The sequence below is a fragment of the Helianthus annuus genome, chromosome 15, assembly GCF_002127325.2.
Source record: "Helianthus annuus cultivar XRQ/B chromosome 15, HanXRQr2.0-SUNRISE, whole genome shotgun sequence".
Taxonomy (NCBI): Eukaryota; Viridiplantae; Streptophyta; class Magnoliopsida; order Asterales; family Asteraceae; genus Helianthus; species Helianthus annuus.
Window position 1 is genome coordinate 27,677,868 of NC_035447.2, and position 72,089 is coordinate 27,749,956.

Below are 72,089 nucleotides of genomic sequence, written 5' to 3' on the forward strand. Positions count from 1 at the left end.
AAGTTAAGTTATAAAATAACTAAAAACACACAAACACACATATACGTGTGCGTTCAAGAAGGATCAGGAGACTCCCATGGAGCCTCAAACCCTAAATCGCCTTTAAGCTCAAATTGGAAGGAAAGATGAAGCTGAAATCCATAACCGAGCATGGATTAATGATCACCAACACGAGGGGATCATAAGGTATGTCTTAAATCTAAGTTTGGTGATCATGGGTGAAGTGGGTTATGTTCTAATCCGTGAGTTAATGTGAAATTGATCATGTATAAGGGTTAGAATCCTCGTGTAGAACATGGGTTATGAATGGTTTGCGTTAATTTGATGTTTAGAGGTGACACCCATTAGTTAGGGTGAAGATGATGACTAGAATCACTCCTATGTTCAATGCTTGTGTGAGGATTGATGCGTGATGTTGTTGTAAGGAGTAATGGTTTGATTAAATGGTATGAAAGTTATATGATTCTAGTTGAAATTGATAATCTATATTGTGAACTAGGAAGAGTACGCATAAAACACTTGTACTATATGCTTAAATCGCTTGTACAATGTGCTTACAATGTTATATGCACGCCAAGTGTTCGATTAAATGCTTGAATGGGTAATATTATAAATTTGAATGAATTATGAAGTCTTGTGTTGCATGTAGAAAATTATGGAATTGGCCTTTTATATAAAAAAGTGTTATGGAATGAATACTATATGTGAATGCAAGAGTTATGTAAGTGTATGATTAAATGTATACAATGTCGTCCGCATAGTCGATTATGATGTTACGGGCATATGTTGATAAGTCGATAGTTACCTATGGTTAATAGTTGACTTTTGGAAGTCAACAGGCACAAGAAACATGGTTTGGCTCATTATTGTAAAAGCAGGATTATAGGAAGTCGTTTGATACATGTTATGCTAATATGTGTTAATTTTGATTACCCGATGAATTACGTGTGTTGGAAAGGATATGAAGTTGATTAGATGTTTTAATACTTGTTAGAAATGACTAAGGAAAGTTAAGTATGAATTATGCGAATGATATGATTGTTACATGTACAAATGAGTATGCTAATAAGAGCGTGGTTTCGATGAAATGAAAGTATAGGAATCACGTCGTGACGGACTCAAGCATGAAAGGATAACGGGTCAAGAAAAGGCGAGGAATCGTATACGAGCGCGGACGCATAAGGTAAGTGATTTCTGTAATCACTTCTTATGTTCAATTAAGTAATATGGTGTTTTAATTTAACTAAACATGATGGTTGAGGTCAAATATGGTTGTAATCTTTCGTCGTAAAGGATGGGATTAAAGTTGACCAAAATGCCCTTGATGGGTATTTTGGGCAAACGATCTTACAAAGTAGTTTAGAAACAGGTTATTTGATTAGTGTAATGTTTTGGACAAGTATGGAAGTGGGGAGTATGGTTTTGTTAGTCATAGACCAATTAATGCGTGAATACCCTTAACGGGTCAAAATAAGCAAATGAACGATAATGTGTTAAGAGGATGCAAGGTATCCAAAATGTTAGTAGTTATGATAGACGTCACTGATATTATTAGGTTTATAAGAGATTATGGTAAAGCAAACAAGTTATGTGATAGAATTATGATCGGGTCGATTCTTGGTAAAAAGGGTAGTAAGCCGAAGACTTAAAAGTCTGGGATTTTGATAATCCGGATGTCGGATTTTAACTCCATAAGATGGAGAATTAAATTACAGACGCGTAGGAAAAAGAATCGGTAAAAACGGACTAATAATGGAGAAGTTATGGCCGTTTCCGTGAAATCGGGTTGAGCTGGGAATCTGCAGCACCAGCAAACAACATTCTGTCGAAAACAGGTGCTAGCGTAGCGCGAGCATGTGCTAGCGCTACGCGAGCATGTGTCTGTTTGGCGAAAGTTGTTCTTTTGCTCCGTTTTGTCTTGGGAACTCGTTTAAACGCGTTTTAAGTTGTGTATGACTAATTTAACTTATGTTTTATAACCATTAGGGTAAGCACACGTGTAGATAGGTACATATGTATGGTTGTGTATCTCTATACACGTTTGTAGAAGTGTATGAAAGCATGTATGCACCTACGTGGGCATGTAATAAGCATGTATGTATGTATGCATGTATGTATGTAGGTATGAATGGATGTATTCAGGTATGCAAGTACGTAGGTACGTAGGTATGTATGTAGGTATATACGTATGTATGTCTTATGAGTCTAAGTGTATGTATGTGGGTGTGTATGTAGGTAGAACGTATATGTACGCAAGCGAGTATGTACGAAGGTATGCATGTATGTAGGTTTGTGTGAAGGCATATAGTAAGTATGTATGTATGTATGTATCAATGTATGTATGTATATATATGTAGGTATGAATGGATGTATTTAGGTATGCACGTACGTAGGTACGTACGTATGAATGTAGGTACGTATGTAGGAAAGTTGCTAATTGTGATCGTAAGCGTATGTATTAGTTTGTATGAAAGTATGTACGCATGCATCGAATGAAATTGAGTACTAACGGTAATAATAGCGTGTTTGGTGAATAAAGTGTAACGCAGGAATACCAAAGAAGTATCACTACGGATCGTAGGATCAGGAAGGGAAAGCTGGGATGTAAAGAGTTAACGAAACGAGAAGTAAACGTGAACAAACCTTGTATGTTTATAATGCGTACTAATGTTGTGAATTTTATGTGGTGAGCGCAGGTAGTACCAGTCATGAGGATATCCAAGGATGGTAGATCGAAGATCGAGTCACAAGACAGATTGTACGGGAATGTTTAAATATGTAATTTAGTGTTGATAAGTTGTGTTCTGGTATATGAAAATGAATTTTAGAATGTCAAGATGTATGTCATGAAAGAAATTTTCAAACCCGAAATTCCGCTGCGTCGTTTTAAGGTTAAACCTGTTAGGGTGTTACAGAATGTCTGGTAGATAGTGGTAGTACTAACGCTATTCTAAAAGATATGAAATTTTTCTCTGATTAGTACTATATCTAGTGTCAGTAACCTTATCGAAGGCTCCGGCAGAGCTCACATAACATTATCTTCGGGTACAAAATTAACTATTGATAATGCATTATATTTTAGTAAATCCAGAAGAAATTTACTTAGCTCTAAAGATATTCGAAAAAAAAAACGGTTACCACCTAAAAACAATATCTAAAAATGACCATTCCGCTATTTCTTGATCTTAATTGACGTATCCTCAAGGTGGTCACATGTGAGTCTTTTCGCTACTCGAAATGTAGCATTTACCCGACTTCTAGCTCAAATCATACAACTGAGAGTTAATTTCCCGGACGATCAAAATAGAAACATCCGGATGGATAATGCGAGAGAGTTCACATCTCAAGCTTTTAATGACTATTGTATGTCTATCGGGATCAATGTTGAACATTCAGTACCTCATGTTCACACACAAAACGGTTTAGCTGAATCTCTGATCAAACGATTACAAATAATCGCTAGACCACTCTTAATGAGATGTAAACTACCATCTTCTGCATGGGGTCATGCTATTTTGCATGCCGTTGCACTGATTAGATTGAGACCAACTGCTGATCACGAATACTCCCCATTGTAACCGGTCTCCGGACGAGAACCAAGTTTGTCCCATCTTAGAATCTTTGGTTGTACGGTATATGTACCAATACCGCGACCACAACGTACTACAATGGGACCCCAAAGAAGACTGGGTATCTATACTGGTTTTAACTCCCCGTCCATAATTAAATATTTAGAAGCAATGACGGGAGACATATTAACAACACGGTATGCTGACTGTCATTTTGATGAAACTATGTTCCCAGTCTTAGGGGGAGATAAGGACAAATAAAGACTGGTAACACAAGAAATAACGTGGAATGCATCATCGCTATCAAATCTCGACCCCGAAGTGGTCAATGTGAAAATGAAGTCCAAAAGATCATACATTTGCAAAGAACAGCGAATGAATTACCAGATGCATTCACAGACACGAATAGAGTGACAAAGTCACATGTACCAGCATCAAATGCACCTGCTCGAATTGAAGTAATCCCAGAAGCGATTACTATACAACGAAAGCGTGGGAGACCAATCGGTTCCAAAGACAAAAACCCACGGAAATGAAAAGAGCAAAGTAACGCAGTTGGTGAAAACTCACAAAAGATGATAAGTGAAACCCCGGTAGAGGTAAATGTCCCAGAAGAGACAACTATGAATCCAGAGGAAAATGAAGTTTCAGAAGAAACACTGAAACACCGGTCGAACGAAAATGAGATCTCTATTAATTATGTATAAGATAGTACAATGTGGAACCGGAATAAAACACGTGTTGATGATATATTCGCATATGTAATCAATGAAAATGATTACGTACCAAAAACTTTAGAAGAGTGCATGCACATAAATGATTGGCCAAGATGGCAAGAAGCCATAAACGCCGAATTGAATTCGCTCGAAAAGCGACATGTTTTCGGACCTGTAGTCCGAACGCCCATAGACGTCAAACCAGTAGGTTATAAATGGGTGTTTGCAATAAAAAGAAATGAAAAGAATGAGATTGTATGATATAAGGCTCGACTTGTAGCACAAGGGTTTTCCCAAATCCCAGGAGTTGATTATGAGGAAACGTATTCCCCTGTAGTGGATGCGATAACCCTTAGGTTCCTAATCGGCCTCACAAATCTCTAAAGGACTTCATATGAGACTAATGGATGTCGTCACCGCATACTTATACGGGACACTTGAAAATGACATCTACATGAAAATCCCTAAAGGATTAAAATTGCCTGAACCATTAAAATCAACACCTCGAGATATGTGTTCTATAAAGCTCCAGAGATCTTTATATGGTCTCAAACAATCTGGTCGTATGTGGTACAATCGACTTAGCGAATATCTCGAAAAGGAAGGATACAAGTCTGATGTAATCAATCCATGTGTCTTTATAAAACGATCACTCTCAAATTTCACTATAATAGCAGTCTATGTTGACGATATCAACATCATCGGATCTCCTGAAGAGATAGAGAAAGCTGCTCAGTTGTTAAAGAAGGAATTTGAGATGAAAGATCTTGGTATGATAAAAGTATGCATCGGACTACAATTTGAGTATCAGTGCAATGGCACATTTGTCCATCAATCAAACTACATCCAGAAGATGTTAGTACGTTTCAACATGGATAAAGCACATCCGTTTAGCGTACCTATGGTTGTCCAAAAGCTAGATCCACACAAGGATCCTTATCGCCCTCATGAAGAATGCGAAGAAGTACTTGGTCCGGAAGTACCGTACTTAAGCGCGATCGGTGCTCTTATGTATCTCGCAAATAACACAAGACCTGACATTGCATTTGCAGTACATGTACTAGCGAGATACAGTTCGAATCCAACAAGTAGACACTGGAATGGTGTAAAACATATATTCCAGTATATTTGCAGGACACAAGGCTTACGTCTTTTCTATCAGAAAGGTCAAAAGTCCCAGATTGTTGGGTATGCTGATGCCGGATATCTATCAGATCCTCACAAAGCAAAATCTCAGACAGGTTATGTATTCACATACGGCGGCACAACAATTTCTTGGAAGTCAACTAAGCAAACAGTTACAGCAACATCATCAAATCATGCCGAATTGATAGCACTATATGATGCTGGTCGAGAATGCGTGTGGTTGAGATCAATGATTAATCACATACATGAAGCATGCGGATTAGAACAGATCAAGAAGGAGCCGACAATTATTTATGAAGACAACGCTGCTTGCATAGCTCAAATCAGAGAAGGTTATATCAAGGGTGATCGAACAAAGCACATCTTACCAAAAATTTTCTCAACATATGACTTGCAAAAAGAAGGGGAAATTGATGTTCGCCAGATTAAGTCAAATGAAAATCTAGCTGACCTATTTACGAAATCTTTACCTAGAAGTAGTTTCGAGCAGCTATCACACAAGATCGGTCTTCGTAGATTGAAAGATGTTTATTGAATTCAGGGGGAGAATTATACACGCTGTACTCTTTTTCCCTTAACTAAGTTTTGTCCCACTGGGTTTTCTTAGTAAGGTTTTTAATGAGGCAACATAGCTGATCCAGTAATATCAGTTTATTTATTCAGGTCCTGAAGTACCTATTTAACATCATCCTGAAGTATGTTGTTAAACTGTGTATAATTCTAAATGTCTGAGGGGGAGTGTTATAAACCAGACATTTTAGGCCCAACTCATTATTTATGGGCTTTAGGGTTTATGGTTATGTTTATCTCTATATATTGTATTGTTGAATAGAATGAAGAATGGAATTCAGTTTATCTATATTTCTCTTTGGTTTTTAACAAACGTAAGTTATTGAAAAAAAAAGAACAATTTATAATACATGAAGTATTAGGAAAAAAACTAAATAGGGTAAATGTGTACATTATTTATAGTATAAGTAGTGAAATTGAAACTTTTTAAAAAAATACATCGCAAATTGTGATAAGTCAAGTTATTATTCATGGTTTGCTAATCTATACCAATGGTTTAAAAACCAGTTTTTATACCATATCGTGTCGGGCTCAGAAACAGTTCAATCAGCTGTACCAGGTGACTAGTCAATCTTGTTCGTGTTCGTTTACAGCCCTAGGCATTACTGTGAAAACATAATAAAATTTAAATCAAGCGCCTCCTCCTGGACTTCAAACATCAATTTAAACCATCTTTATATTCTGTTCATGTCCGACGCTCCAATCTCTCAAGAATTCGTCATCTCAGCTCACGTCACACTCCAAATCCCCCAAAATTCGTCATCTCGATCTTATAATTTATCATATATTCGTTATATATTCAAATTAGGGTATAACAAAAGAATCATAGATCATATATTCGTCATATATTTGAAACTACGGCAATAATAACAAAATCATTGAAAATTGTGGCACAATTAGGAAGAAACTGAAGAACAAACGTCCAACGGATTCACCGTAATCTAGTTATTGTCGGAATATCCAACGCTGCTATACAGTTCCGTGAATGTGTAAGTTTATACAATTTGTTTTTGCACTTTCATATGTTAACATGACGCTTAATAATCGATTCAGATCTTTATATGTTAATATGACGCTTAAATTGTAGTTTCATATCTGCATTAGCGAAATTGGTGCGATGTATATGATGTTTGAGGGATTAGGGGTGACTGTTGTGATAGATCGATTTGTAATGTGGTAGCTATGTGTGTGTGTGTGTGTGTGTGTTTATATGTAGATTTGTTACTGAATAATTTTAAATATGTTTGATGGTAAGACAAAATTCGGGTTGGTAAGGGTTAGGGTTTTCTATTGAAGCAAACCTGTTGACAAAGTCAGTCATGTGCATTGCTATACACATGTGCATATTTTGCTAGATTATCTTAATAAGGTCAATAATATTGATGTAAATGTGTATAATTATGCACATGTGTATAATTACCATAATAGGTTAATAAGTTCATTCATATTGACGTACATGTGCATAGTCTGTCAGAATATGTTAATAAGGTCATTTATAATGGTGTACATGTGTATAGTTATGCACATGTGCATAGTTTGCCATAATAGATTTGCTAATGATTAATGTTAAATATGATTGGTGATAATACGAATTTTGATTTGGTAGTAGTTAAGTTTTTTTTATTAAAACAAGCCTGTTGATAAGGTCAGTCATGTTAATGCACATGTGCATACATATTTTGCCAGATTAAGTTAATAAGGTTAAGCATGTGGATGCAAATGTGCATAGTTATCTACATGTGCATACTTTGACATAATGGGTTAATAAGGTCATTCATGTTGATGTACATGTGTATAATTATGCACATGTGCATGGTTTGCTAGAATAGGTTAATAAGGTCATTCATGCACATGTGCATATTGTATATGGTGATGATAAAATTAATGTTAATGCACATATTCATTGATAATTTATGTTTATTGATCCTATTTGTTATTTTTTTATTTTTTGTTTTCTCTATTATTGTAGATCAACAATGGAAAAAAATCAAAGAAAGTAACTTTTGTTTTGAAGTCAAGGGATGAAGGGTCAAAAAAAAAAAAATGCAGATGCAATGGGAGATGATTATGCGACGGTTAAACAAAGAGGTAAAAAAGTTTGATGAATTTTTTGATGATGCAATTGGGAGTTTATGCACATGTGCATCTTTGTATTACTTTCATTTTAAATGATTGTGAATGTTATATGTAGGTGGTTAGCAAACGGAAAGAAGAGTAGAAGGTGTGAGAGAAGGTTTGAGGTCGTGAACTATTGCGAATGTTATGTGTAGGTGGTTTGTGGACATGCAATTCATAAAGACAATCTTATTTTTATTTTGTTTTGATGTTTTTTTGATGGTAACATGTGGATAGCTTTTGTGACGATAATGGTTGATATAAGAAGTCTGGTTGATATAAGAAGTCTGAATTGACTGATATTTTATGCACATGTGCATAGTATGGTTAACTTTACATGGTGGTTGTTGGGATAAAGATATATTTGAATGTTCGGGTATATTGATAATGTATAACGTATTACGGATGGTTATGTTTGTTAATATATGATGTAGTTTGTTGTTTGGTAGAGGAAATGTTGGTTACACACATGTGCATAGTTTGATATAGCATACATATTAGTATTAAATAATGTATCCCGGATGGTTATATTTGTTAATTTAGGATGTCCTATGTTGTTTGGTATAATTTATTTCGATGATGCATATGTGCAATGTTTGTAATGCACATGTGCGTTAATAAAAAATAATGAACATGTCGGCAATGAATATATGTATATTTTGAAATATTGTATTTTTTGTTCATATCATATTACATATGCTGATGTATATGTAAATGAAAACGGATATGTAGTTAAATTATTCATGTATGCACATGTGCATTATTTGAAATAGTAACCATGTGGAGTGTAACAATAAACATGTATGCACATGTGCATTTTTTTCTGTATGCACATGTGCATGTTTTTCGAAACAGTAACCATGTTGGTAATGAACAAAACTCAAAAGTGTGCTTATCTCAAAGATTTTGAAACCAAAAGAAAAAGAGTATAAGCATAAAACACTTGTGAGGTCAAAGTTAGGTAAACAGTGGTCATCATGCAACTGTGTGCTTTCACCAAATACAGGAATCGTTCAGGTAACAATGGCATCTCCAGTGATTGACCTTAAAAGAAGAATTTACAATCAATTGTCAAGAAAATGACTCTAAACAAGGGTCAAAATAACTTGAGAATAATATGATCATGTTTTTACTTGAAAAGCGGTCAGATCCTTTTGCTGTTAGTTTTCAAAACATCCTTTAACTATTTCTTAAGGTGTTTTTCTCAAATAAAACCGGATATATTACTTCATTTTTTTCGAATAATATATTGGACTTTTACTCATTTTTTATAGTAAAAGTTTTCTCACCGGTCAGGATATAATTTCCTTATTTTTGTGTGAAATTTCTATCCCTAAATCTGATCAAAAGGAAATGGCACACATGTCAAAGTCATGTTAAGCTCAAGTTTGTTTGTCACAGATCAAAAATTGATTGCAAATTGATTTTCAACTACTGAGATACTCATGTTCTAATTCAAATAATTAGACACAAATTGAGTAGCCTTGGTAGAAAAGACTTCATCATCTGGGATGCTGAACCACTGTCAGGAATAATGAACATGTGGCAAAGCCTTGAACAAAGATTTCTGTGATAACTGCTGGCAATCTAAACTTGAGAATTTACATCCAAAATGTAAATTGTTGAGTATAGCATTTCTGAAGCTAAACAGATGTTGGACATGATATTGTGTTTACACAAGACAAAATCAATACCCACTTCTGATCAAGCAGATGCTAAAATTATTTGTCAAAAGTCAAAACACTATTGCACAAACAGTTGTTATACTAATGACCCTCATTATTGCTTTATACCACTGTTGTACCTTAAATGTTGTTGTGTATCAACATCTGCTCTCTAAAGTCTGTCCACTGCTGAAAGTCAACCCCTGCTCCTTGAAAATCTTGAAAAACACTGATGTTCAAAATCATTGTTCTATCCACTGATATACTATCCACTGATAGTAAATATCATCCACTGCCTCATTTTGTTACCGTTGTAACTACTGATGCTCAATCCATCAGTGGCTGTCAAAACAATTGTCCTCCATTATTTACCATTTCATAAGGGGTTGGCACGTGGTCAGCTTTTAGCCGTCAGATCATTATAACCGCTGCCACATCAGCATTCACTTTTTCCCTAAAATAAAACCCTGATTAAACCCAAACAGGGGCTCACACTGTCAAATTGAATTCCAAAATTCTCTTCTCAAAGCAGTTTCCCACTCTTCTTCACAAAAACTTTCTTCGATCTTCTTCATAAAAAAATGACGAAACCAAAATCGAAATCATCCGCAAAATCTTCCAAAGGGGCCTCTCAAAAGGCTACCTCCACCGAAATCCCACACAAACCGTCTCATAATCTACTGGGTCTTCTTACAAAACCCGGCACCATCGATACAATTGACTCCATCCTTGATACTATCAACGCATCAAAGTACAAAACTTTGTTAACCGTTGATGCACCCATTTATCTGCAAACTCAGAGAGAGTTTTGGAAAAATTGTACCCTTGAAAAACAAGGATAAGATGTCATAGCCATTAACTCTACTCTGCAGAAGAAAGCAGTCCGAATAACACCGCAATCTATCTCCGAGGTCTTTCAGCTCGCTGATCAGGAAGGTACAGATTCTTTCCCTAAAAACGAGTTAAAAATTGACTTCATTGAACGAGGGTATGCAGACACAATGATGAAGAGGGATACCTTAGAAAAAGGTTTCTTCCCTCCTGCAACAAGATTTTTATTCCATACCCTCCTCGTGTGTGTTTCAAATAAAACCACTTCTTTTAATGAAATACCACTGAAGATTCAAAACTTGGGATATGCTATTTTACAAGGAGAAAATTTTAACTATTCCAAGGTAATCTTCAATTATTTGGTTAAAAATGTTGAAACAAAACATTCTTACTGTTTCCAAGATTTTTAAGTTATTATTTTGAGTAAAAATTCAGTAAGAATGATATTGCGGTAATAAATCAAGGTGATTCTTTTCAAATAAAAAGCTTAACTTCTGAAACATTCACAAGAATGTCAACACCTTGAAAAACACAAGCAGAGGTGCCTGAGCAGATTTTAGCAGCAAACACTGCTCCTCAGGTATCTGCTGCTGAGCCCACTGCTCAAGGTGATCAAGGTAGCCAAACAGCTGCCTTGAAACCCACACCTAAAATCATCAAAAAACCACAGAAAAAGAAAAATCAAAAACCCCCCAAACCCATTAAAAAGGCAACTCTGGAGGATGAGATACCAGAGCAACTGCCTGTGACAACACAAAAGTCACAACAAACCACTGCTGCTACTTCCTCACAGCAGTTGGTAAAAATATCTCAAACCTTAGCCGAAACTCCTCCTGTCTCTTCACAAAAAGAACAGGTTGTACACATAGGGTCACCACATCATGATGCTCTGGAAGCACTCGTTTCCATCATCCACAGCCCAATACCTGGGGCAATTCCGCTTTCTAAACCTACCTTCACATCCCCATTTCACCCAAACACCAAACTACTGTTGGATGCAATTGATTTGAACCTAGTACAAACCAGTCCTTCTCACTCACCTGTTCATGAGAAAATACCTCAACATGAGACTGGGCTTGATGTATCAATCTTTGCTAACCCACCAACACAACCTGAGGAGGTTACACCCCTTGAGTTACAAGTAACTCTTGGTGGTATTCCAAGTGAAGCAGCCACTAAAAGTGTTGAACCTACAGGTTTACACTTGGACAGTGGTTACATCCATAAGACTTCCTTGGAGGCAATTCCTTCTATAACACCTCTGTTATCTGCTAGTGAGTTTGTATTAACCACTGGTAACATTAAAAGATTATCAAGTGTTGAAGGAAGAAGACCTCGGTGCCAAGAAAAAGGAGCATCAGTTGTTAATGTTTGGAGTACACTCCCTACCTCAACATCTGATAAAACCACTGCTAGTGGGAAATCAGATGATCCCATTAAATTGGGTGATGGTTTAAAGTACCAGGAATTAACGAAACGTGTTGAAAAACTAGACGCATCTGTTGTAGAAATTAAAGAAATGCTGCAACAGTTGTTAACATTTCAAAAGGTACCATCCACTGCTGTTCCACCTCAAACACCTGCTCCACCACCTGCAGATGTTACAAATGAGCTCTGGAACCTTTTTCAACCTTTTCTCCAACAACAGCATCAATTGGCTGAACAGCAACATGAAAAACATGTTCAAGATCTCAAAACTGCAATGGAGTCTAGGTTCAAGGATACAAAAGATGACATCTTGGCTCTCAAGGCCCACTTGTTGACAACCACTGGCACTGCTCCTCCGACTGTGCTTTATATTGATGAACTCCCTGCAGATAATGCCAAAAAGGGGGAGAAAGATTTCATGAAGCTGAATGCGCAGGGTTGTTCTGGTGAAAAGGATGATCAAAATCCTGCTCCTAAAAGAAATCTTACTAGAAAAGTAAGGAAACCCAAATCCACACCATCCAGTTTTCAAAAGCATACTCCAAAACCATCATCCAAAAGCCACAAACATCAAACCTCCACCCAAACAGCTGTTGCAACCTCTGTTGTACCAACATCTGCTGGTACCTCAGTTGTTACAACAACTGCTCTCACTTCAACACACACCATTACCACTGCCTTATCACCACCAAAAACAACATCTCTACCATCACTTCCTGCCATAAAGCAGAAGACATCAGATGTTACAACATCTGCTGTAATGACAACAGTGGTTGAAACACCAGTTGTTTCACCAGCTGTTAGTCAGTCACAAACCACTGCCACTCAAATCACTTCCACTGTTCCACCCAAGACATCATCTGCCTCTCCTAAAATAAAAAGGAGAAGGGTTATCATATCAGATGATAATTCTCCATCACCACCACCAACAGCTTCAAAATCCCAAGCACTAGTCACAATTCCAAAACCCATTCCTCTCTCTTCAGCTCAAATTTACAAACCCTTACCTCCTGTAGGTGTTCAATTTCCTCTTGAACTCATAACAGTCAGAGATGAAATTAAGTCCTTCTACTATGAGGATGACCCTGCCAAAAGGAGCTTGCCATCGATTGAAGGATATCCCAGGCCAACTAATATTGAAGAATACTTGAAAATCAAGGCCAAGCAAGCAGAGGATATCTCAATAAAAAACAAACAAGGGAAATCTGATAGAGAGTATCAACAAAACTATCAGTTTCTACTCACACAGGTCAGAGCTTTGGAACAATTTGCAAAATATGTATGTCAGCAAATCTCTGAAAAGGCAGATGAGTCCTTGAGAAAAGACTACATTGAAAACATCATGACCTACAAGACATACAAGGGGGAGAAACACATGTACAGAAACTGGACCATTCCTGAGCTGAAAAAGAAGTAGCCAGGATTCATGAAATGATCAAAGAAAATGTCCAGCAGACTCCCCCTGAAAAATTCAAACAGGTTGAAGCTGACAAAGCCTTAGAGCTTAAGAGAATGAAAGAGGAGCTGATAATTGTTGAATATGGGTCAAAGAACTCTGTGTCTAAGTGGGGAGAAGCGAGGGTCAGGGCCACCTATAAAAGGTTGGAGGAACTTAGGAAGAAAGATCCAACAGCTCCACAAAAACCTGATTACTCCAAAGCAGAGGTTTCAAAAAGACCACCAAAACTGCAACCCAAAAGAACCACTGCTCCTGCTGGTACTGCCATCTACAAAAGAAGGAGATAAAGGCAGTTGGGTGCTGAAACAGTTCAAGATTTAATTACTGGAAATGCCATTGTGAAAAAGGGCATTTTGTTAATGTTAAAAGAAGAACCTGAACTGGAAAAATCTGCAAGTACTGCTCAGCCAGTCATGAACAGGCCAGCATCACCAAATTCCTCATCAAATAAAAATCGCCCAAGAAACCCATCAGGCTCAAAAATACAAAAGTGGCAAACTGACAAACAGACCCACGTATTGACTATGATCAGGTCTGATGGCGAAGTGAAGAAATTAACAAGGGAACAAGCTCTTGGCCTGAGTCTTGAAGATTTGCAGGATCTCCTTGGTCTTCCACTTAGCAGGGATGATGATGATATAGATGCCTTAACTTTTGAATTACAATTCAAAGGGCAAATAAGGGAACTGTTGTTGAGGCAATAAAGATCTACAATAATGAAGAGTTTTGGCATTATCTGTTCCAGGGGGAGATTGTTGGGATTGAACCCTGTCAAAGGAACAGATAATGAAAGCCAAAACTGGATCACAGCAGTAGATTCAGAATAAGCAGATGTTTGGTTGCAAGTCTCTCCCCTTGAAAGTGGTTTCAACATCTGCTGACCTCCTATCTGCTGATCATGCAAACTGCTTACCTACAACTGCTGTTCTACTCAAGGACTGATGAAGACTAAAATGTCACACCCCCAAAATCCACACGCGGAGTACCACCGCATGGAGGCGTGACATGACCAGGATCAAGCCACCAATCATATTGAATATATAAGTAATTAGCAAACGTAAATGTATATCAACCCACAATATGAAAGGTGTTCAAATAACATAATTTATGTAGCGGAAGCACAGTATAAAATCCAACGTAATTATTAAGTTTTCAACTGTCATAAGTGTTTATCAAAACATCCACATTCCTTGCCCACAACGACTGCGCCTCCCGTGCAAGCTCCATGTATACCTAAGGTCTTGCAAGGCATGTAACAGAGAGTCAACAACTAGTTGAGCGAGTTCACAGTAAGTAAGTTCGTAATAGTAATTCCGTTGCATCACCATGCGCTATTAACTAAGTCAATTGTGTGTTCATTTAGTGGGGGCTTCCCATGTATGTAGGTACTATTAGTGGGGGCTTCCCATGATTTTATTTACTAGACTATTTGTAACCATAAGTGTTCTTCCTAACTCGAGAACAGGAGTACTTACGAAGTTTACGTAGGCTTTACGTAAGTGCCCTTCTTTACCCGAGGACAGTGGTACGCGTGGGGTTTACGTAGGTTTTACGTAAGTGTCCTTCCTAACCCGGAAGACAGTAACATGTGTGAGTTTACGTAGGTTTTACGTAAGTGCCCTTCGTACTTTGAGGACAGTGGTAAGTACTTGTTTACGTAGGTTTTACGTAAGTGCCCTGCTTAACCCGAGGACGATGGTAGATAGTCTAGTGGTCGTGTAAGTACGAGTAACTATTCAATCCCATTATTCAAACCCGTTCCCAACCCACCGGGAATCCCATGCCTTGGTAAGAGTGAGAACTCACCTTGGTTTGCTCAGCAGATACACAAAAAGGTTGCTTGAGCTAAGGGTGGTTAACCACGGCCTAACATGGTTACCATACAAGTCAGGTTTTGGTTTCGAGTAGTGCACACAAGTATCACATAACTAGCAGGTGATTAACACATATCGATCATGACAAACACACAGTGCACGTAAACATATTAGCAGTCAATTCCATAACATCTGCTACTTGTACGATCCAAAGGTAAAGCCCAATAAACAGGCGGCCCAACATGTTGTGCGGTCAGCACAGCCTTGTGCGACCCTCATCATGTTGTGCGATTCCGATAACCACCGGGCCCAAATAGTCATAAGCCCAAACGTATATAAATACATGGCCCAATCTAATGACATGTAAGAGTCTTGTGCGATCCGGATGGGCTTGTACGATCTGGTCGCCTTGTGCGATCCGTTTGGGTTGTGCGATCGGACTAGTCCAGCCCAAATCGTATACCCGGCCCAATCATTACCACTTGTGCGATCCAGTAGGCCTTGCGCAACTGGGGCTCCTTGTGCGATTGGATCATCTTGTGCGACCAAGAGATCTTGTGCGATTAGTTTAAATGTCCGGATTTCATGCAATCGGTTACAATTATTCAATGGTTTCCAAATTTGTCATTTATCAATTAACAAGTTTCCAATTATCCGTTTATCATACAATCGATCAAACCAAACAATTTTCTAATAATTCATAAGAACTCCAAACATAATCACAACATGAACATCAACCACAACTTCAACATATTAACAGATTTGTGTCCTTGATTTCTAGCAGGCACTCGAACATATCATCACCACAATTCGTCTAACCTAAACACAATTACAGCCGATTAATTCAAGCATTCGGTTCTAGTTCATCATGCAAAACATAACCTCATCTAACCCTATATCGATCCATACATACTACTCATATGAGCCGGTTACATGAACACCAAGTTCATCGATTTATATTGCGATTAAACACACATCATCATTAAATCATTATGATGTAAAACATGCAACCCATAATATCAACAATCATACAAACAAGGTGATACACTAACCGATTAAAGGAGAGAGAGCAAGGATTGATCCGAACAACACAAACTTCGATGGAGAGGATGTTTGGCTGCCGTCGGGTTCGTGAGGGAGAGAGAGAGAGCACTAGGGTTTGTGTGTGTGAAGTGTATTGGTAAAAATGTGAGATGGTTACAAACACCCTAAGTGTTAATCGAATAATGGGGATGGGCCGAACCCAAACTTGGGCTGCCCATTCGGTTCAAGTTCAACCGAAATGGAGTCCAAATGAACTTGTGCGATCGGTCCAAATGGACTTGTGCGATCGGTTTCAAATACGTAATAACACATAACATAACATACATTCATTAATCGTAATAGTTCACATAATCACATAGCGTTACACAAAGATAGGTTCGAAATAAGAGTTGTCACATTATCCCCAACTTAAAAGAAATTTCGTCCCGAAATTTGGTATGTACTCACTGAGGAAGCTAGTTAAGTTGCATGGTTTTCCTGGGGTGTCACATCCTTCCCCCGTTGATCTGGAATTTTGTCCCGAAATTCCGTGGTAGCTTCAGCCTCAGTAGTGGTTGTACTGTTCGCGAACAACTGGGGATACTTTTCTTTCATTTGATCTTCTCGTTCCCAGGTGAACTCTGGGCCACGACGGGAATTCCAACGAACTCGAACAAGCGGTATTCTGGTGCGCTTGAGGACCTTAACATCCCGGTCCGTGATTTCTACTGGTTCCTCAACGAAGTGTAACTGTTCGTCGATAGTGAGCTCCTTCAAAGGAACTATGAGGGTCTCATCTGACAGGCACTTCTTCAGATTCGACACATGAAAAACATTGTGAACTGCACCGAGTTCTGCTGGTAGGTTCAGTTTGTAGGCCACTTTGCCTATTCTTTCTATAATTTCGAATGGTTCGACATACCGCGGATTGAGTTTGCCCCTTTTGCCAAAACGAACCACACCCTTCCAGGGTGAGACTTTGAGTAGCACTCGATCCCCAACTTGGAACTCGAGTGGTTTCTTGCGCTTATCAGCGTAACTTTTCTGACGGTCACGAGCCGCCGCCATGCGTTGCCATATCTGTGCAATCCGTTCAGTAGCATCAACTACCATTTCTGGACCTGTGATTTGACTATCCCCCACCTATGCCCAACAGAGAGGTGACCGGCATTTACGTCCGTACAATGCCTCGAATGGAGCGGCTTGAATGCTGGTGTGGTAACTGTTATTGTACGAAAACTCCACTAAAGGGAGATGTTTTTCCCAGCTGCTGCCAAAATCGATAACACATGCCCGAAGCATATCTTCTAGGGTTTGAATAGTGCGTTCAGACTGCCCATCCGTCTGAGGGTGATAAGCTGTGCTCATGTCTAATCGAGAGCCAAAGGATTTGTGCATCGCTTGCCACAGTTCTGAAGTGAATCGTGCATCACGGTCCGAAATAATGGAGGTTGGCACTCCGTGCCTCGAAACCACTTCTTTCAAGTAGATGTCTGCTAAGGTAGAGAACTTGTCTGTTTCCTTGATAGCTAAGAAGTGTGCAGACTTAGTGAGTCGATCCACGATCACCCAAATAGTATCGTTCCCACGATGGGATCTAGGCAGGCCAGTAACAAAGTCCATGGAAATTTCCTCCCATTTCCACTGTGGTATCTTGGGTTGCTGAAGTAGGCCTGAGGGTTTCTGGTATTCCGACTTGACTCTCGCGCAAGTCAAGCACTTGCTAACGTAAGTTGCAATGGGGGCCTTCATGCTAGGCCACCAATACATTGTCCTGATATCGTGGTACATCTTATCTGAACCAGGATGTACTGAGTAGCGAGACTTATGAGCTTCGTCCATTACCAGCTCGCGTAGGTTGCCATACAGTGGGACCCAAATACGCCCCGTTACATAATAGGCACCGTCTTCCTTCTGTTCTAATCGTTGCCTTGAGCCACGTAAGGCTTCAGCCCTGACGTTTTCTGGTTTCAATGCTTCTACCTGAGCATCTCGTATCTGTGCAGGAAGACCAGACTGAATAGTAAGCTGTAGTGCTCGCACGCGTCTAGGTAGAGTGTCTTTTCGACTGAGAGCGTCAGCCACAACGTTGGCTTTGCCTGGATGGTACTTGATGGCATATTCGTAATCGTTCAGTAATTCGACCCATCGACGTTGACGCATGTTCAATTCCTTCTGCTTGAAGATATGCTCGAGACTCCTGTGATCGGTGTAGATAGTGCACTTGGTACCGTACAGGTAGTGTCGCCATATCTTGAGCGCGAAAACAACAGCTCCCAGCTCTAAATCGTGCGTCGTGTAGTTCCGTTCGTGAACCTTAAGTTGGCGCGAAGCGTAAGCAATAACTTTATCCCGTTGCATCAATACACAACCAAAACCCTGTATCGATGCGTCACAATAGACCACAAAATCGTCCGTGCCCTCTGGCAATGAAAGAATAGGTGTGCTGCAGAGCCTATCCTTTAGGTGCTGAAAAGCTGTTTCCTGAGTACTGCCCCAACGGTAGGTGACACCCTTCTGTGTCAGTAGTGTAAGCGGCTGTGCAATCTTTGAGAAATCTTTAATGAATCGTCTGTAATAACCCGCCAAACCCAAGAATTGGCGTACTTCCGTTGGCGTACGCGGTGCAGGCCAGTTCCTGATCGAATCTACCTTTGATGGATCAACATGGATCCCATCCTTGTTTACCACATGGCCTAGAAAGTGGACTTCACGAAGCCAGAAGTCACATTTCGAAAACTTGGCGTACAGCTGCTCTGTTCGTAGGAGCTTTAAAATAAGTCGTAGGTGCTGCTCGTGTTCCTCCTGACTCTTGGAGTAGATCAGGATGTCGTCGATGAATACAATCACAAACTTATCTAGGTAGGGCTTGCATACCCTGTTCATAAGGTCCATAAAGACTGCAGGCGCGTTTGTTAGCCCGAATGGCATAAATAGAAACTCGTAGTGGCCGTAGCGAGTTCTGAATGCTGTTTTGGAGACGTCCTCATCCCGGACTCTCAGCTGATGGTAACCTGACCTCAGGTCTATCTTGGAGTAGTAGCTCGACCCTTGCAACTGGTCGAATAAGTCATCAATACGTGGAAGAGGATAGCGATTCTTCACTGTCACCTTGTTCAGTTCACGGTAGTCAATGCACATCCTGAAGGTACCGTCCTTCTTTTTCACGAATAATACTGGAGCTCCCCAAGGCGAAGAGCTAGGTCGGATAAATCCCTTATCCAAGAGTTCTTGTAGCTGTGCAGAGAGTTCTTCCAATTCTGATGGAGCTAAGCGATATGGTGCACGTGCTATCGGTGCTGTACCTGGTGCTAGCTCGATTTGAAACTCGACCTGGCGATGAGGCGGTAGACCAGGTAAATCTTCAGGGAACACCTGAGGAAAGTCGCGTACAACCGGAATGTCTTCCAATTTCTTTTCTTTTGCTGATGCATCGGTAACAAGTGCCAGAATGGCAGTGTGACCCTTTCGCAAACACTTCTGGGCCTTTAGAAAGGAGATGATGCCTACCACAGCACCACTCTTGTCGCCTTGAACTTCGAGAGGTTCTTTACCAGAACGGGGAATACGTACTATCTTCTCCTTACATAGGATCTCTGCGTGCTGTTGGGATAACCAGTCCATTCCAATGACGATGTCGAAACTACCCAAAACTATGGGAATGAGATCGATCGAGAAAGTCTGACCAACGAGGATAAGATTACAACCCTGAACTATGTGTGTGGCCTCTAGACTTTTACCGTTAGCTAACTCTACGACATGTTTGGTGTTTAAGGGAGTTGTTGCACGTTTTAACATTTGGCTAACTTTCAAAGACATATAACTTGTATCCGCACCCGAATCAAACAATACAGTAACATAAAAGTCGTCGAGAAGAAACTTACCCATGACTACGTTGGGATCATTCCTTGCTTCTCCATGCCCCAGCACAAACGCACGTCCCCTAGCTTCATTGCCGTTGTTTTTTTCCACCGTTGTTGTTCCCGTTGCCCTGATTGTTGTTGTTGTTGTTGCGATTCTGGTTCAACTAGGGGCAATCCCGCTTGAAGTGACCTTCAGCACCACACTGAAAACATCCCTTGTTGCCTCGCGGTTGCTGCTGTTGTTGGTTTTGAGGAGCTGGTGGTTGTTGTTGGTTCTGATTCGCAGGTCGTGGGCTCCTACAATCCTTGGCCTCATGACCCATCTTGAGACATCTCTGACAGCGACCCTTGTTGCACTGGCCACTGTGGTGTCTGTTACAGTTGTTGCACCTTGGGTGATTTCCTTGATATCTTCTCTGCCCGCGACTACCAGAAGACTGCTGACTGGGACTCTGGTAGTGGTCAGTCTTTTGCTGCTGAACCTGTGACTGGGCTGAAGCTGAACCTTTGCTGGAATCCCCCTCCCATTTTCTCTTGTTGTCACTGGGAGTAGCAGGAGTAGCTGAAGTGGTAGCGGTAGTAGTAACACTGATGCACTTAGGCAGCCTGTCCTGATCCACTGCCTGATCCGTGAGGCGATGAGCAAGACGTTGAATATCCTGGATATTATCAAGGTTAGCCGATGTCACATGGCTTTGGATTTCTGGCACTAGACCCTTGAGATACAACTCAATGCGCTTGATTAGAGGGTCCACCATAGTTGGACACAAGATGGCCAGCTCGTTTGACCGTTTAGTATAGGCTTCACTTTCCGACCCCGTTATTTTCAGATGATAGAGCTCCACCTCCAACTTGTGAATGTCGTCACGTGTGCAGTATTCTCGCTTAATGAGCTCCTTAAAATCATTCCAAGGGGTGGCGTTAGCAGCTGCCAGCCCTAAAATCTGAACTTGCGCGTTCCACCAAGTTAGCGCAATTCCTTCTAGAGTACCAGTGGTGTACTTCACCCTGCGAGCCTCAGGGCATTCACAAATTTCAAATACCAACTCGAGCTTTTTGAACCAATGGAGGAGTCCCACTGCTCCTTCAGTGCCACTAAACGTGCTTGGACGACAGTCCATGAAGTTCTTGAAAGTGCAAACAGGTTGTTGTGCGTGTTGACCTATTGTGTACGAATAGGACAAAGTTAAACACAAGAGTTGGTCTAAAAGTGTAGGATTTAAAGATCCTAGTGTGAGTTACGACTGCAGGGTATACCTCCTGCTTGTGCAGCTGCAAGTGCCGCAGCAACTTGTTCGTTAATGAGAGCCGTCAACTGGGCTTGAGTCATGTTAATTCGTCCAGACATGATCTTCATAGCAAAGATAACATAGGTAAGAGAGAGATTCGCGAAAAGTGCGATGACAGAAGAGAGTAAGCACACAAGTTACTCTCAAGCAATAGTGGTTATGTGTATCTAAGCATACCCTGAGCAAAGTTCTATGTAATCTAGCAAGTAGGCAATATAAACATAAACCATATTACCTAGAATGTTGAGTCTTGCACATGGAGCGAAGCGTCGTTGTGGATCGTTGAGAGTACTGTACTGGTTATAGTCTAGTTTTAATAAAAAAAAAATGTTTTTCCCTTATTAAAACCAAGTTCTCTATAACCAATGGCTCTGATACCAATCTGTCACACCCCCAAAATCCACACGCGGAGTACCACCGCATGGAGGCGTGACATGACCAGGATCAAGCCACCAATCATATTGAACATATAAGTAATTAGCAAACGTAAATGTATATCAACCCACAATTTGAAAGGTGTTCAAATAACATATTTTATGTAGCGGAAGCACAGTATAAAATCCAATGTAATTATTAAGTTTTCAACTGTCATAAGTGTTTATCAAAACATCCACATTCCGTGCCCACAACGACTGCGCCTCCCGTGCAAGCTCCATGTATACCTAAGGTCCTGCAAGGCATGTAACAGAGAGTCAACAACTAGTTGAGCGAGTTCACAGTAAGTAAGTTCGTAATAGTAATTCCGTTGCATCACCATGCACTATTAACTAAGTCAACTGTATGTTCATTTAGTGGGGGCTTCCCATGTATGTAGGTACTACTAGTGGGGGCTTCCCATGATTATATTTAGTAGACTATTTGTAACCATAAGTGTTCTTCCTAACTCGAGAACAGGAGTACGTACGAAGTTTACGTAGGCTTTACATAAGTGCCCTTCTTTACCCGAGGACAGTGGTACGCGTGGGGTTTACGTAGGTTTTACGTAAGTGTCCTTCCTAACCCGGAAGACAGTAGCATGTGTGAGTTTACGTAGGTTTTACGTAAGTGCCCTTCGTACTTTGAGGACAGTGGTAAGTACTTGTTTACGTAGGTTTTACGTAAGTGCCCTGCTTAACCCGAGGACGATGGTAGATAGTCTAGTAGGCGTGTAAGTACGAGTAACTGTTCAATCCCATTATTCAAACCCGTTCCCAACCCACCGGGAATCCCATGCCTTGGTAAGAGTGTGAACTCACCTTGGTTTGCTCGACAAATACACAAAAAGGTTGCTTGAGATAAGGGTGGTTAACCATGGCCTAACATGGTTACCATACAAGTCAGGTTTTGGTTTCGAGTAGTGCACACAAGTATCACATAACTAGCAGGTGATTAACACATATCGATCATGACAAAGACACAGTGCACGTAAACATATAGCAGTCAATTCCATAACATCTGCTACTTGTACGATCCAAAGGTAAAGCCCAATAAACAGGCGGCCCAACATGTTGTGCGGTCGGCACAGCCTTGTGCGACCCTCATCATGTTGTGCGATTCCGATAACCACCCGACCCAAATAGTCATAAGCCCAAACGTATATAAATACATGGCCCAATCTAATGACATGTAAGAGTCTTGTGCGATCCGGATGGGCTTGTACGATCCGGTCGCCTTGTGCGATCCATTTGGGTTGTGCGATCGGACTAGTCCAGCCCAAATCGTATACCCGCCCCAATCGTTACCACTTGTGCGATCCAGTAGGCCTTGTGCGATTGGGGCTCCTTGTGCGATTGGATCATCTTGTGCGACCAAGAGATCTTGTGCGATTAGTTTAAATGTCCGGATTTCATGCAATCGGTTACAATTATTCAATGGTTTCCAAATTTGTCATTTATCAATTAACAAGTTTCCAATTATCTGTTTATCATACAGTCGATCAAACCAAACAATTTGCTAATAATTCATTAGAACTCTAAACATAATCACAACATGAACATCAACCACAACTTCAGCATATTAACAGATTTGTGTCCTTGATTTCTAGCAGGCACTCGAACATATCATCACCACAATTCGTCTAACCTAAACACAATTACAGCCGATTAATTCAAGCATTCGGTTCTAGTTCATCATGCAAAACATAACCTCATCTAACCCTATATCGATCCATACATACTACTCATATGAGCCGGTTACATGAACACCAAGTTCATCGATTTATATTGCGATTAAACACACATCATCATTAAATCATTATGTAAAACATGCAACCCATAATATCAACAATCATACAAACAAGGTGATACACTAACCGATTAAAGGAGAGAGGGCAAGGATTTATCCGAACACCACAAACTTCGATGGAGAGGATGTTTGGCTGCCGTCGGGTTCGTGAGGGAGAGAGAGAGCACTAGGGTTTGTGTGTGTGAAGTGTATTGGTAAAAATGTGAGATGGTTACAAACACCCTAAGTGTTAATCGAACAATGAGGATGGGCCGAACCCAAACTTGGGCTGCCCATTCGGTCCAAGTTCAACCGAAGTGGAGTCCAAATGAACTTGTGCGATCGGTTTCAAATACGTAATAACATACATTCATTAATCGTAATAGTTCACATAATCACATAGCGTTACACAAAGATAGGTTCGAAATACGAGTTGTCACATTATCCCCAACTTAAAAGAAATTTCGTCTCGAAATTTGGTACGTACTCACTGAGGAAGCTAGTTAAGTTGCATGGTTTTCCCGGGGTGTCACATAAAAGCCCTGCAGTTCAATCTGCTGTCTTGAGTCAAGCACTGCTGATCATGACAAGTACTGCTGGGTTCACAGTAGTAGAATGGTGCAGCAACAGTTTTATGTTTGTTTTATGTAATGTAATGCAATATCAGTAGTTAGCAAAGCAGTAGTTGTATAGATCAGTAGATAGAGTTTGTTAGGCTGTTAGATGTCACTTTCATGGTGACGTCAGCTGAGATGCTTCAGTGGTTTGGATTGTCTATAAATGTAACAGTACTCTGTACTGTTACATTTGATCGTTTTGAGTGAGTTCTTCTCCTCAATTCAATCCTTTCATCTTGTACAACCAACCTTGGAGCATTAGGCTGAGGGGGAGTTTAGATATGTAAGCATGCTTGTTAATCTTTTATTTTTCATTGTAATCATTCAACTTAATGAGAAAGCAAATGTTTATCAAACTATTCTCTCTTTTGGATTGTGTTTAACAAAGTTTGTATTCATTTCCGCTGCACTTTTTACTGTTTCATATTCTCTGAATGTTCAATATATACAAATAAGCACAATCATGACAGCCTCCGATCCTAACAGTGCGCATGTTATAAAAAAACATAATATATTTACAAGTTTGCCATGTGTTCACATTGATTCTCGCAATAAATGGTTGTTACTAACGGATCCTTATCCTATATATATAACCTATTTTATTCACCAACTTTGTAGTTGACCCTATATTTTTATACATGTTACAGGAATTGTAATTTGAGATTTTTTTTTTAAGTTTGATGCTACACATAGCATGCTATGAACCTAGTTTAAACAAAGGGGAATTGGCATGTAATAATCTCAACTAGACGTCATTGGCCATTGCCAGTCCCACCTTTGATTATTACCCATGCCAGTCCCACCTTTGAATATTCCCCATGCCAGTCCCACCTTTCACTTATTTTTCCTCCACCGGTCCTTAGTTAAAAAAACTTAACGGAGTTAAGTTTTTTCTGAATTACAAGCTGACGTTTTAGGGTTTTTGATCAGAACGAGGATACGAGTCGAATGATGTAAACTTACCTTGAAATTGTGCTACAAACGATGAAAACAGTGTTTCAACTCGGGTGTTTAAACTTCCAATTAACAAAAATCAAGTCGTTTGGAGCACCGTTTCGAGGTAAGTTTTACATTAATAGACTCGTATCCTCGTTCTGATCAAAAGCCCTAATACGTTAGTTTGTAATTCGGAAAAAAACTTAACTCTGTTAAATTTTTTTAACTAAGGACCGGTGGAGGAAAAATAGATCATGGGGAATATTTAACGGTGGGACTGTCAATGGGCAATGACGTCTAATTAGGATTATTACAGGCCAATTCTCCTTAAATAAGTCAAGACAAACTTTTATGTTTATGTTGTTTACAAACCTTATGTTCTATGTATGACTATGGAATTTGGTTTGATTAAATAAAGCAACTTTAATAGTAATCTCTACGCCCGGACGTATTCTGCCGTCGGTTGAAGTGTTAAACCTAAGGTCTAGGTAGATGAAGATCGGAGATGTCAGAAGGGGTTGCAACCAGTGAGTTGGATGAAACTGACATGTTTTGTAAAGGTTACGGACGAAAATCGCAGGAAAAATTTGGAATAAAGTAGCATATTTCACCAAACCTCAAGGACAAAAGTGTTTGTTTACTCGTTGAAGAAAAATGAAAAAAGAAGTATATGTGAAAGGACCAGTTTACCCCTCATTTAACTGATTTTTTTAACGATGGTTAAAGTGTTGGATGAAACTGGCATGGTTTGAAAATATTTGGAACGAAAACCACACAAGAAAATAATTAGCACTAAAGTGGAATATTTTATCAGATCTCAAAGATCAAAATGAGATTTTACTTTAATTTATAATTTGAATTTGAGTGTGCATAATTGCTGTTCTAAAAAAAAATACTAATTAAAGTAACAATTTTTAACAAAATGTTTTTGTGTTTCAAATCCATTGAAATATTACCCACATATGTTTTTCTATCTAAAAACCCCATTCTTATACGGTTATCATAATTGGTTTGATTTGTATTTTAGAATGTCAAAATTTGATGTATTTACATCTAAAAATTCGAAATACAGATAAACACAAACATCTATTGATTTTATTGAAAAATAATCTAATATTTTCTATTAAAAACCGGAAATTTACAGAAATGACAGGTAAATGGGCAACAAGTTGCACCATATAGATAAACACAAACATCTATTTTTTTACTAAAAATAATGTAATATTTTCTATTAAAGAACCAGAAAATTTACAGTAGAATGACATGTAAACGGGCAACATGCTGCACCGCTACATCCTTTTGAATAACAGATCTGATCCTATTGAAAACAAAATTTTGGTTCCTCGACGTCGAGAAATTGTTGTGTATGGCCCTCTGCAGATTCTTCTACTTTTGTATAAACGTGCATATGTCTGAAGCATGTATGGTTTCTCAATTTAAACGAGTGTTTTTCGTACATATTGAAGCGGTATAACCACTTCTTGAGGTACAACAAGATACATATACACGAGTACAAACAGCCTTTGTCTAATGTCAACGTTTTATATAGAGTTTGTAAATGTAAGTTTGTGAATTTGAAGAAAAACACTATTATATGACCAATAACAACTTTTGTTATTCCATTATTCTTGAAAGAACGTTCGCGTTAGAACATGTACTTTGTGACAAAATAAGAAGTGACATATACCCAATTCTAAGTTCAGGTATACCAGAAACTTTGTTCCCTCATTCATATGTTTCACACCTAACTTCACTCTCTTTACTCCATTCGACACATATCTAACCACATGCAAGATTATAATTTTTTATGTTTTTCCATCTAATTATTATGACATAGTTCCAAACAAGTTGTAGAATTAAGCCAAGTAGCAAGAACATGTTAAGTAACCAATAAACTTGTTTTTAAGTGTTTTTTTTCTTTTGTGAAATTATCGGTAAACCCCACATCATTATGTTTTCTACGCATGAGAAATATTGTGTTATTTAAACGTCTCGGCTCAAATACTACCAACATGGTTTAACGCGCTTGTATGGATGAGAGGTGAACTTTACAGTTATATGTGTTTGCATGGTACTAATCCATGGATGAGCGACCTCATCGGAAGTTTCTACTTGCGTAATAACAAAAACAATATAAACTCCTATGCAAAACGAACAATATTGGTTGGTATGAGGGGTCAAATGTTATAAATTGTATCCGATATATTCTTGTTCTACTTTGCTTACAATGATGGGGTAAACCTCATCGAGAATGATGATTTCTAAGGGGTGTTTATGACACCTTAGACAAATCTCATATCGCTCAGATATCATCAATGTATTTTGGGCTTAATGGATTTAATGAGATGAGAACTTCACACTTAAGCATATTCTAGTGTGATTTTAACCATGGATGGATGACCTTTTGGGGGTTTTCATTGTTGAGGTAATTAACCAACAATAAATCCCCGAGCTAGTTGTGGAAAAACAAACAATATTAGTTGAACCTGATGTTAAAGTTTCAATCAACAAATCCTAATTATCTTTAATGGCTACATGTGTAAATAACATTTAGAAGGGTCCATAGTGAATTTGAGGCATGATCCACATTCATTTAACTAAGCCTCAAACATCTTTGTCAGTTAGGTACGTGCATATGTCTTCATTCTCCTCCTTTCTAAAATTGGAATGAAAAGCATGCAAAGGTTTACCCTATCTTACTTTCTCACTTTTTATTTCGTGCATCAATTTTTATGACTTGTAAGCTATAGTACAGGCCCTGGTTGTGTGCGCGATGACAAATCATACCATGATCTAACAGTTGATTTGTTCCCGCACATGTTACGACATGTCTAATCTCGACTCTTTGTGTGTGTGTGATGACAAACCATACCATGATCTAAACGTTGATTTGTTTCAACACATGCTGTGATTTATCTTATCTTATCTCGACTTTGTGTGTGTGTTGATTTGTTTCAGCACAAGCTACGGTTTATCTGATCTCGTTGGTTAGTAGGGTATTGACACGGCCCATAAGTTTTCTGATAACAGTTCTCATAGTTACCCAAAAAACTTTGATTTGCCACTGCAAATTGCTGATTAACAAACATAGGAACTTGAACATACGATGTTTTCGAATAGCTAGATATTGTTTGGTTATGATGTTATGTACTGTATCGGTTCGTAAACATAAGATTGATCGAAAACAACTCAAATTACGAAATCATTTTACCTAAGAGATCATCATATAATCAAGCTAAAAGTCATGAAATAAAGTCAAAGCAGAAAAAGATTTAGAAAACATGGACATCTATTAACCTAATTTCACATTAACTCACCCAACGCTCATTTACACACTAAAGGACAAAACCATAAACACACACAACAAGACAAACAAACCACATACACATAACGTACATTTTTGGTATAAATAGAGGTTATGTTTCATAAGGAGACGTGTGTTTGAGGTTCTTTTTTACACACACAATCGTTGCAATTCAAACAGCTTCTTCAGTTTCCACCACCCGTCTATGGAAGTTGCGGTGGCAGCCACAGGCGGCACAGGTAAGCGAAGCCTCCGTCCCCTCCTCCTCCTCGTTCGACGCCATGAATTCCCTGCACCCATCAACCGCGTACCCACCAACGTTGGCTGCATGGTTTCTTTGACACTCACCATATCTCACATGAACCCTCATCGTGTTCGATGAATTAGCAGAATCCGTCGATGGAGACGGTGGCGGTTCTTCTCTTATCAACACTACTCGTCTTTTGGTCATTTGCTTAGAACGAAAGATGTGAGTTTTTTGGTTCATAACAAATCGTTACCCTAAAAGGGATTATTTATAGGCTGTAAAGCTTTTCACTAACCCTAAGAATAATTTGGTTTAGTTTCACTTTTCACCCTTGTTGTTTGATTATATTTTCAATCTTAACCTTACTCTTTATATTAATCGAAATTTGACCTTTGACTTTGTTTGTGAAAATAAGTTAAGTTATATGGCAAGATTGCCGTTTAAGTTATGGTTAGAAGCAGCATGCATGTGTAGTTTCACATGTATGTCATTTTAGCTATCACATGTATATAACAATAACATTCCGTACATGTTTCTTTGTTTAGCCTTTCCTCTTTCTATTAAAAAATCTTTTCTTTTCCTTTTTTTCTTCCTTTTAGCTCTAAACTTTTATAAAACCAATTTTTGAATCCATATATTGCCACTACAGGGAAACACCGTTGGAATAGCGGTGAACATCACCTTCTGATCAGGCAGCGAAATGCCACCGAAGCAGTGGCTGATTTAGCCACATTTTGTGGGTTCCTAGGATCAGAGTTAGTTTGGAAAAAAAATATAGCGAGAATTAGTGAAAACCTTGTATGATTAGGGAAAAATAGTGATAATCTATCGAAAGGAACCCATTAACCGAAGGATTAACCACGAATTACCAATGACTGTCTTCTTGTCTCTTGTTTCACTACCATATCAGCCACTGATCTTTATCAATTTTATACCGCGGTTGTTGATAGTCAGTTTTCTGATAGTGACCGTATATTGACTCAACTCATAATCGGATATACCTACCCAAGATTAACTTTTGATACAAAAAGATAAAAAGATTAGTTGATGTTGTATGTACCCCCTTGAAAACAAAAAGGACTTATCAGTAATATATCCATTCCTTAGACTCCTTGTTATAAATTTAGTAGCTAGTATTAAAAGATATTATTCAAATGCGAACTAAAAGTAGTAATGCCAAAACAATATGCTCTAAAATATATGCTTATAGAAGTTAAAGTTGACAAATAGTGGCTAGGGGGCATGTTATGGGTCCAAGTGTTAACAATTCACTAAGCATAGAAAAGTACCTGATCCTTTCTTTATCAAGGAAAAACAAAACAAAGCTAAAAACAAGTAATAATAGACCTTTCATCATTTAGCTTGTCACAAAGGCCCAAAAATCCTATTAATCTTTGTAACTTGATTGCCCTACTTCGATTTAATCAATTCATGGTGGATGACAAACTTGAAGGAATGAGATGTGACTAGTTGATCTCTTAGGAATATGATTATGACCCATGTCAGGGTGAATCCACCTACATTGGTCAAATGGTACGTGACATCGGTAAACTATTTACGTAGAACAATGACATTTTAAACAGTCATCAACTCATCGTGGTGGCCGGGGGGGGGGGGGGGGAGACTGGACATTTTTTCGAACGAGAAATATAGAAGTTAAAGAAAACATTTTAAGAAATATGAACAAAAAGAAAACATCTTAAGAAAATTCATTAATTATGAAGTATCATGTCTTTTGCTTCAATGGTTCAGTCTGATTTTTAACATATTTTTAAGACGTGGAAAACTTATAGTGACGCCAATAAAAAAATTACTGCAATTGTCACTACCCTTGTTAACCATATGCTAATTAAAAACGTTAACAGATTAATTCAATGTATTTTTTTTTTCTATTCATTATGCTTAAGTGATTGGAATTCATGAATTCTACTAACCCGTATTTCTACTTGGGTTGATGATATATCGCAAGGAAAATGATCTAGATAGAAAAAAGTTTTTCACACTTTTGTTCTTTTTAAGTATATTATTGAGTAGTATGACAATTAAAGCAGTATAATTTAATGTATCAAATGTCAAAATATCCTCTTAGGATTTGACAGTATTTGAATTCTATCTTCAATGAATAATATCAATGGTGATGCTCATTGGGCTTGATTTTCTTTTGAAAGATCATCAAGGTCACATTAATGGGTAGTGGGTAATCTCACCTTTTTAAGTAAATGAAATGACTATAGATAAAGCTTAAAAGAATGTATTATATCAAAATTGTACAACTCTCATGTGATTGTGGCATGTATGCTTACACATTATCATCACCATGATCAAATCGCCTTTAATATATCTCTCTTTAGAGAAATATTCGACTCAAATGGAACTTTTTAAATTCAAAAATAAGTTAATATAGACGTGAATTTTTGCAATTCACTATATTCCTAAATATTTGGTTTTTTCACTTCTTTATTTTTCTTTTTATTTTGTATATATTATCAAAAAAAACCACAACTATTCTTATTTGTTGCTTAACATGTCAGATCTCACCGTGATTCGGATTAGCATTGGCCATTAAAAAGTTAGATCTTCATTTTTATTTTTGGATTTAAGCATTTGTCAATGATCTCAGTAATAACCGACTAACCGACGATCTGATTAGTCTATGGATACATTTTTTTTGAGTTCCCCTTCATCAAATAGAATAGGTTACGTATGAGAGCTACTCTTGATATTTGTCGACAATTTTGTTTATATAAGAACACAAATATGGACAATGACAGATGTGTTTTTGCATGTGTTAGACCACACGACATTTTCTCACATAGTTGTCTTTGGTTTTATTTTGCAACTCCCTAAATAAACGAAAGAGTAAACTACAATTGTGTCCCTAAAGAAAGGGTCATGTATCAATTTGAGTCCCCATTTTGAAGATTTTTGCTTGGCTGATGAGTCCCTGCTTTATTCAGTTCGCTACGATTTAGGTTCTTCTGTCAACTCTAGTTGCTTTGACCATTTGAAAATGGTTGAAAAAACTGTTTTACCCCTAAATATTATAGTGAAAAGACTAATTTACCCCTCATCTTTATAATAATAATAATAATAATAATAATAATAATAATTATTATTATTATTATTATTATTATTATTATTATTATTATTATTATTATTATTATTATTGTCGAATCCCCAAATAATCTCGATCGTCTGATCAAAGAGGTTCGTCTGAATGCTCTTGAATGCCGGAATATTTCTGTAAAACAAAGCACCATCAGCCTCATCACGGAGGACCTGGGAGAGGGACTCCGTGACCAAGCTCCAGCGTTAGAGTAAGAATATGCCGAGGTGAAAAATTAAATTACGACACAATAAATTGGTCAGAGTAAATGGTGTGAATTCCATGTTAGTGTATTCAATGCAAGAAGAATGGTTATTCTTGTATGCCCTAAGTGAGAGTTCTTATGCGTATATCTTATCACTCACCTTTTCCTCTACTTATAACCAGAGAGGTTGCTTATCAGAGTGGGCTCATTCTCTGCCATGAACCGTTGGATCTTTACCGGGCGAAAAGAATGTCTGTCCATTTCCTTTTTCTTAAGATCTCATCCTACTTTACAGTTAATGCTGACTTCTCCTTCAAACCAACTTCGTCGCTTCCGTTCCTCAAGAGTTCGGCCATTTAACGTTGATAGCGAGTCACACTATGCCCGTCCTTGTCGGAACAGTGTTAAGGAAGGCAGAGTTAGGATTTGACCTCTCATCTGTTACCAGCTTTGACTTATTTATTAGAGTAAATTACAAGTTTTGTCCTTTATGTATGTCCCAAATTTCAGACGTTGTCCTTTACCTTTAAAATTGATGACTTTTATCCTTAATGTTTGAAAATTGTCACACCCCAATTTTCCACGTGTCACCGGTGGGCCCGGTGGGGAGTATAGTGACGTAGTTGGCATCATCATAGACAAACAACACAATATATATATGCATAGCGGAAGCAAAGATAGATTCATTTCAACTTTAATAGAGTGTAATATTAAATATCACTAATAGTTGAAACGGATCCACAGGCGGATCAAAATAAAATAAGATATTGTTCAACAGGTTTATTGTCATCCAAGCTTGCGAGACTTATTGTGGACGCTCTAGAAGACAGCCAGCCTATTACGTGTAGTACCTGCACTTAACCTTTTGGGAAAATACGTCAGTTTACATTGGTAAATACAATTTAACTGACTCATTTGAAAATGATTGAAAATTGATTTAAATGCTCAAGGCACAAAACATTTTTATAACTTGGGATAATTATGTTATATAATCTTGTAAAGGATTTACATGTTACTTATGCGTTCAGTAGCCCGGTTCGTGCCGGGTTAAAGATCAATTGACACACCACAATATTGAGTTATACACTTGACAGGTGTACGCCTACACCCCGTGCTCAGGTCGTGGCCATCTCGTAAGATAATGCCGAGGATATCCGGGACATGGTCATTAACCCCCCAAAGGCTTTAAGCAATAAAACACATTCAAAACAAAGCATCTCAATAAATTTAACCTCTACTCGATTAAAGAATTCAATGCCGGACTAAGCGGTATTTTATATACCGTACCCCAAGCCTGTATGGAGAAAATAAGTTAAAAGTATTTACCTTGGTAAGTATAAATCACAACTAGCAAGTGAAGGTAGCTTTTACTGGTTCTTCTATTCTGGAACAAAGGTTTATAATAACCTATTAGATTTCTAACGGGTCTTTATTTAAGCCTAAGCTTAGACCGGTTAGTTTTAAGGACGATACGGTTCAAACGCACGATTAAGCGAAGACCGGATAGAACGTGATTTAGACCCGACAAGTTTGAATACTTGTATAATATGGGTATGATAAATACATTCTGGATTTTGAGTCAAAAAATGATAATGTTTGACCCGTTTTGTTCAATTTATGCAAACTGGTTGCATAAACCGAACCGAACGCTAAAAGAGCGTTACGGGTAACCGTAAGAGTCATATGCAAGTTCCCTGAGATAATATGCTCTAATTATGTCATAATATCAGTAAGTTATGTTCTATTATGCCCCGAATGAATTTAACTCAACTTATGCCTTAGAAGGGCATTTTGGTCATTTAAAAGATTATAAAAGAGTTAAATTTGTAATCTGAGTCGTAGGTCTGATTCATACAGTAAAAATACTTAATTTAACATATTATAACAGTAGGGTATGACCCATATATGAAACTTATCATTTAAAATCAAACTATGCACCTTAGGGGTATTTCGGCAATTTCGCAAGGGCTAAAAGTGTCAAAACTGGAAACCTGAGTTCAAAGACTTATACTTACTGTTATTTTATAAAAATATACTAAGAATATCAGTAGGTGTCAACCTTTTATGTTTAATATGGTTATAGTGCATACTAGGCGTTAAAAACGCTTAAAAAGGCGATTTAGAGCCGTTTCCGGGTTTTCAAAAGAAAGCTGATATTTTTATATTTCCAGAATGCTCAAAATAATTTATTTAACAAATAAAATCAGTAGAAAAAGGTTTGGGGTCAAAAAAGATTTATAAAACTCATTTTATGGCTTAAAAGGGTAAATTCGGTATTTACCGAATTAAACTTAGAGACCTATGATACGATCAGCCAAAAATTAAATAAAAATCTTTAAAAATCCCAAAATATTATATAACATCAGTTGGTAAAAAGTTTGGTATCAAAAAGTGGGTTTAAATAGGTTATATACTAATTACGCCGTTTAAGTAACATAAGGCTTTTAAATTACGATATTGAGCATAACTCTAAAACTGGACCTCAAACTGATATCAAATTTTTGGTTCAAGTTTATAAATCAGCAATAAACATTTCTACTGTCTCGCTTTTTCAAAAATCGCGTTTTATAGCAAAAAGGGCAAAATAGTCATATTTAAGCATAAACCGGTAACATGCATATGAATCGGATAAGTGTTGAACCAAGTTTGTAAAATCTCAGAGAGTTGAACATATATAAAAATGGTCCAAAATAAGCTCCAAGGCAGATCTCAGACATGCATGCACGGATCCGAATTGAGAGTCAAAGAAAAAGTCAATTTATGAGACTTTCGGTTCCGATCCGGGTTTAGACTGAAAATTGTCGAGTTGATCATGATGAAACATGTTCTTACATTAATTACAAAGTTATTTTGATGATCAAACAGGTTGCATGTGATCTACATTGCTATATATGCTAAATTTTGCAAAAACACATTCTGTTGACTTTTTAAGAAAAGCTTTGACTCGACAATCAGCATGCTTAGAGTGGGAATCTGAAAGTACCCTTTTGAGGGTTTGTTACCCACATAAATACCAACTTGTAGGTACTTTCGATTCGAGAAATGACTGAGCCATTTTCGTTTAATCGTAAAGTCAAACTAAATTTACGACGGATTGACTTTCGGTAAATAAACTAAGCTAGAACGAATTAGAGAGGGTTAGGAAAACTTACAAGAGTCCTAATTACGATTATGGATCATTAGAAAGCCTGAGTTTGAACAGAGAGCTTCAGAATTGTGAATGTAAGTGAAGTATCAAATAAACTTACTTCCTTTATATAGTTTTCAGGTCTCCGTAGGATCATGACACTTGTCGGGAGGGGTAATCTGATCAAAACAGGTGTCAAGAGGCCTGATAATTCTGTGGGCAAGCCCCTAGTATTGATTTGGTGGTATTAGAAATCAGATTGTTCATGAAAACAGCAAGAAACAGGCTGTTACCAGCTGTTTGCACGTCTGATCTTCTCATGCGGCCCGCCTGAGAATACCCAGGCCTGTACGCGGGCCGCCTGCAGGTTCATAACAGCAAGCACAGTTCCAGAATTGGCAAAAATGGTCCCTGTGATCTTTAAGGTCATTTAAGGCACGTTTAAGGCCCGTTAACCTCAATTTAAGGCTCCATCATGAAGTTTAAACATATGGGACATGAAACATGTTCAAAAACATGTCGGATGTCGGTTCGTTTGGCCGTACGGTCACGTTGTTTGTCTATTTACGACGAAACACGAACGGACGCTAAAAACGAACCAAACGACGCAACGAAAGGAATTTTATCAAGGCGATCACTAAAATAAAATATTTTAGTGCTTACATAAATTTTTGGGTGTCCGGTGATGTTCAGAATGTGAGATATGCGCGAAAGTGCAAACTTGTGCCCTTTTTGACACTTTTAGTCCCTAAATGACATAAAAGTTTATTTTTGCTCACCGAACACCTCTAAGCCCATATCTAAGCTATACGAAGGATAAATAGGGTATGTTTAACTCCTGGTCATATTCCGGGAAGGTTCGATACCCTACGAATCGGCATACTTTTGCCATTTGACGCAAATAGTCCTTAAATTGCGCAAAGTAGCGCGAAATGCCGTTTAATGTTATTCAAGCCTTCCATGACCCATATTTATCCTTACCAAGCATATACTTAAATATTAATATGCTCTCGTTCGCTTAGATGGTCACCGAAAGGCATAGATTCAAAAGTTGACGCTTTAGGTCCCTCTATTGCGCAAACTTGCGCATCTCATCATTTAATAGCATTGAAGCCTCATCTAATTCATATTAGACATTCTTGAAAGTATTATTAAACATCACGATGCTTCGGATTAGCTAAAAGGTCATTCAGAGGTATAATTAAACATATTGACACTTTTAGCCCCTCTAACTTGCAAAGTTGCGCGTAACTTTACTTATAGGCATAAAAACCTTAGATGGCCATTATTTGGCATTCCCGAGAGTATAATTAAATATTATGAAGCTCCCGGTTTGTTAAAAGGTCACTCAGAGGTAAGAATTAACATGTTGACGCTTTTAACCCCTTTATTGCGCAAACTTTTAATTAATTGCGCAAACGGCTACACTTATACATCAAGTGGCATATTTGTGAATATAAACATCGTAAGAAACTTATTTTAGGTATCTTATCACTTCCAGTCCTTACATAATCAAAGTTTTTTCGATTTTTCGAAAAATTAGTCCCTCAATTTCAGTGTTTGACTTCATTAGGGTTTATTACACGTGTCACTACATCATTGGACGTGATTTTACGAGGTGTTACATCCTCACCCCCTTAAAAGAAATCTCGACCTCGAGATTTGCTAAAATGTTGGAAGTACTTTTTCGCACTTAACGGACTTAACTTCTATAGCATATCTGGAGTCTCTCTAAGCTCCCAAAAGTGACCTTTATAATTGGCACATGTATCCTTTTGGAGCTTCTTAACCTATCGATCCTTAATCGATATAGGTTGTTCATTATATCATGAATCTGCATATCAATATGTGATAATGCTTCTTGACTTATTGGTGAAACATATCCCCAATTCATTAGTATACAATGCATTGTATGCTCCGCCAAGTTCCTTAAATAGGTTTTAGCTTATAAGCTATTTGATCTTGCTACATTCGATTCCTTCGAATGATTTTTATATACAATCAGAGCTTGACTAGCCTGATAATTAACAATTTGGCACACCCTTCCAGAGTGACATCTTTGTTGATCCTTATTCCTTAACAAGGACTTAGGAGGGTTGCTATTCTCATTGATCTTTGCCAAAACTGGCAATCTTACAGATGATCAAGGATTTGTATGATCCTATTCGTTGTTTCCAAGGCGATTTTCAGATCCTGATGATTGGACTTACCAATCTTCTGTCTTACAATAGATGTTTAACATTCCATCTATACAAGGTCTTCAAAAGAGCAGCCTTGATACTTATATATCAATTATTATAGGAAAGCTTTATTTAAGGTGAGATGTTATTCCAACCATTACTTAAAACTAATCTTAAGGGATAGTTAATCCTCACAGTTAGTCGAACAAATCGACGATCCTGGGCAGCTGATGGAAATTCTTAATTGTTGCCTAATTTGGGTTGCGGTATTCAATGCATAAGTAAAATGAACCGTCTTTCTTAATTAACAATACCGAATTCTTAGAATATAGGGTTAGGCTATATGAATTCTTTATTCTCAAAACTTATTTAATTGGGGTTTTGATTCTTCCAATAATGGCACTAGCCGTCTTGGAGATTTCATAAAAAATACAACCCTAAATGGGATATAAATCTTAATTCTACCTGCCTCTCATGAGGTAAACAGGGTAATCAAGATACAATGAGGTTACAGAGATTTTCCAAATCTCAGGCTCCAGTTCATCTGTCATATTCTGTGTCAGATAAGTGACACATTTATGTCACAAGTCCATGAATTCCTTAATCGGGAACATTTACTTTGGCAATTCCATTCTGGATATCTTCCTTGAATACCATTAGTTGACTTTAGTACCATATGACCATCGGAATATCTTTGTGGTCCCATGCATTAAACCTCCATACTGATCAGGCATGGAAGCAATCTATAGAACATATTAAGATACATCAATCCTCATATGGCGCTTTTATCATACCGTCTGGTTTTCGCAATCGATAGAGTTCAAGGAGATATCAACTATATATGCTGACGCACTTCTTCTAGAGAGAGGATACTTCTAGAATTCCATAATTAGAGATTTCTAACAGGAACAGAAGAAATGGTTCTTATAATTTCGCCTGTAAGTTTTACCTTACACTTAATATCTGGGGTTCTTACGGTAAAATTTCTAAAAGTTTGCTAAGCTTAAAATCTTATGAGAGACTTAGCAGTACCTGAATCCAAACGTAACCCTTAACCAAAAGAATCACAATAAGGGTTTATCTGGCGTCATTATTAATGTGAACTGCCTCTAATTATTCATCAGGAAGGTTAAACGCCTCCATTCTTAATCCTTTTAAACTTAGCTATAAGATCTTTGACAATTTGTAGGGCAGTTTCGACCTTGACTGGTTATTCCTTAACCTATAAAACGTGAGTAGCTGAGGTGGATCCATAATGGATTCATAGTAAGCAGGCTTTGAAACCTTAATGTGCCCTCTTATTGCTGATGCTAAATCATAATATATATATATATATATATATATATATATATATATAGTGCATTATGCTTAAATTCTAGGTTAACCGAATAAGAGCACTATTTCAACCAATGAATCAATGTTTGCAACCTACTGCCGATAGTTTATAGCTCTTATGGGGGTCGGAAAAATTCTTATTCCATCTTTTCCACTTCGCAAAGCGGATACCAGGTTTTTCTAATAAGGTCCTTAAAATTTGGACCATCCCATACTGTATAAGGGGACTCCATTAGTGTCCGCACAAATCAAGGGTATTACCACCGAATGATCGTGACGCACACCTTACCGCGTGCTTTCCAGCATAACCACTGTTATACCTAATGGTTTCTACTTCTTTCAATAATTCCTTGCAATCAATGGCCCCCTTTAACTATTGAAGTCTCTTGACTTCCAAGAGACGAAGTACTTTTTAAGTACATCCTAAAAAGAATGGGCTCCTTGCCACATATGATTTTATTTGGGTCATTCTTCGCATATGGAGTATGAATAAAACTCTTATTTTGAGTAGTGACATGTGTTTTAGAGTAAACAACATTTGGCTTCTTGAATCATTTCATGTGTTTTCTCATAACCTTTCTAACAACTGCGTTAACTTTGGTTTTGGAGATTAACTCCTTTAACATTGAGGTTCACTCTTGATGCACCGTTTACATTTGTCGCATCTCTAGCATTGCGACTGTTGTTTGTCTTATATGAGTTTTCCATACTCGAATCTTTTGGTATTAAATACCAAATGTAACAATTTATTGTGTGCATTTCAACAGCTAGTCATCGTTCTGATGACTTATCATACATTAACCATGGTATTATTAAACCATATAAACATTCCTAAGGAGTGTTATTTGATTGTACAACAATCATATTCAGCCTAAGACACAAAAGGATCATTAATGGCCTTTAGGGTTTTGACCGAGTCCATTACCCTTTTAACAGGGGATCAAAATGTCCCAGCTGTCTTTGGCATATAGATGATTTTAGATAGCTCGAAGGCTTGCCATAACGGCTTTCTAAAATATGAAACATTAGTCCGTCAGGAAGGACTTAAATAATCATATGGCGCGAAGGCCTTGTTGCATAAGACGTTATAAGATATGGCAACAAATGCCTGTCATAGAGGACATTAATTTATAATCCGCAATCTTATTAGATTAGGGGCTTTAAGATTTGAATCTAGTTCTTCACCATTGGACAGGGAGTCATAGACTACCATTGTCATCGTCTTGAAAGGCGATTTATTTTGTCACATAGGCAAATCCTAGGACATCATTAAGGGATGTTTACATATATACATATATGTATATATATAATTATCATCATTGAGTATATCAGTCATGATCTTATCGATCTCATAGACTTTAAGGCTTGGGCATTGCCCATCACCTTCGACGATGTACCACAATGGTCATATCTGATAATGTCTCTAATGGACAATATAATATATAACCCGTGGGTGATATAGATCCTATCGGTGATTCAGGATAACACCCTGAAGGGTAGTACAATAAACACACTTATATATAGGAAGTACCAGCAGCGTATCCACCATGTGTTTATTGTATTACTCTAGTTTCGCTATCTAAATCACCGTCAAGATGCATATAATCATAACCATTGAGTCGGAAAGTACTTCTTGAAATCTCCTTATGAAGATAGGAAGGCTCAAGACTGTACTTCGAATATCCTATAAAATAATATGATCATCTTATCAGATGATATTAGTCATGATCGCACTGATCATATAGATTGTTAGGGTTGGGTATAACCCACCACTTTGAACAGGGGATCATAAAGACCACCATTAGCTTTGTCCTATCTTAAATAGAACAAAGTATAGCCCGTAGGCTTTTCATCACTAGGGATGTTAATATTATGGTGACCATACTGATGATACTGGTCAGGATCGCATTGATCATATAGACTATGGGATTTGAGCATAGCTCACCCACTTGGGCAAAGAATTATAAAAGATTACAATTGCCTTGTCACTATTGGACAATATATTATATCCCGTAGGGAAAATATCACTAAGCGATGTTAAATAACATGATCATCATATTAGATGATATTAGTCATGATCGCATTGATCTTATAGACTATTATGTTTGGACCTAGTCCAATATTTTTAGACAGGGAGTCGTAGACCACAACCGTCGTGTTGTCTTATTGGACCATAAGTTTAGCCCGTAAGCACTTCATCACTAACGGATGTTTATAATTTTATCATCTTATTGGATGACATAAGCCATGATTCCTAATTGCTAGGCTAGACAAGAGAATTGGAAGAATCCAATATAAGGATAACTGTTGTGATTTTTCGAATCACATTTGTCAAGAGTGCTAACACGTTCTTAGGTGTTAACAAGGATCTGAATCCCTTGAGTAGATTTCACCATCTTGGCCACGTAGGCGAGGTCTCACCTTTAAGATTCTTTTTAAAATGCATACTGACAGGGAAGGAAGGATATTTATTTTATTCAGGATTTTTGTCATAAATCCTAATTTATAAGTTAATAATAGCACAAATGGCCTAGTCGCGTAGACAAGTTAGATTTTTAAGCCATGATTTCAGAGAATCGTGGCATTAAGGTTTGAATCAAAGTTCATTACCTTTTCCTGACAGGGAGCTGTAGGCTACCACTGCCTTTAGTCTTATAGGACATTAACTATAGCCCGTAGGCACTTCCCTTATAAGGGATGTTTATTACGGGATTGCCCCTTAGGGAAAATCATTAATCATGGTAAGCAGAGACCATATTTGGTTAATTTATCAATCATATTTAAGATTTCTATAATAATTTATCCTAATTATAAAACAATAACAGTTTTATTTGTGGCACAAAAGGCCTAGTCACATGGACAATTTAATTTATAAGTTATGGTTTCAGAGAATCAAAACATGAAGGTTTGAACCTAGTTCATTACCTTTCTCTGACAGGGAGTCATCGCTACCACTGTCTTTTGGCTCATATGGAAATAAGCAGGACCCGTAGGCACTATATTACCACGTATGGTAAAAATATGATCATCTTAATTGATGACCTAAACCCATGATTCAGAGATCATAAGATTGGGTTAGGAATCTTCAGAAAGATCCTTTTATATAAAAGTGACGTGTGTGATTTTAATGGATCATGTCTGCCAGGAGTGTTAACATGGTTTCTGATGTTAACAGGGATACGAATCCTTTAAACAGGTCTTACCATCTTGGCCCGGTCTTATAATTGACCCGAAGGCTAGGTTTCACTCTTAAGATTCTTAGTTTATACTTAACGCAGAACAAATTTTAAATTGAAATGTTAATAAGGATCTGAATCTAAATTGAGGAACTGCCATCTTGGCCGGGTCTTAATATGACACGAGGCTAGGTCTTGTCCTTTTAGATTTTGCCATTTTATTATAATGGTAGATCTTGCAAAAGGAATGTTATTTTAATTTATTTCATATATTATATTCATATATATTGAATAAACGAAATTTTGATAAAGCATTCCAATGATTCTGAAAATACTGAATTGCCCAAAAAGGGACTTAAAAGAAATGATGTTGTCCTCAAAGAGACTGAAAGATAAAAATGTCCTTACAAGGACTTACTAAGGAAACGAACTTCAGCAAAATGAATTTCTTCTTTATTTTATTTCTGAATGCCTTCTTATCGGTTGTACATTAATCCTAGTCGCAATACGAAGCTCGGCCTTTCCTAGGCTTCAAATGGGGAGAAATTTCACTACAGCTCCTTGCTTGGCGACATGTTAAAATATATATAATTGAAAGTAACAATCCTCTGAATAGAGTCGAGAGTATTCCTATGTTAAGTCTAGACTCGGAAGGTCAAAGAATGTGCTATCGTGTCATTGAGATTAAACACGAAAAGCTAGTGTTTAATTCACTCAATGTTGGCTCTGATACCAACCTGTCACACCCCAATTTTCCACGTGTCACCGGTGGGCCCGGTGGGGAGTATAGTGACGTAGTTGGCATCATCATAGACAAACAACACAATATATATATGCACAGCGGAAGCAAAGATAGATTCATTTCAACTTTAATAGAGTGTAATATTAAATATCACTAATAGTTGAAACGGATCCACAGGCGGATCAAAATAAAATAAGATATTGTTCAACAGGTTTATTGTCATCCAAGCTTGCGAGACTTATTGTGGACGCTCTAGAAGACAGCCAGCCTATTACGTGTAGTACCTGCACTTAACCTTTTGGGAAAATACTTCAGTTTACACTGGTAAATACAATTTAACTGACTCATTTGAAAATGATTGAAAATTGATTTAAATGCTCAAGGCACAAAACATTTTTATAACTTGGGATAATTATGTTATATAATCTTGTAAAGGATTTACATGTTACTTATGCGTTCAGTAGCCCGGTTCGTGCCAGGTTAAAGATCAATAGACACACCACAATATTGAGTTATACACTTGACAGGTGTACGCCTACACCCCGTGCTCAGGTCGTGGCCATCTCGTAAGATAATGCCGAGGATATCCGGGACATGGTCATTAACCCCCCAAAGGCTTTAAGCAATAAAACACATTCAAAACAAAGCATCTCAATAAATTTAACCTCTACTCGATTAAAGAATTCAATGCCGGACCAAGCGGTATTTTATATACCGTACCCCAAGCCTGTATGGAGAAAATAAGTTAAAAGTATTTACCTTGGTAAGTATAAATCACAACTAGCAAGTGAAGGTAGCTTTTACTGGTTCTTCTATTCTGGAACAAAGGTTTATAATAACCTATTAGATTTCTAACGGGTCTTTATTTAAGCCTAAGCTTAGACCGGTTAGTTTTAAGGACGATACGGTTCAAACGCACGATTAAGCGAAGACCGGATAGAACGTGATTTAGACCCGACAAGTTTGAATACTTGTATAATATGGGTATGATAAATACATTCTGGATTTTGAGTCAAAAAATGATAATGTTTGACCCGTTTTGTTCAATTTATGCAAACTGGTTGCATAAACCGAACCGAACGCTAAAAGAGCGTTACGGGTAACCGTAAGAGTCATATGCAAGTTCCCTGAGATAATATGCTCTAATTATGTCATAATATCAGTAAGTTATGTTCTATTATGCCCCGAATGAATTTAACTCAACTTATGCCTTAGAAGGGCATTTTGGTCATTTAAAAGATTATAAAAGAGTTAAATTTGTAATCTGAGTCGTAGATCTGATTCATACAGTAAAAATACTTAATTTAACATATTATAACAGTAGGGTATGACCCATATATGAAACTTATCATTTAAAATCAAACTATGCACCTTAGGGGTATTTCGGCAATTTTGCAAGGGCTAAAAGTGTCAAAATTGGAAAGCTGAGTTCAAAGACTTATACTTACTGTTATTTTATAAAAATATACTAAGAATATCAGTAGGTGTCAACCTTTTATGTTTAATATGGTTATAGTGCATACTAGGCGTTAAAAACGCTTAAAAAGGCGATTTAGAGCCGTTTCTGGGTTTTCAAAAGAAAGCTGATATTTTTATATTTCCAGAATGCTCAAAATAATTTATTTAACAAATAAAATCAGTAGAAAAAGGTTTGGGGTCAAAAAAGATTTATAAAACTCATTTTATGGCTTAAAAGGGTAAATTCGGTATTTACCGAATTAAACTTAGAGACCTATGATACGATCAGCCAAAAATTAAATAAAAATCTTTAAAAATCCCAAAATATTATATAACATCAGTTGGTAAAAAGTTTGGTATCAAAAAGTGGGTTTAAATAGGTTATATACTAATTACGCCGTTTAAGTAACATAAGGCTTTTAAATTACGATATTGAGCATAACTCTAAAACTGGACCTCAAACTGATATCAAATTTTTGGTTCAAGTTTATAAATCAGCAATAAACATTTCTACTCTCTCGCTTTTTCAAAAATCGCGTTTTATAGCAAAAAGGGCAAAATAGTCATATTTAAGCATAAACCGGTAACATGCATATGAATCGGATAAGTGTTGAACCAAGTTTGTAAAATCTCAGAGAGTTGAACATATATAAAAATGGTCCAAAATAAGCTCCAAGGCAGATCTCAGACATGCATGCACGGATCCGAATTGAGAGTCAAAGAAAAAGTCAATTTATGAGACTTTCGGTTCCGATCCGGGTTTAGACTGAAAATTGTCGAGTTGATCATGATGAAACATGTTCTTACATTAATTACAAAGTTATTTTGATGATCAAACAGGTTGCATGTGATCTACATTGCTATATATGCTAAATTTTGCAAAAACACATTTGTTGACTTTTTAAGAAAAGCTTTGACTCGACAATCAGCATGCTTAGAGTGGGATCTGAAAATACCCTTTTGAGGGTTTGTTACCCACATAAATACCAACTTGTAGGTACTTTCAATTCGAGAAATGACTGAGCCATTTTCATTTAATCGTAAAGTCAAACTAAATTTACGACGGATTGACTTTCGGTAAATAAACTAAGCTAGAACGAATTAGAGAGGGTTAGGAAAACTTACAAGAGTCCTAATTACGATTATGGATCATTAGAAAGCCTGAGTTTGAACAGAGAGCTTCAGAATTGTGAATGTAAGTGAAGTATCAAATAAACTTACTTCCTTTATATAGTTTTCAGGTCTCCGTAGGATCATGACACTTGTCGGGAGGGGTAATCTGATCAAAACAGGTGTCAAGAGGCCTGATAATTCTGTGGGCAAGCCCCTAGTATTGATTTGGTGGTATTAGAAATCAGATTGTTCATGAAAACAGCAAGAAACAGGCTGTTACCAGCTGTTTGCATGCCTGATATTCTCATGCGGCCCGCCTGAGAATACTCAGGCCTGTACGCGGGCCGCCTGCAGGTTCATAACAGCAAGCACAGTTCCAGAATTGGCAGAAATGGTCCCTGTGATCTTTAAGGTCATTTAAGGCACGTTTAAGGCCCGTTAACCTCAATTTAAGGCTCCATCATGAAGTTTAAACATAGGGGACATGAAACATGTTCAAAAACATGTCGGATGTCGGTTCGTTTGGCCGTACGGTCACGTTGTTTGTCTATTTACGACGAAACACGAACGGACGCTAAAAACGAACCAAACGACGCGACGAAAGGAATTTTATCAAGGCGATCACTAAAATAAAATATTTTAGTGCTTACATAAATTTTTGGGTGTCCGGTGATGTTCAGAATGTGAGATATGCGCGAAAGTGCAAACTTGTGCCCTTTTTGACACTTTTAGTCCCTGAATGACATAAAAGTTTATTTTTGCTCACCGAACACCTCTAAGCCCATATCTAAGCTATACGAAGGATAAATAGGGTATGTTTAACTCCTGGTCATATTCCGGAAGGTTTGATACCCTACGAATCGGCATACTTTTGCCATTTGACGCAAATAGTCCTTAAATTGCGCAAAGTAGCGCGAAATGCCGTTTAATGTTATTCAAGCCTTCCATGACCCATATTTATCCTTACCAAGCATATACTTAAATATTAATACGCTCTCGTTCGCTTAGATGATCACCGAAAGGCATAGATTCAAAAGTTGACGCTTTAGGTCCCTCTATTGCGCAAACTTGCGCATCTCATCATTTAATAGCATTGAAGCCTCATCTAATCCATATTAGACATTATTGAAAGTATTATTAAACATCACGATGCTTCGGATTAGCTAAAAGGTCATTCAGAGGTATAATTAAACATATTGACACTTTTAGCCCCTCTAACTTGCAAAGTTGCGCGTAACTTTACTTATAGGCATAAAAACCTTAGATGGCCATTATTTGGCATTCCCGAGAGTATAATTAAATATTATGAAGCTCCCGGTTTGTTAAAAGGTCACTCAGAGGTAAGAATTAACATGTTGACGCTTTTAACCCCTTTATTGCGCAAACTTTTAATTAATTACGCAAACGGCTACACTTATACATCAAGTGGCATATTTGTGAATATAAACATCGTAAGAAACTTATTTTAGGTATCTTATCACTTCCAGTCCTTACATAATCAAAGTTTTTTCGATTTTTCGAAAAATTAGTCCCTCAATTTCAGTGTTTGACTTCATTAGGGTTTATTACACGTGTCACTACATCATTGGACGTGATTTTACGAGGTGTTACAAAAATGTAGCACGTTATGTCCTTTATGGCAAACCCAGTTATAATTTTCAGTTAAATTAAGTCATGTGCAGTGCACATGAGGGTAGAAATGTCATTTCTCCTCCCACTTGTCTTTCCCCCTTATTTAATACCCTGATATACCCCAATCGTTTCACTTATTCACATTCATCATCCCTCACCTTTCAATTTTAGGGTTTTAGCAATTGAAGAACGATGATCAGAATTCCAATGTCGCACGATGAAGAAGGTTGGTTTATCAGGGTTAATCTTGCCACTGAAAGTGTCGTTGAACTGTATGGTAAGTTATAAACTCCGTTCATAACCCTAGTTTCGATTTTTGGGATAATTAAATTACGTTGATCATGAGTTTATTAATAACATCACCTCCTGGACGCACATATGTAGGAGGTAAGATCAGTTATGTTGACTTGATAGATATTGATAATTTTTCTATACATGAAGTCGATCTTATGTTGGATCAGTTAGGGTATAATAGCTTGAACCCAATGTATTACCAGTTTTTAAATCCTGAAAAACCCTAGACGATGGTCTTGAACACCTAAGCAGTGATCAAGACTGTCTGAACTTGGCTAGGTATGTTGAAATGCACAAGATTATCAATGTATATACCAACATGAAGGAACTGTTTAGCTCACCTAGTAAACCTAGCATCACCATTGAAGAGATAGTTGAAATTGGACCGTATGCCATAGTTCCTATGAAGGAAAATGCAAATGTTGGACATAATATTGGCCACGGGGAATCCAGCAGGGAGGTGCCAGTTAATGTGGTAGATGAAATGGATGTTAGGCAATATGATTCTGTAAAGAAAGCATGGGTTGAGACTGAAGTGAATGTTACTGAGGATAGGGATGTTAGTGAGGATAGGAATGATGATGGTATTGAACATATGCATGATAATGGTAGTGAGGATAGGAGCGATAATGGTAGTGAAGATAGGAGTGATAATGATAGTGTGGGTGCTTTGGAGACATGATGTGGCTGCAATTTGGTAGAAAGTTGCTAATGGAGGCAGGGTGGGTGCTTTGGAGAGCTGGGTACATCCGGTTTATACGATGGAAAGGTGGAAACAGGTGTACTCTTTTAGGGTGAACCTTATCAATGGTAGGACTTTATGGACAAAGGTACATGCTCCTACAACAATTACACCCCCAAAATACCACACCCAGGTTGGTAGACCAAATAAGTTGAGGCAAAGATCTGTAGTAGAGCTTGAAGAGATGACCCAATCAGGAAGGCTGTCCAAAAAACACACTAAAGGGGTATGTTCAAAGTGTAAGAAGACAGGATATAATTCCAGGACTTGCAAGGGTCAAGGTGAAGCTGTGAAGACTGGCAAATCAGGGAAGAGTGGGAAGGCAGGGAAGAGTAGGAAGGCAGCAGCAAAGTGAACTTGTGTTTATGTGCTTTTGAACTTGTTTTATGGCTTTTGAACTTGTTTTATGTCTTTTGGAACTTGTGGTTGCTACTTTTTAGATGTTTGTGAACTTTTGGTAGTTACTTTAGGTGTTTGTGAACTGGTGGTTATTTTGGGAACATAAATCAGGTTTGGTTATAATATGGTAAGAAGTTATGGTGTTTTGGTCATTTTCTTTTGGACATTTTGATTGTCATTTGCATTACTATAAAGTTTGGTCATTTTGAATGTCAATTGCACTTCGTTTGGTCATTACAGGTTATGGTCATTATGGCCATTTACAGTTTGTTTGGGTCATCTTGTTTTGGTCAGTTTGTTTTGGTAATTTTGTTTTGGTCAATTACAATGAAAACTGCAAACTGAACATTCCACTTTGCCATTCATACACATCACAAATACTGCACATAACATATAACTCACTAAAAAGCTAAAAATACATCACAAACTTAGATCTTGTCAGTCAAAATTAGATCTTGTCATTTTACACATACTGCACATCACAAATAACACCCTAAAATGCCAGAACATACATCACAAAACAGATCCAACTACAAACCAAATACTTTTTCAATTTTCTTGACTTTGCTTCAGTATCTTTCACTTTGGTCAAAAGCAACCAGTTTGATTGTTCCAGCTTCATGTTTTCTTATTGCAGCTTCATGTTATCCGATTCCAAGTTGTTCTTAGCCCTAAGCAGTCCAGGTATGATATCTATGCACCTTTGGCACCTTTCCTGATCGAACCATCCAAGAAGTGGACAATTTGAACCCTACATTTTACCAAATCAAAACATTAAAGTAAAAAACGACATTACCTTTCCTGATCGAACCATCCAGCCATGAGTTAAACATTACATGGACAGGACAAGAATAAAAACGACGACCAGGATTCTTCTTTGTCCATGAAGTTTGCATTATCACTTCCCTTCCACAATGGCAGTTGACCATGGCGACGAACCCTAATTTGATGGGTGATGATGAACCCTGATTTGCAAAGGTGAAAGGATTGGGATGTTATCAGGTTGTTAAATAAGGGGGAAAGACAAGTGGGAGATGAAATGACATTTCTACCATCATGTGCACTGCACATGACTTAATTTTACTAAAAATTATAACTGGATTTGCCATAAAGGACATAATGTGCAACAGTTTCAAACATTAAGTACAAAAGTCATCAGTTTTAAAGGTAAAGGACAGCGCCTGAAATTTGGGACAAACATAAAGGACAAAACTTGTAATTTACTCTATTTATTATAATAGGCCTGTCTTTTGCCTTGGGCCTAATACTTTGTTTTACCATATTGGTAGGACTCGCATAACGAGTCAACCCGATCTGTTAAGACACGAACATGATAAGACACGAACCCGAAACACGTAAACACGAATACAACACGAAATCTTATCGTGTCAGATTCTCGAAACACGGACACGAACCTGTTAATAAACAGGTTACACGAAACGCCATGTTTAGACACGGAAAAATTACCAACGCATCATACGACCTATTTAAGACACGAGCACGACCTGTTAAAACACGAACACGACCTGTTTAAGACACGAAAACGACCCAATTGGGGAAGTTGTGAACCGAATTGGTAATGGTGGTATTTGTGAGAGAGATTTAAAAATTAGGGGTTGGATTGTCGAAAAAGAATCGCGTGTGTTTGTGTATAATTCATCAAAGTCCCACGACTGATGAACCCATGTCCACACCCACATATAATATTTTTAAATTTTTAATTATTAATATGTACTTAACGGAACTGATGAACCCATGTCCACACCCACATATAATAGTTTTAAATTTTTAATTATTAATATGTACTTAACGGGTCTTAACAGGTTAACGAGTTTTAACTTGTTTAGACACGAAACCTGTTAAGGTCTTATCGTGTCGACCTGTTTTAGACACGAAACCTGTTAAGCTCAAACACGAAACATGATAACTTCGTGTAGGTTCGTGTCGTGTTAGCGTGTTCGTGCCAGAATTTCCAGCCCTACATATTGGGCCTAGTAAAGATAAGAGGAAATAAGCCCAGGCGAGAGGCTCGATGGCTCAACTCTATTATCATTATTATTATTATTATTATTATTATTATTATTATTATTATTATTATTATTATTATTATTATTATTATTATTATTATTATGACATTCATTCATCATCATCATCATTTCATGACATTCATCCACCACCATCATCATCATCATTGTTCAAAGCCTCTTTTCATTTTATCATGAGATCATCTCATAAAAAACCCAACAAACCATACAAACAAACACCTCAAACAAGATTCACAAACCATCATCATCATTATCAAGATTCACCAACCATAACACCCACCGCCATTCTCATCATCATCTTCAAATCTCCCCCAGTCGATTATAATCAAATCACAATTAACCAAAAAACACACAAACAAACAATCAACACACACTACATCTCATCGTTCAACAAAAACCTAAACGATAATTAACATCCGCACGAGTTCAATCATAGAACACTAAAACATTGAATCAAATGGAATCAAATCAGATTATGGGTTTTACATTAGATCTGGGTTCTGTTAGATATTTTAGTCTAATCGGGATTGACTTGGTGATCAAAGCGAATAATAATACACATCAAGCAATTTAGGAGGGGCGGGAGTGCACGCTTGTTTGAGTTATTATAATTCGAAGTGTACGGGCGGAGCCCAAACTCTACGGGGGTTCCAAGGGGGCAATGCCCCCTTGGCGGGGGTCTGGGGCAGCGCCCCTAGGAGCAGGGTCCAAGGGGCGGCAGCCCCTGGTGGGGTCCAAGGGGCAGAGCCCCTGGCTGGGGTTTAGTTGCATCAGCAAATTTTGTTTTCTGGAAAATGCCATAATTTCGAAGCTTCAAAATAATGGAATTTAAGAGGCAGTTTTGTCGTAAATATTGAGATGACTGCCATTAGGCAGTTAATCATCCCTAACCCAAATTCGTAGACAGTTTGATCACAATTTCCTGGTCAGACGAATTCTCCACACACATACACTTTTTCAATTTATCGAAAATCAGAGTTGTATCCGCTTAAATTATTCAGGAGAACCACCGAAATAATTTGATCTGAGAGTGATTACACGCCTCTCTGATCATCCGGTTTCTGAAAATTCACCAACAAAGATCAAATTAATTTCTGTGATGATGGCAAGCGGATCGATGAAGGACGTGACAAGCAAGTTTGACAAACTGGAGAAGTTCGATGGGCAGGACTTCCGAAGATGGCAGCAGAAGATGTCTCACAACGTTGAAGGTGGTGTACGTGTTGACTACTCCAATCCCGGAGATACTGGAGGAGGGCAATCTGGAGCAGATCAAAAAGAGGTCGAAGTGGGAGAACGACAATTACATATGCCTTGGCCACATTCTGAATGGTATGTTTGATCTCTTATTTGATGTTTATCAAAACGTAGAAACCGCAAAGTTACTGTGGGACATTTTAGAAGCCAAATACATGGCAGAAGATTCTTCTAGTAAGAAGTTTCATGTTAGTAATTTTTACAATTACAAATGGTTGATTCAAGGCCCGTCATGGAACAATACAATGAATTGTTACTAATCCCGGGGCAATATGTCCAAGATGACATGAAGATGGATGACTCCATCTCAGTTTCAAGTATCATTGATAAGTTACCTCATTCCTGGAAAGATTTTAAACATAATCTGAAACATCAGAAAGGAGAGGTAACTTTGGTTGAACTTGGAAGCCACTTCAGAATTAAAGAAGGCTTGAGAGCACAAGAAAAATTGTTGGTCAATGATGAAAAGAAACAGGATGGAACGTCTTCTTTGAACATGGTTATGACGGGTGAATCATCCAAAGGAAACAGTAAGTTCAAAGGGAAACGAAAGTTTCAAGGGAACAACAATTCGGGTCAAAACAAAAAGCCGAATTACCCTTGCTGAAAGTGTGGTAAGGTTGGTCATGTTAGGAGGGACTATAAATTGATGATGAATGGCAACAAGTTTGGTTCAAAGAACAAGAATGAGGCTGCTTCTAGCGGGTCTAAGGATCTGGGCAAGCAAGGTCAGAATTTAGTACAATTTAATAATTCGGTTCAGAATTATGTATCACTAATTTCTGAAACATTTTATGTGCAGGATGATGATATTGCTTGGTGGGTTGATTCGGGTGCAACAAGCCATGTATGCAAGGATCTTTCGTTGGTTCAAAGACTTTCAACTAATAAAAGACGATCTATCATTAAGATGGGAAATGTTGCAACTGAACCAATCAAAGGAATAGGAACCGTGAATCTTGTTTTCACTTCTGGAAAATCTTTACTTTTGAACAATGTTTTATATGTGCCCGGAATTCGAAAGAATATGTTAACTGGCATTGTGTTGAATAATTGTAGGTACAAACAAGTATTGGAAAGTGACAAGTATATCTTGTCAAGACATGTTACCTTTGTAGGTTTCGGTTATATATGTAATGGTATGTTTATGGGAATGTTGATGTCTCTTTAATGAATGAATCTGTTTGTGTTGCTTCAACTAGTAATGTTAATGACATAGCTTCAACTAGTAATAGTAACACCTTGGCTGATTCGGATTTATGGCATGCTAGGCTAGGACATGTACATTATAAAAGGATTAAGGAAATGTCTAAAATGAGCTTAATTCCACCTATTAACATAAACAATGATAAATGCCATATTTGTAAGTTGAATAAGATAACTAAAAAGCCTTTCATGCAACATGTTCATAGGGAAAGTAAAATGTTAGATTTGCTACATAGCGATCTATATGACTTTCATGCTACACCATCACTAGGTAACAAAAAGTATGTAGTAACGTTCATAGATGATGCTACTAGATTCTGCCCTATGTGTATTTGTTGCATGCTAAAGATCAAGCTCTTGAAAAGTTTAAGATCTATAAACAAGAGGTAGAGCTTCATCGGAGTGGGTTGATCAAAACCCTACATACGGACAGTGGTGGTGAGTATTTTGATCCAGTGTATTTCCAATCGACTGGAATAATATACCATACCACAGCTCCTTACAGAACAGAACAAAATAGTGTGGTAGAAAGGAAGAATTGGACTCTAAAGGAAATGGTCAATACCATATTGTCCTATTCGGGGCGAAGTGAGGGTTTTTGGGGTAAGGCTATGTTGACAGCCTGCTATTTGCTAAATAAGGTTCCAAATAAAAGGAATAAGACCACCCCTTTTGATCTTTGGTATAAAAATTATGGTTGCATACATGTTACATACTTGAAAATGTGCTAAAAGTGGAAGTTATGGCTTAAAATAATAAGAATATCAAAGTTCAAGGGCCAAAATGCAATAAATCAAACTTGTGGCTGATAAAGTGGGACGCCACAGGGCGCAATACCCTAAGCCTTATCTATCGTGGCCCATGAACCCCTTAATCCGCAGAATGTTGTTTTCCTTTCACGGATTGGCCATCTTTTCCCACCTTTTTTCTTCCCCAATCACCTTTAAACCTCTTTAAACTCTCAACACTAATCCACCACTATATAAACAAGCTTCCTTCCTCCCATTTCCACTTTCCCAACTCACTTATACTCTCAAAATGCTCCCAATTCAGCTGGAAATACAAGTTCTGCAGATTATTCTAAGTGCCAAAGTGAGCATTTTTCTCACTTTTATCATCTTTTCTTCCATTACAAATCTTGGAACACCTCTAGGAGTGTATCCATAAGTTTACCATGGTAAACTAAGGTGGAACATCACCATTTTGAGGTCCAAATTTTCTGTTTTGAATATATCTTGGTAACTTTATAAAACTTATGATTTCTTATGCAATCTTGTACCTACTTTGCTTCTAATCAAGTCTATGGTTAGTGAGCTTGTGTATGGTTGATTCTTATGAGTTTAGAGGTGCAAACACCCTCTAAAATTTTTGTTTTGATTGGGTTTAAGACAACTCACAAGTGTTGGAGTCATACAAGTCTACCATAGTTCATATGACAAGACTTGTGGTTGGTGCAAGTGTGAACCTTAGAAGCTTTGGCTACCCTAACTTGTTCCACACCTCACTTGATGTTTTATTTTGCTAATCCAAGTAGCTTGCTAGTCTTAAAGTAACATAACCTCGTCTAGCCTCCAACACTTAGTTAACTCTTTCCATGTTGGGACGGCTCACCCAGGTTAATCTTACTTGGCTACTTGAAGACAAATTAGTTTAGTTGTGTATTTCGTTTAATTCATGACCATCCGAATCATCCTTGTGATGATTTGTGTATTGGTGAATCATACAATAAGGTTAATCCTCCATGCTTGACTTATATGACAATCTATAAAACTCATGATGGACTTAGCTTAGGATTATTATTATAACTATATAAATATATGTATATATATGAACATGGCCGAATTTATAATGATAATCGGTTTATGATTATTCGTCATGAACTTAGGCTAACTTATTTATGATTCTAAGTCCTTCGTTGTTGATTCTAATAGGCAAACTAAGACCCATGAAATAACATACAACTTAGTGTCAAAATGAGTACTTATCTAGATATACTTTTATGCATACATACTTTTGTACTTGAATTCTAAATCCCGAATATAACCACTCCATAAATGTCGTAAGACCATACCTTCGATTCCCCATTCTCAAACAACTCGTCACTTACGGATAATCGAAAAGCTTTTGAAAAATTGTGAGTATACATGACCCCTTTTTACTTTTACACTTTTGGGTGCAATACGTTTATTACTAATAAACACACACAATCACATACTTTATGCAAACACAAACAATCCTATCATACATGCTTAAATACGTGATACTTGATTTGTATTCTTGGAACATTTGTCACACCCTTACTTTTGCGGAAGCGTGATTATGGTGTGACTTTCTTAATACCATAGCAATCAATCATAACAACACTATATGATAAAACCATAAGATGTTCATCCGTAAATTAAGTTTGAAAATACCACAACATAAATTGTTTGAAACGTAGACTCCAAATTTGAATTACAAACCATGCAACATGTTTAAAGAGTTCACGAAGACTCGACAAAAGACTTTAAATAAAATGTAACGCCCCGAATTTAATTATGGGTATGCATATTTATATTGCCAAAATATGTTTAAGAAATAACTAGGAAGTGAATCTAGTTAGAAAGTGAATTAGAATTTTTTAACTAAAAGAAATAAATTTCAGCCATTTAGAAACAAGTTTGCATAGATAAGGGATGGGATATGTAATTTATGAAAGTTTGGGTAATAAAAGCAAAACATAAAAACCCACAACAAACCCGTTTGCGTGGGTTTTGGTCGCCAGGAGCAAGAGAGGGAAAGAAACCCCTCTCACCTTCACAAAGATGAAGAATTGAAGCCCTAAACATAGCTGAAACACTTGCATGTTAACAAATTCGTGATCTTCTAGTCCTAACAAAGCTCAAGGTAACAAGAATTTTATGCTTTGGTGATCTTGGGTAATTAGGGTTCCAAAGAATCCTTGAGTTTAAGTGAAATTAGCATGAGAATGAACTAGGATCACCTTTTAGAAACATGATGAATGCTTGAATTATGTTAATTTGATGTTGGAAAAGAAAACCCAATGTAGACTAAGATGATAGTGCTATGTAACATGGAATTTTGATGTAAATTGGTATAGTGATGTTGTATGATAATGTTCTTGTTAAATTGTCAACTATATGAAATCTAATTAGAATGAAGATGATATGAGATTTTGATTAAAATTGATGTTTTTGATATTATTGATATGAACTAGTCATGAATATGCATGTACTTGTACGCTATGCTTGATTAGTAGTACGTACGCCAAGTGTTTGATAAAATGATTGAATGAGGTGTTCAAATGATTTCCAAGGATAAATGGTTAAAATTAGAAGTTTGTAAATGGTTAAATTGAAGTTGTCAATTTTGATATGAAAAGAATGACATGAGATTAAAGCATGTGAATTTGGAATGTAGGAATAAAAGAAGAAAGCTCAAATCAATCCGGGTCGCAAACGAAGAACGACAAAGGTAAGTTCTTGCTTACATATTATTATTAGCATGTATTAATGTAACATACTATTGTTCAATAGTTGTAGTCGTTCACTTGTAACGAGTTATTGTAAGTCGAATACATAATACAGATATGGGTCGAATGAGTTAGAAAGGTAATGTGTGAAGTTAAGGAATTTTATGTTTGAAAGAAGGTTTTAAAAGGTTTACTTGAAGTTCATATTTGTAATTGATGTCGTATAAACTTATGGAACAAAAACGTCTAACGGTTTGGTTGAATGTAGGTAAAGCAACTTGTTGACGGCGCTACTTGGATTGAACACACTTGTGATGCACGCTTCTGTGAAGTTGTTAAGTTACGGTCTAAACTTTAGTCAAATGTTTTTGTTAAAAACGGGTCTTTTGTATGTATCTTGCCGGTAGTGGTTAGATGTTGGACTTGTAGTTAAAGATTTTGTTTATGGATTATGAAATATTTTGGGTATAAACTCTTTTGTAATCATTTCATATTAGTTAGTATGAAGTTAAATGCAGAATTTTTCCTATTTATTATTCGACCCGTTTGGTTCTTGTCACATGAAGCTCGTGAGTGTCTTTTAAAGTTTTAGACCTTACAACTTGGTATCAGAGCCTAGGTTTGAGAGATTCGAGTAAGTTATGGAGCTCGAACTCAAACCGAAAGCTCTTGTGAAAGTGTGATCGTTCCAAAGCGCCACGCAAGTAAGTAATTTAAGGATTTCATGTTTTTAGATAGAGACGAGAATGGGTTATGGTTTAGTTACCAGTATAACCTGGGTTGGGATGTTAAATGGTGCTATGGAAGGTTTCGGGACTGCCCAAGTCCATTTCGGGTTGGAAAAGGGGGCTGGGAATGATAGTTTTGATTAAACAGCGCCTGCACACCAGAGAGCCCGTCGGCGACGGCACCCCTTCACCCGACGGTTTAAGTTCCTGCCTACGGGCAAATGTCAGCGACGCAACAATCTAGAGACCGTCGGCGACGCACACATGTGCCGTCGGCGACGGCCCTCCTTTGTCTGATTTTTCTGAATTGCTTGTTTGTTATGCTAGACTCCTTAGTTCAATTCTAGCATTCTTTAAATGCTTAGAACACTTCAAAGTAACTGTGAAACTATGAATTTGACATAACTAACATGTTTTGATGATGAATGTGTGAAAGAATGAGGAGTCATGTGTACAAACGAATGATGTAAGTAATGCAATGAGAATGTTGTAAAGAAAGGTCGAATGGGTCTATAACTTAAGAGAATGAATTATTAAGAATGAATAATGTATAGAATGATAAGGAGAACGAATGTAATAATGTTTAACACGAATATTTATTTGTAGATGGCAAGTGGAGGAAACACGGATACCACCGAACGTATAACTCGAAACGAGTTAAACAAGATAATTTCGGATGAAGCAATGAAGGCGTTTGATGCGAATGTTTCAAAGTTAGCGCAAGAGGTGGAAAGCCAAGTATTAAGTAGGGTGGAGGCTATGGTAACAAATAAGGTAGATGAGTTGAAGGAAATGATATCCGGGATTCAAGGAAAGAAGGAAGCACGACGGTGCACCTACAAGGATTTCATGGCATGTAAGCCCACAACTTATAATGGGGAAATTGATCCCATCGAATGCCAAAGATGGATAGCTAACATGGAGGGAGTGTTCATTCGAAGTCATTGTGACAAAGAATTTTGCCACAGGGCAACTTTTACGAAGGGCTAAAGATTGGTGGGATTCGTATAGTAAAGAGATCGGAGAGAATAGAGTTCAAACTTTGACTTGGCAAGAATTCAAACAACATTTCATTAAGTACCATTGTCCACAATCACCCATGGATCGAATCCAAGAAGATTTTCTCCGACTCCGACAAAAGGATGAATCAGTCAATGAGATTACGAACACTTTCCTCGATCAGTTAAAGTTTTGCGAAGAAATAGTCGGAACGGAAAGGAAGAAGATTATCCGTTATCATGGCATGCTTAAGGCTGAAATTCGGGAGTTCATAACTCCTTCTAAATGTGAAACTTTGGACGAGATCATTGACCTGGCAAGGGATAGGGAAATTGAGATAAAGAGGCAGGATGAACGTGGGGAGAAAAGGCAAGCCGAGAAGGGGTCAACACAAGGCTCTTCTAAGAAACCTAAAACGCATGATCAAGGAAAGAAAGAAGCTTCCAAAGGAGGGTTTCCATGATGTAAGACATGTGGAAAACCCCATTCGGGTGAATGTTTATTGGGAAAGAAAGGGAGTTACAACTGCGGACAAGAAGGGCATCCGTACTATAATTGTCCAAATCCCAAGAGGGTGTGCTACAACTGTAATGAATCGGGCCATGTGAAGGCCGAATGCCCAAAGCTTAAACAAGGAGTGAAGAAAGAAGGAAAGAAGGAAGAACCCGCTAAAGCTAAAGGAAGAATGTTTCAAATCTCTACAGAAGAAGCTAGAGCTCATCTGAATGTGGTGTCAGGTATTTTTATGATAAACTCTATACCCACTTATGTGTTGTTTGATACCGGGGCTAGTAAATCATTCATTTCTAGCGAGTTTGTACATTCCCCTTTGTTCACAATAGAAAGAATGCCTACACCACTTGAAGTAGAAATTGCCGATTGTAAGAGTTACCTTTTGCACGAAATATGTAGAAATTGTAAAATCACTATAGAGGACGAAGATTTTGATATTGATTTGATTCCCATGGTCTTGGGAGAATTTAAGATAGTGGTAGGTATGGATTGGTTATCCCGTTATCACGCGGAAATCTTATGCGAAAGCAAAATTATTCATGTGACATCTCCTAAAGGGAAGCGGGTAACCATTCATGGGGAAAGGGAAGTAGGGGCAAAATTTTGTACTATCTTAGAAGCAGTTAAGTACGTGAGGAATGGAAGTAAGGCATTTTTAGCCTATGTTCTTGATACGAAATTAGGAGCCTCAAGAATTGAAGATACTAAGGTAGTGAATGAATACCCAGATGTGTTTCCGGATGAATTGTCGGGACTTCCACCCGAGCGGGAAGTCGAATTCCGTATCGAGTTAGAACCAAACGCCAAACCGGTAGCCAAAGCCCCTTACCGGTTGGCACCCGCGGAAGTACGAGAATTAATGGTCCAATTACAAGAACTTCTTGACAAGGGCTTCATACGCCCTAGCGTGTCCCCGTGGGGAGCGCCTGTTTTGTTCGTTAAAAAGAAGGATGGGTCGATGAGAATGTGCATCGACTACCGTGAACTTAACAAACTCACGGTAAAGAACCGATACCCTCTCCCGAGAATAGATGATCTTTTTGATCAACTACAAGGGGCAAGTTGGTTCTCAAAAATTGACTTGCGATCGGGCTACCATCAAGTACGAGTAAGGGTAGAGGACGTACCTAAGACTGCGTTCAGAACTCGCTATGGACATTATGAATTTTTAGTAATGTCATTCAGGTTAACTAACGCTCCGGCCGCTTTTATGGATCTAATGAATAGGGTATGCCGAAATATGTTGGATCAGTTCGTCATAGTGTTTATTGATGACATTTTAGTATACTCTCGTAGCGAGTCTGAACATGCAAGTCATCTACGTCAGGTACTTGAGATGCTTCGAAGGAAAAGATTATATGCTAAGTTTTCTAAATGTGCGTTTTGGCTCAGGGAAGTACAGTTTTTAGGTCACGTAATTAATGAAAAGGGAATTTTGGTGGATCCTTCTAAGGTGGAAGCCGTGATAAAATAGGTACCCCGAAGAATGTTAGTGAAGTAAGAAGTTTCCTAGGTCTAGCCGGCTATTACCGGAGATTTATCCAAGACTTCTCCAAAATAGCCCTTCCTTTAACTAAGCTGACAAAGAAAGAAGAAAGGTTCGAATGGGGTGATGATCAACAGAAGGCTTTTCGAATGTTAAAGGAGAAATTGTCAAGCTCTCCCGTATTAACCCTGCCAGAGGGAACGGAAGACTTAGTTGTATACGCGGACGCATCTCATCAAGGGTTGGGTTGTGTCTTGATGCAACGAGGCAAGGTTATTGCCTACGCTTCGAGACAACTAAAGCAACATGAAATTAACTATCCAATCCACGATCTTGAACTGGCGGCGGTAGTGTTTGCCTTAAAAATCTGGAGGCATTATTTGTATGGAACGAAGTGTACAATTTATTCAGACCACAAAAGCCTTAAATACTTCTTCGAGTAGAAAGATCTCAATATGAGGCAACGGAGATGGTTGGAATTGATTAAGGATTATGACTGTGACATTCTTTACCATCCGAGTAAAGCTAATGTTGTGGCGGATGCACTTAGCCGAAAGGAATACCCACCACCTATCCGAGTGAAATCGATGAGAATGATAGTTACCCCAAATCTTCTTGGAACAATACGAGAGGCGCAAGATAAGTCCTTAAATATTGGTGATCCGAAAAGTGAAAGAACGAAAGGGTTTGAAAATAAATTTGAAGTAAACGCGAGTGGGTTAAGAACGAGGTTTGGGCGGGTATGGATACCGCGACACTGTGAAGCAAAGACTTTATTATTGGAAGAAGCACACAAGTCTCGTTACTCGATTCATCCGGGAGCCACTAAAATGTACCGGGATTTGAAAAGAAAATTATTGGTGGCCGGGAATGAAACGCGACATTGTTAAGTATGTATCTAAATGCTTGACATGTTCTCAAGTAAAGGCGGAACATCAAAAACCATACGGGAAATTGCAACCCTTAGAAATCCCGGTATGGAAATGGGAAAATGTAACCATGGACCTTGTAACCAAACTACCGAGAACAAAGAAAGGGCATGACGCAATATGGGTCATTGTCGACCGCCTTACCAAAAGCACCCATTTCCTACCCATTCGGGAGACTTTTTCCTCGGAAAGGTTAGCGGAAATTTATGTGAATGAGATTGTTTCTGGCCATGGTGTACCGGTGTCTATTGTTTCAGACCGGGATACGCGATTCACCTCCCGTTACTGGTGGAAATTTCATGAAGGAATGGGTACCCAATTGCATGTAAGTACCGCATACCACCCACAAACGGATGGCCAATCCGAACGAACGATTCAAACTCTCATAGATATGTTGAGAGCATGCGTGATGGATTTCGGGGGAAATTGGGATGAACATTTGCCATTAGTGGAATTTTCGTATAATAACAGCTACCAAAGTAGCATACAAATGGCGTCATATGAAATGTTGTATGGGAGAAGGTGTAGAACCCCTGTTTGTTGGGGAGAAGTGGGACAAAGAGAACTCGCACCAAATGATGTAGTGGCGATAACTAATGAAAAGATCGACATCGTTCGGGCTCGATTAAAAGCGGTGCAAGACCGACAAAAGTCCTATGCAGATAAAAGAAGACACCCTATCGAGTTCCAAGTGGGGGACCGAGTATTCCTAAAGGTGTCCCCGTGGAAAGGCATAATTCGATTCCGTATGCGAGGAAAATTGGGTCCCCGGTATATCGGACCGTTCGAGATTTTAGCTCGAGTTGGAAAGGTGGCCTACCGGTTAGAATTACCTTCCTCATTAGAAGGGATTCACAATACCTTTCATGTGTCACAATTGCGGAAGTGTTTAACGGATGAAACGGCCAATGTACCCGTAGGAACGTTTTCGGACCTGACGAGTCGTTCAGAAGAGCGCTTAGACTAATTCAGAGGCGGAATTCATTGAATTAGTCTTCGTAAAGCTTGATTTCACTATTTAATGTCTCGTTTATTAATAATATGTGAAATATACAAGATTCGGAGACAAACGGGCAGGGCTTCGCCGTTACACCTTGAAAAACACACACTTGGATCGCTCATCCGGACGTCTATTTATAGACCATCCGCCCGACTGAATAAGCGGTCCACAATATTGTCGTTCGAGCGGTCCAGACTAACTGCCGTTCGAGCGATCCAACCATTCGTCCGTTCGAGCGGTCCTAACCCTAATGGACTAATGAGCGATCCAACAAGCCTAATTCTATACAATTTCATATTTTCTCGTATTTTGTGCACAATACGATCTGCCCTACCCTAAGACTCGAACTAAGATGTAGTCGACAGACAACTGCACCAACAGACTCCCCCTTGAATGTTGACGGAATCTTCAGTGAGAGTCTTCAATCATTCACAGCTCTTCAATCTTGTTCGGTCTTCTTTAGGAACTCTGCCTAGAATCAAATCTTCTACAGGAACTTCATCCTGAAAAAATATGCCTGGATCTTTCTCTGGCTATAACTTTCATCAGACTCCCCCTATCATCATGCTGGGATCTCTGTCTGGAATTTGTCATCACCATTGAAATCAATTCATGGCTTTCTCTGTTTAAGCTCTTCTCTGGTTCTGATATGTCTCCTGGCTATCTGTAGCAACAGGATCAGAAACCTGCAAGACTCAGACACACTATCACAATACAACACAATTTGTGATTCAACTTAATTAATCAACTCATCGTATAAGAAAACTATGAAGATCAAATTGTTGGTTAACATTCAACTTAAACATCAAGTTAATGAACCAATTTTACACTTCAAATCTTCACAATTTCACACACTCTCTCCCAAACCATAAGTTCAACATGTTTAGTACTTGAACTGTTAAAAATCAGCTCTTCACACTCTGTTGTCGAAAATCTTTTTGCAGTTTTCAAATTACAAACAAAAATATAATATTTTTGGATTTTTGAATTTGATGAAAAACTGAAATGAAACACTGTTTTTGAGAGATTGTGCAAGAGGATCATATCGGATTTTGAGACATATCACTAACATCGTTGATCTTGATTAATCGGCAAAAGTTAAGAAACAAATTCACTTCTGATTGTCAGTATTGTTGTCCACTTAAACCTCTACACAAGTTTTCAATTGATTCAAGATACGTATTTAATATCTTAGAATCTTAAACTTATTTGAGTGTCCCACCTCTTGAATATACTCCCGCATCCAGATCTCAATATTCTGATTTACAGGTAAGTATACTACGAATGATATCTGTATATAAATTAGGGGATGAATGCGAAGACTGAGGGATCTCAGGTCAGAACTTCCGTTCAGCAGAGAGATATCAGTTTCGACTTAGCAGTGTGTCCCCTGTAGAGGATCTTTTCAGCTACAACAACTGATCATCAATTTTATTGTCTAATCAGCTGAGGGCTTTATGCTATGTTTCAAGCATATTGGAGAAAGTATTAGCCAGGGACTAGGTCAGAACTACCATTCAGCAGAAGTCCCGGAATAATACCCCAGACATCATAGAGTATAAAAACCTAATATTTCAGAAGAAGAAACCTTTCAAACGAGATTTCAGGGGTTACCTATATATCCAAGTAGTGTTCCCCACAAACTAAGCAAGTTTGAATTTAGATTTATATCTCAAATACAATTTACTAACTGTGTGAAGTCTACTGACACATCATTAGTAAGACTTGTTTAAAAACATTTTTGACTTTACCAATCTCTAGCATGCTGTGATAGTCCACCGATATACTATCATCTCCTCTTTTTGCAACAAAACTCATTTTCATTTTTTCAATTTTTTTTAAAATTTTTTAAAATTTTATTACTCCCCCTAAAATCAAAATATGTTTCAATTTTGATTTTCTGAAGAAAAATTGAAAACAAACTATACAAGAAATATGACAACATTATGTGAATTACCTCAATTCACCATTCTTGTGCAAAAACAATCAGAACTCCCCCTCACAACAAACTATTTTCCCATAATGATTTCAAAACACTTAAGTTTGTTTTATTCAGAATGGTTTTTTCGGAAAATAAGTTTAGTTGTTTTTACCTTTTGTAAAATTGGGGCAAAATCATCACATTGTTTACCAATTTCATGAATGATAATTAAATCAAGTTCAAACTAATGACCTTGATTTAACCACTTGTACGAACAACTAGTTCTCATTCTGAACCATTTATAACAATCACAAACATACAACCACTTGTAGATTTAGCAATTAAACCTGTTTTTCAACCAATTACCATCTTTTGGTTGAATTCTCAAGGTGCCGATTCATACTCCTCGCTTACAAACCTGGGAGTTCCGGCAAGTCCTGCAAAACCTCAAACACAGATTAAGAAGGATGCCGATTCATGATCCACAATACCATCTTGGGATCTCCGGCAAGTCAGGTTTTTCATTTAAACAGATTCACCCAAGCCTGGCGGTCCTTGGGTGATTTCGAATTCTTGTTCAACAATGGTGGAAAATTTGCATCATCCATTGTTAAACCTGAATTCTCCTTTTTTACCTCAACCAATGGCTCCTCTGGTTTTAACGAACCAGAATCATTGCCTGCAGGTGGCTTGTCTGACTTTGACCTGTCAGATTCATCACCGACCATTTTCTTCTTTTTCTTTTCCTCTTTCGTCCTTAGATTTGTATCTGATGAATCTGTCTTGCTAGACTTTGCAATTGAAGGAATTGATTCATCAGAACTTTTATTCTTTCTGTCCGGTGAACCCGAGGACAATATCTTCTCGAGATATTCTCTTGCCTTCTTTCTCTTTTTCCTCAGTCTGTCTTTTTGCCCCTGTGAAAGCTTCACTTTCTTTTCCTGAATTGACTGTTCTTGAACTTTAGGTTTCAAAACCTTCTGTTCCTGGGGCTTGACTTTGACTGGAATCTTTGCCACTTTCTGAGAATTAACCCTCAATCTTTCACTTGATTTCCTTGGGCAATCTCGGGCAACGTGACCTTTGATGTTGCAGTTAAAGCACCTCCTGGTCTCATAACTCCAATACTGGCAGTTAACAGCAATGTGTCCTTGATAACCGCATCGGTAACACACTCTGTTATCGTACCGATCACCATTTTGAGTCCAAACGCTCAGATCAAAGCATTGTTTGGCTTGGTGATATTCTTTCCTCAAGTTTGCTGGATTTGGCTTTTGAGCACTGTGGTTCAACCTGCACCACTTATTGCCAACAATTTTTGAATTTTCATTTTTTACTTTTTGTAATTTTTTCTTTTGATTGGATGATCGATCTGATGAACTTTTATTATCTTTTTGTTTCTGTTCCACTTTCTTCTTCAAAGGTTTCTGTTTAGAACATTCACCTTTTTCAGTTGATTGTAGAACAGTTTTCTGAAATTTTTCTTTTAAATTTAAAAACAATTTTTGTTTTTCAATTTTAACATGTTCATCATCAGATTTTACATCACAATCTTCAACTTTGACAGAGTCAAAGTTTGTGACATTGTCACTTATTGGAACAGAATTGATTGGTTTTGGACAGGGAAATTTCAAACTATCTGATACAGTCACAAAACCTATCAATTTCTTTTCAAGTTCATCAATGTTGTTTCTTGAACTCTTAGCTTCGTCTTCAAGCTGAGACATTCTTTCAAGATGAGACTTGATTGAATTTTCATTCTCATGTTTCAAATTTTCAAGAACAGATTTTTCATTCATCAAAACTTTTATCTGTTCCTGAAATTTTGATTCATTCGCTTTCAGATTCTTGTTTTCCAGCTTAATCCAGAAATCCTCATCTTCTGAAGATTTCTTTTTGCTTTCAAACTCTTTTTCCAACACTTCAATTTTCTTTCTAGCACATTCACATTTTTTTTCAAATTTATAATTTTCTGAAGATGTGAATTGATCAATTTTTGCTTCTCAATGTTGTTTTGGCTAAAAACATTTCTCCCATCTTCAAGAATTTTCAATTGATTTTGAAATTCTTTTTCACCTTTTGATTTTTCAATTTCAAAATCCCTAATTTTCTCTTTAAAAATCTTTTCTTTTTCTTTCAACTTCTTGTTTTCAAATGTCAAACTGTTCAAATTACTTAACAGTTTGTCAGTTTCAGCTTTCAACTTCTCACAATTTTCCTTCAAAATAAGAATCTGCTTTTTATCAGCATGCTTCACATCTTCTAACTTCTTGACTTTCGATGTCAAACTTTCCGCATTCATCAAGAGTTTGTCATTTTCAGTCTTGAAGCTGTCACATTTTGAGCACACTGATACAGAACTTGAAGATCCAGACTCTACAGATTCCTCAGCATTTGAAATATCCTTTGTTTTCATCTTGTATGTTCCTTCACAAAAGAGTTTAACAAAATCAACAGGATTCATATTTTCATCAAAATAACATTTCCTTTTGATATCATATTTCAAAGTACTCTTTGTTGTATGAAACACACGAATTCTTCTATCAATTTCAATGAGTACATCCAGCTCCAATTTATTTAAATTCTTTTCCATCTCAGACAAGAAATCCCTCCTTTTCTTTTCTTCCTTACGACATTCTGCATAAACCTCATTAAAGAACTGATGTGGATTAAGCTCTTGGAAAAAATCTTTTCCTTTTAGCTCAACCATGAATTCATCCCATTTAGCAGGTAATGCAGTTGTCAATTTCAATATATGTTCATCAGTTGACATTTTAATACCCGTTCTCCACAAATTGTCTGTTAGAACTTTAAATCATGCTTCCATCTCATTCAATGTTTCATCCTTTTGACATATGAAAAGTTCAAAACTTTTAACCCAAATGTCTGTACTCACATTCCTATAATTGGTATCCACAGTTCTCATATACCAATTATTCAGGCTTTCAAGCTTATTATTTTCTTGTTCATCAAAAATCATCGTCATTTTTCACAAAATCCCAATATGTGTTTGTTGACTAACAACGGATCAGAACAGCAATCAGACGCAAAAGCGGACCAGACAAAACCTTTGGAGCGAACCGGACAACAACCAAATAAGCGGTACAATGAATTTGTCGAATAAGCGGGCCAGACAGAGTCCGTTCGAGCGAACCAGGAGATGTCACTAAAAGCGGTCCAAACAATGTCCGACCGAGCGGTCTAGTAGTTGTAATATGAGCGGTCCAGAAAACTGTCAAATGAGCGGTCCAAACTGAAATTTCGAGCGAACCCACTTAAAAAAATTGTTCCTTTGAGCGGTCCAGACAAGTAACTTGGAGCGGTCCTAATGCTTACGTCACCTTTTGCGCGAATCCGAAAAAGCGAACCACCAAAAAAAAAAGTTTTCTAGGTCGATTTTAGTTCTGAAAACTTCAAGGGTTTGTCACTGTGTAGTTGTGCACAATCCCTGAGATTTTGAGATGATTCCGACCGTTAAAACTTTCCGAACGAAAAAAGAAGGTGTAGAAATCAGAATTTTGAGCGAAAATCGAGCTAAACGGTAAGAACTCTTCCTCCTGAGCTCTGATACCACTTGTAGGAACGTTTTCAGACCTGACGAGTCGTTCAGAAGAGCGCTTAGACTAATTCAGAGGCGGAATTCATTGAATTAGTCTTCGTAAAGCTTGATTTCACTATTTAATGTCTCGTTTATTGATAATATGCCAAATATACAAGATTCGGAGACAAACGGGCAGGGCTTCGCCGTTACACCTTGAAAAACACACACTTGGATCGCTCATCCGGACGTCTATTTATAGACCATCCGCCCGACCGAATAAGCGGTCCACAATATTGTCGTTCGAGCGGTCCAGACTAACTGCCGTTCGAGCGATCCAACCATTCGTCCGTTCGAGCGGTCCTAACCCTAATGGACTAATGAGCGATCCAACAAGCCTAATTCTATACAATTTCATATTTTCTCGTATTTTGTGCACAATACGATCTGCCCTACCCTAAGACTCGAACTAAGATGTAGTCGACAGACAACTGCACCAACAGTACCCCTTGAAGACATTGAAATAGACGAGAAGATGAATGACATAGAAAGACCGGTAGCCATAAGGGATTTGAAGATAAAGACTCTTCGCAACAAAGAAATCAAGCAAGTATTGGTCCAATGGCAACACAGAAAGGGGTCGGATCTCACTTGGGAATCGGAGGATGAGATGAGAAGGTTCTACCCGTCTTTGTTTGGTACGTAATCGGGTTTCGGGGACGAAACCCATTTTAAGGGGGGTGGATGTCACACCCCCAAAATCCCACACGCGGAGTACCACCGCTTGGGAGCGTGACTGACCAGGATCAAGCCATCAATCATATCAAACATAGCATTTAATAATAAAAGTAATTAATGTAAATCATCATGACATGATTGATGTTCCAAAACCAAACATCGTTTAAGTAGCGGAAGCATAGTAATGTATCTCAAAATAATTATAAGTTCAGATAGCATTCATGATTCGTATCCCACAACGACCTGCTCCTCCCTGTGCAAGCTCCATAATGTACCTAAGGTCCTGCAAGGCATGCAGCAAATAATCAACAAACTAGTTGAGCGAGTTCACAGAAAGTAAGTTCATAACGTAATGCATAAGTATAGCTAGTGGGGGCTTCCCATACTAGTGTGTACTAAAGGTGGGGGCTTCCCATGTTTATCCTGGCTAATGAGGGCTTCTCATTAACGGTACTTACTAGACTAACTTCCGACCATGTGTTCTTCTTTACCGAGAACAGGAAAACGTACAGGGTCACGTAGGCTTTACGTGACGTGCCCTTCCCCGAGGACAGTGGTACGCGTGGGGGCTACGTAGGCTTTACGCAGCGTGGCCTTCCGGTCTGGAAGCCAGTGAATGGTATTGGGTTACGTAGGCTTTACGTAACGTGTCCTCCCGACCCGGGAGACATATGGCAAATATACTGGGTTACGTAGGCTTTACGTAACGTGTCCTGACTAACCTGAGGACGATGGTCTATAGTCTGGTATATGCGTAAGTACGAGTATCTCCTTTTACAATAACATATCCAACCCAATTCCCAACCCGGGAATCCCATGCCTTGGCTGTGTGAACTCACCTTGGTTTGCTCGGCAGATACACAGAAAGTACAAGTAGCAAGTAAATGGTCACTCACGTCCTATCATGGTTATTATACGAGTCAGGTTCGTATATAGCACGTATATAGTAATCACGTATAGTCATGGCAAACATGTACGCACGTAAGCAGATAAGACATAGCATGTGAGGATCCAGTTGTCTAAGTCCAACAATACCCGGCCCAATGACATAAGCAGCCCAATAACAAAACAGTTCAGATTCTCAATCGGCCCAATTAGTAAACGTATGCTGGTCCAATAACAAACAGTCCACAATTCAAATCGTTGGGCCCAAATGATTTGACCCGTGACAGTGAAAGCCCAAGACAGTGAATGTGCAACGGTGGTCTCGACTCGCAACGGGGTTACGAGTCGCAACGAGGATCTCGAGTCGTAACGGCTGGATACGAGTCGCAATAGATGGTCGCGAGTCGCAATGGAGATCTTGGGTCATCATGGTCTGGTTACGAGTCGCAATGGGCTGTCTCGGTTCATCATGGTCTGGTTACGAGTCGTAATCTGACTCGCAACCGTGGTTGCGGTTCGTGCGGTTTGGTCTCGAGTGGGGTTCCGACTCGCAACAAGCGATGCCGAGTCGCAACCGTGTGTGTAACGGCTTTCCTGATTTCATGCAATTCATTTAGGCAATTCAATCATCGTTGACAGTTTCCAAAAATCAATTATCACTAACAGTTTGCCATTCAAGAATTCATCGATCAAACAGGGAAATAAATCATCAATTCTTATGAACCCTAATAATCCCACTTATGAACAATAACACTATTCATAACACTCAATCACATTATGATCCGATTTCATGAATGTTAACTCGAATTGCATAACTACACAGCCAATCAACAAGACATTATCATTAACATCATCAACAACAAATCCGATTATATAACCTGTCCGGCCGATTAACAAACATCACTATAATAAGTACTCGCATCCAACATCAACAACCAATCAATTTTACTAACATACGCCCTAGTTACATCGCATAACAGAATGATAGCAATCATGGCATCACATATAATCGAACATGAATTCAAACAAACATACTAACCGGTTACCAGTAACGAGATGTGATCCGAACAAGAGGGTGATCGGGTGGCCTTGTGCCGTCGGTTCCTAAACAAGCCGAGAGAGAGAGAGACGAGATAGAGGAGCTAGGGTTATGTGTGTGTTTTCTTGTGTTGTAACAAATGAGAGGAAAACAAGACCCTTAGTTTTGGTATAGTGGTTGCGAGTGGGGAGTGGGCCGAGCCCACTCGGTTACCTAATGGACCGAATGTAAGGTGTAAGGCCAAAGGCTTGTGTGACCGGTTATCGTGTGCAGTTTGGGTTCGGTTCAATTAACATACAACGTATATTGTACAATACACATAATGACATCTCATAAATCACGTAATATTCATTAGCTCAAAGTGTCACATAAACACGTAACGATACATCAAGCAAGCCTAAAGTTCGAGTTGTCACATTATCCCCAACTAATTGGAAATTTCGTCCCGAAATTTGGTATGCACTCACTGAGGAAGCTAGGTAAACTGTGCCGTTCACTGATTTTCCTGGGGTGTCACATCCTCCCCCCGTTGATCTGGAATTTCGTCCCGAAATTCCGAAGTAGTAGCTTCAGCCTCAGTAGTGGTTGCCTTGTTCCCGAATAACTGGGGGTACTTTTCTGTCATCCTGTCTTCGCGTTCCCAGGTGTACTCTGGGCCACGTTTGGAGTTCCAACGAACTCGGACAAGAGGGATTCTCTTGTGTTTGAGGACCTTCACATCCCGGTCCGTGATTTCGACTGGTTCCTCAACGAACTGCAACCGCTCGTCGATAGTAAGTTCCTTAAAAGGAATGATGAGGTTTTCATCTGATAGGCACTTCTTTAAGTTCGATATATGAAAGACATTGTGAACTGCCCCGAGTTCAGCTGGTAGGTTCAACTTGTAGGCTACCTTGCCAATCTTTTCTATAATTTCGAATGGTCCGACGTACCGCGGATTTAGTTTGCCCCGTTTGCCAAAACGAACCACACCCTTCCAGGGTGAGACTTTCAATAAAACCCGGTCCCCGACCTCAAATTCCAATGGCTTTCTACGCTTGTCCGCGTAGGCTTTCTGACGGTCTCGTGCTGCCGCCATGCGTTGTCGTATCAGTGCGATCTTTTCTGTGGCGTCCACTACAATCTCTGGACCCGTAATCTGACTATCTCCCACCTCTGCCCAACAGAGAGGTGACCGGCATTTACGCCCGTACAATGCCTCGAATGGAGCGGCTTGAATGCTGGTGTGATAACTGTTATTGTAAGAAAACTCCACCAAAGGGAGGTGCTTTTCCCAGCCGTTGCCGAAATCGATGACGCATGCCCGAAGCATGTCTTCAAGTGTTTGGATCGTACGCTCAGACTGCCCATCCGTCTGAGGATGATATGCTGTGCTCATGTCTAATCGTGAGCCAAAGGATTTATGCATTGCTTGCCAAAGTTCTGACGTGAATCGTGCATCGCGATCCGAAATGATAGATGTGGGCACCCCGTGCCTCGAAACAACTTCCTTAAGATAGACGTCTGCGAGAGTGGAGAACTTATCCGTTTCCTTAATCGGCAGGAAGTGTGCAGACTTGGTGAGTCGATCAACTATGACCCATATTGTATCGTTCCCACGCTGAGATCTAGGTAAACCCGTAACAAAATCCATGGAAATTTCTTCCCATTTCCACTGTGGTATCTTAGGCTGCTGAAGTAGGCCAGCTGGTTTCTGATATTCGACCTTGACTCTCGCACAGGTCAAGCATTTTCCAACGTACGTAGCAATGTGGGCCTTCATACTAGGCCACCAATAAGTAGTGCTGATATCGTGGTACATTTTATCCGACCCTGGATGTACCGAATAGCGAGACTTGTGAGCTTCATCCATTACAAGTTCGCGTAAACCGCCATAGAGAGGGACCCAAATCCGGCCCGTTACATAATAGGCGCCATCTGCCTTCTGTTCCATCTGTTGTCGTGAGCCGCGTAAGGCTTCAGCCTTGACGTTTTCGGGCTTCAATGCTTCTACCTGAGCATTTCGTATCTGTGCTGGAAGGCTAGACTGAA

General features: G+C 38.2%; 2 long non-coding RNA genes across 2 annotated transcripts; both read left to right on the forward strand.

Moving 5' to 3' along the window:
• The first annotated feature begins 28,660 nt into the window (after nt 1–28,660).
• On the forward strand, nt 28,661–52,790 carry LOC118487176. The gene is made up of 3 exons (XR_004880642.1): nt 28,661–29,015; nt 47,039–52,332; nt 52,407–52,790. It is a non-coding gene; the product is annotated as an uncharacterized LOC118487176 (long non-coding RNA).
• Nucleotides 52,791–55,564: 2,774 nt separating this feature from the next.
• LOC110911172 lies at nt 55,565–56,734 on the forward strand. The gene is made up of 3 exons (XR_002576867.2): nt 55,565–55,696; nt 56,231–56,284; nt 56,551–56,734. It is a non-coding gene; the product is annotated as an uncharacterized LOC110911172 (long non-coding RNA).
• The last annotated feature ends 15,355 nt before the right edge of the window (nt 56,735–72,089 follow it).